Source organism: Ipomoea nil, unplaced genomic scaffold (assembly GCF_001879475.1).
Source record: "Ipomoea nil cultivar Tokyo-kokei standard unplaced genomic scaffold, Asagao_1.1 scaffold0164, whole genome shotgun sequence".
In the NCBI taxonomy this organism is placed as follows: Eukaryota; Viridiplantae; Streptophyta; class Magnoliopsida; order Solanales; family Convolvulaceae; genus Ipomoea; species Ipomoea nil.
This window is the reverse complement of record NW_017616592.1, coordinates 1544001-1616089: the sequence shown is the minus strand read 5'-3', so window position 1 is coordinate 1616089 and position 72089 is coordinate 1544001. Positions and strand designations below refer to the sequence as shown.

The 72089-nt window shown below is 36.6% G+C and overlaps 4 protein-coding genes and 1 long non-coding RNA gene across 8 annotated transcripts; 2 read left to right on the top strand and 3 right to left on the bottom strand.

Moving 5' to 3' along the window:
* The first annotated feature begins 29324 nt into the window (after positions 1-29324).
* On the top strand, positions 29325-30290 carry LOC109175580. Its single transcript, XM_019324859.1, has one exon. It carries the CDS (start codon positions 29325-29327, stop codon positions 30288-30290), a length of 966 nt encoding a protein of 321 aa, XP_019180404.1.
* A 2033-nt stretch (positions 30291-32323) lies between these two features.
* LOC109175138 (protein tesmin/TSO1-like CXC 5) lies at positions 32324-37846 on the top strand. 4 transcript variants are annotated; one of them, XM_019324401.1, is made up of 8 exons: positions 32324-33168; positions 33603-33713; positions 34538-34712; positions 34823-35179; positions 35338-35441; positions 35514-35608; positions 36458-36921; positions 37356-37436. In XM_019324401.1, exons 1-7 carry the CDS (start codon positions 32945-32947, stop codon positions 36919-36921), a joined length of 1530 nt encoding a protein of 509 aa, XP_019179946.1. In that variant the 5' UTR covers positions 32324-32944; the 3' UTR covers positions 37356-37436. The 4 variants fall into 4 exon arrangements, with proteins under 4 accessions (XP_019179946.1, XP_019179941.1, XP_019179938.1 ...); XM_019324396.1 differs by having other exon boundaries at positions 32329-33168; positions 36458-36875; positions 37356-37846; XM_019324393.1 differs by having other exon boundaries at positions 32339-33168; positions 36458-36871; positions 37356-37846.
* A 737-nt stretch (positions 37847-38583) lies between these two features.
* Positions 38584-56952, bottom strand: LOC109175158. Its single transcript, XR_002053252.1, has 3 exons — positions 56937-56952; positions 54042-54047; positions 38584-38710 (listed from the first exon to the last, which is right to left on the bottom strand). It is a non-coding gene; the product is annotated as an uncharacterized LOC109175158 (long non-coding RNA).
* Positions 39160-45567, bottom strand: LOC109175130 (peroxisomal fatty acid beta-oxidation multifunctional protein AIM1-like). Its single transcript, XM_019324385.1, has 18 exons — positions 45398-45567; positions 45228-45299; positions 44884-44946; positions 44732-44788; positions 44507-44574; positions 44301-44382; positions 44129-44184; positions 43642-43944; positions 43414-43503; positions 42324-42498; positions 42069-42190; positions 41702-41865; positions 41353-41607; positions 40909-41030; positions 40716-40837; positions 40420-40568; positions 39674-39818; positions 39160-39406 (listed from the first exon to the last, which is right to left on the bottom strand). The coding sequence occupies exons 1-18, from the start codon at positions 45489-45491 to the stop codon at positions 39362-39364; spliced, it is 2184 nt and encodes a 727-aa protein (XP_019179930.1). The 5' UTR covers positions 45492-45567; the 3' UTR covers positions 39160-39361.
* A 10983-nt stretch (positions 56953-67935) lies between the features above and the next one.
* Positions 67936-69042, bottom strand: LOC109175570. Its single transcript, XM_019324848.1, has 2 exons — positions 68383-69042; positions 67936-68298 (listed from the first exon to the last, which is right to left on the bottom strand). Exons 1-2 carry the CDS (start codon positions 69040-69042, stop codon positions 67936-67938), a joined length of 1023 nt encoding a protein of 340 aa, XP_019180393.1.
* Between the last annotated feature and the right edge of the window lie 3047 nt (positions 69043-72089).

Here is a 72089-nt window from a genome sequence, read left to right as displayed (position 1 = left end):
AGTGTGTGTTTTGGCTGTACCTGGATTGCACGATAAATGGTATGGGATATTAATCACCAAGGTACAGATGTGGTCCTTGTTGGTCCCTATAGGGTGGTGAAAGTCTAGAGGGGGGGGGGGGGGGTCAATAGACTTTCAAGCTTTTTCAAAATAAATAACTCTTTGGTAATTTCAACTCTAAATAACAAGTAAATAGAATAAATTTAAACTGCATAGCGGAATAGGTAGTATGTAAAGAGTTATGCTCAATCAATAATTTAAATGTGCATGTAAGATGAGTACATATGATATGTAAAGTGACAGAGATATCTTGAATATATAAAGGAGATGGTGCACTCAATATATAATAACAATATTCAAGATTGTAAATAAATATCGTATCACGTCGACCGTGTAACGAATGTTACATGCAACACGTCAAACTTGCTTAGAATAATTCAATATTTAAGCTCGAGAAGTTTGAGTCTCATGCATACGTGAAAACACACTAAACCCGAAAGATTAAGATTAACTGTGAATAGTAAACGGGTTAGTCGGATAAGATAGATAGATAGAGCAAATTATGTAAGTGCAGTATGTAAATGAGAGAGGCAATTTATAGTGGTTCGGAAGTGGCGTAATCCTCCTAGTCCACTTTTCTCCTTTCACGTCTAGGAGAAATTCAATATTTTCCACACACAGTTACAATAGTGAATAAGCGCTACACAAGCACTTCTTCCGGATGTTTTGCACACAGCTACACCCAACTCCGAGTGTCTCGCACACAGCTACACTCAACTCCGAGTATTTCGCACACAGCTATACTCAACGCCAACTAAGTGTCTTGCACACAGCTACACTTAGCAACTACGAGTGTTTTGCACATAGCTACACTTAGTAACTACGAGTGTTTTGCACACAGCTACACTCACTAGAGTATTTTGCACACAGCTATACTCTTCTTACAATTACAAATACAAAGGTAATTGTATCTCTCTCCAACTAGATTTGAGACTATTCAGACTAAGTCTCTAAGAATATTTGAGCACTTGCACTTTTCGAATTTTGCACTTCTCTTTTGTTCACGTCTATCTTGTTCTCCACTCTCCTTTGTCTTCAAGTCTTCATGGCTTTTTATAGGCAATCAAATATATCCGTTGGAGTGGGATAATTTGATATTTGAAATTTGAATCTTCATAGCCTGATATAGTTGATAATAGTAGGTCTTCAATTTTGATTTGATTGTCAACTTGCCTGACAAAATAATATCTTATCTCCAATTGATTTTCTAGTTGTTTAAGATATTATTTTGTTGTCATATTGAATATCCAACGTATCTTTGAAATAAATTCATCCTGATAGAATTTATTTCTAGGATAAGTTTTTATATTCATTTCTTCATAAGTATTTTTCCGTTCTGATCAAATGTCTTTCAGGCAATTTTGGATTCTTGTGGCATGTGGGTAGACTTAGAATAAATTACTTCGAATTTATCTAATTTCTGATCATCTTGCTTCTTTGCCACATTGTGCTCCTTTGACTTGAACATCGTGCTCCTTGATTTGAACATTGAGCTCCTTTGCAGACATTGTGCTCCTTAGCACACATTGTGCTTGTCAGCATACATTGTGCTCTTTTTAAGAACATTGTGCTTGTCCGAAAACTTGACTTGTAAAAATAAGTCCTTGGGGGGGAATCGATCTCGGGTGTAATCATTTTGAGTAAGGACTTCTACCATTTCACCGTTAGGCTCATCCAGTCATTCTTTGCAACGCCATTCCTTTATGCTTGTTTCTCGGATGAATACTTGTAGGACCAAAATTAATTTCTCAAATTAATTTTGTTCTTCTTATGGTAGATTCCTTTTGACTCGATATTCTGATTTATGATGCTTGTACTAAAAGACCTAAAAACTAAGGGGATCTAAAGTACATTTGGCTCATCAAAACTTACAAAAATATTCCTATCAATTTTCCCCCTTTTTGATGACGCCAAACCTATACTCAGTCATTTGGCTTGTCTTTTAAAAACAATTATTTTTCAAAAGATTTTATTAACTTTGACATAGCCAAGACGAGTTTAACATTTGATTTTGACTCTAGGAAAGGTATTTTTAGCAACTAAAATTCCTATTCGCATTTTTGGATTTTAATAATAAAGAATTCTTGCATTTTTCCAATTTATGCGATTTGATACAATCTAAGCTAAAAATGTTACCTTTCAAGACAAATAAAATAACAATAAATAACAAGGAAAACTTAGTAGCATCATAAACAGATAATTCGAACAAAAAATTGTTCCAAGTTGTTCATGGGTTCATGTTCTCGTGGACCATACAAAAACAAATGTGACAATCATACAAATCATCTAATGACTTTGTTTCTCCTCTCTTCAAGCACATGATTTATATGATTTTGAACATCAATGAAATTGTCACTAATGGCATAATTGTTGCATACCTGCCCAACCGAATAATAGTTGAATGCTTCAATGATGTTGCTTCCGGGCAGTATACCTTCTTCATACCATATGATGCACTCTTCTAGACTTCTTCCATTTTGTAGCTCGGCATCATTGACCTTGATATAGTCCTTTAGAACCATGACCATCAAAGCTCTAGCATAGCTTTTAATCCTTTTGAAGTTCTCATTCGAAACCCACAAATTTTGATCACTTGGACCACTCTTCTTCATTCCCTTTGGTAGATCATTCAAAGTCACCAACTTTGGCATTTCAACTCTACCATCTCTAGGTGTGGATTCCAAATAAAGAGTTGCTTTGTTATACCAATTGATTTGCTCAATATTTCCACCTACACAAACAATGTCACGAAATGAACGGTTAGTGGTATTTGCGCTGCTTGATCCTCCTGGACTGCCAGCCTCACCACCACCGAACCAATATTCTAATCCTCCTCTTCTAGCAACGTTTCTGCCAGCCGATCTGCCTCTTCCTCCTCTACTACTGCTTGTACCAACATTTCGAGTGGCCATGGCAGTCATCATCATCTCAAGCATGCCTTCCAAATGACTGAATCTCTTTTCCCCCTTTTTGGCGTAATCAATGAGTGTATAAACTGATTCTCGAAGAGATGAAATAGATTCGGAAATATTTTCATATGAACCTCGAAGGCAGCCCACTTTGGTGTTGATGGAGATGAGATCCGTGTGGACATCACTAATCTGCTTCTCATGTTGATGAACCACATTGAGAATTCCTTGGCTTTGGTTCACGACAATTGCTTCATTTGCTTTTCCAGAATTCTTGAGGATTTGAGAGAGTTGGATGTAGAACTCATTGAGTTGCCCCTTGACATTTGCATTCAATCCTCCAACTTGTCTCTCAAGTGCTTGGTGTGTGTCGATCAAATGTTGTTGACTCCTCCGATTTTCATCAAAAGATGTTTCGAATTTTCCTCCTTGAGTATTGACAACATGATCCACATGAGTGTAGATGCCTTGAAACATGCTTTCCATTCGGTCAACAAGGCTTAGTACAACATTCTCCAGATTTTTCAATTTTTCATTTGAGTTTGTGCCATCAATATCTTGCTCTTCTCGGGTTGTGGGAACACATCTTGCTCCTTCTTGAGCAGAATTGACTTCAAGCATGTGAGATTGTGCTTGATTTTCCACTTGATATCCTTCTCTTTCCGGTGTGTGTAACACGTGCGTGTCACCTTGTGCACTTTCTGCATGAATGGATTGAATTTCCTCCGTGTGTTGGCTAACTTGCATGACATTTTGATCTTGACTTATTTCAGTGAGATTCAACACACTCACATCATATAAGCCACTGTCCATTAAATGTGCACCACATGTGACATTTTCTTCTTCTACATTCCTTGTGACAAATTCATCAATATCAACTAGGAAATCATCTTCGGTAGGCATATCTCCTTGGACTGTGCCATCAAGAGTAGTCTCGGCCAACTTAGCTTTCAATTTATTCACAAACATTCCATTCACAGTAGACATCAAAGTTGCATGGCCAACATCAAAATTACCAATCCAATTTAAGGAAAATAATTCTTCTTCTTGCATACTCGGTCCCTTTGTCATCAACTCTTGATAAGAACCAAGTCTCCATTTTCTCCAATTTAGAACTCTTCGGTATTCATTCACCAAGACCAAATCAAGTCCATCAACTTGATAAATTTCCTCATTCAACACTGTTTCCAATTCGGCAATTCGGGAAAAAGGATTTATGAAACTTTGGCTTGTGTTGGGATTGTGACTTATGGTGGGATTTTGGCTTGTGGTAGGATTTTGACTTGTGTTTGGATTTTGGATTGAGGTAGGGTTTTCATGGGATTGAATTGAGGGTTGAGAAGATAAACCAAGAATTTCTGCAACTGACCTTTTCCTAGCAGGAATGCCTCTCGGTTTCCTTTTTCTCTTGGAGGTCAAATCAGTTGATACTTCGTGATCCTTAAACAAAATCCGGTTACTTCCAAAAGGCTTTCTTGATCTCATTGGTAACCCCTTCCTTTTTATAATTTCACCAACAAGTATATCGAACCCTAGGATACGATTGAACTTCCCATTCCTAATTTTTGCACCTTTCACAAAATGTGCAATCCGGCTCAAAATAAGTTTACTCCAGTCACCCCTAACATCATTCATCAAAGCATGCAAATATCCAATTCTCATAGGTGATATATCCTCCATACTATTCAATTTGTACAATACACATTTATAGAGGATTTTAACTAGCATCTCATACTCTAACTTCAAATCAGATTTTGACCGGAAAGATTTGGTTCGAGAGAAGCATTCTCATTCCGAATTTCTGTCCAAATTTCTGTGTGATCATATGTGTGAACATCTAAGTCCAATAGTGGTTGTTCTGGACTAGATATAGGCAAACCAAAAGTTGTGTGCAACTCTTGTTCATCAATGGTGATGAGAGTTCCATTTGCGGTGGACTCAATAGTCCATCCAACAACCTTGGCATTCACATAAAAATCTGCTACATCTTCATCATAAAATCCTGAGTATGGATAAGAACATAACCTCGTGAGATTACATTGTTGAAGTGCATAGATGATCCTTTGTGCGAGTTGTGAGTTCTCGGCTTCTTTGAGAAATCCTTGAGGGTCAAAACTTCCTCCGGCCTTAATCCCAACTACTAGCTTGGTGAGATTGAGTTGTTGAGGGTGTTCTTCATTCGGTTGAGAGCTTGAATCTCCAATGGCAGCCATAATGTGCTTGGTATTTTTAGAGATTGAAGATTTTGAAAGAGATGAAGATTGAGAGGTTTCGGCTATGGAAGGTGAAAAGATTTTGGAGGGTGTTGAGTGGAAAGGTGGCTTTTCCAACCGGTTGGGTGGAAAGAAGGTGGCTTTACAAAAATATCCTCACAATTGAATGTTGACTTTTAATAAGTGAGGGGTATTTTTGATATTCCAAGAGCTTCCAACCTTTGACCTAACTGATAGTTAGTTTAGGTTATTTATTCTCCATCCAATTTGTCTGCTGATGTGGCGCCAAAAATTTAGATGCTCGGACTGATTTTACCTGAAATAAAATTCATAGAGCATTAAATCTGTTCCGAAAATAAGATGTGCATATCTACACGTTTTATGTAGTTGGGAGAAAGAAAGAAAATTGATTCTTTCTAGAAAATTTATTATATGCAACTACCATAAAAAGGTGTTCTCATTTAAGATAAAAACCATCAGCATACTATCTTGTCACTCTTAAATGGTAAGATTGTGTAGATCTAAATGATTTTTATTTGTGCATATAGTAAATGTGGATACACGGTTGAATAGAAATGCATGTAATTGAGATAGGTAGACTTAAATGTTAAGATGTGACAACTTTTGCATATGAGACACATAGGCACGAAATTAAATCAGAAAAAGTAACGAAATTTCAGATAAAAAATTGACCTTATAATTTAAATAGAGTTTAGAAACTTAGCTCAATTCAATCATGCCCATCTCGTGTCTTAATTTCGAAAATCTTGATTCACACAGAGGCTTTGTGAGAATATCAGCTAATTGATTCTCGGTCGGGATGCATTCGATTGATAATTCCTTCTTTTCGACATGATCCCGGATAAAATGATGTCTCACGTCAATGTGTTTTGTTCTTGAATGTAACACGGGATTGTGTGTTATAGCTATGGCACTTGTATTGTCACACAGTATGTTGACATTTTCACAATTCACGCCATAATCTTTCAATTGTTGTTTCATCCAAAGAATTTGCGCACAACAACTCCCAGCGACTATATATTCAGCTTCGGTTGTGCTTGTAGCTATGGAGTTTTGCTTTTTGCTAAACCAAGATACCAATCTTCCCCCTAAGAACTGGCATGTCCCTGAGGTACTTTTTCGATCGATTTTACATCCTGCAAAATTTGCATCTGAGAAACCAGTTAGTGTAAAATTACCTTCTTTGGGATACCATAGTCCCACATTGACCGTTCCTTTTAGGTATCGGATGATTTTCTTGGTAGCAAGAAGATGACTTTCTTTTGGCTTTGACTGGAACCTGGCACATACTCCCACTGAATAAGATATATCTGGTCGACTTGCAGTGAGGTATAGTAGTGATCCAATCATTCCTCGATATTTTGTTTCGTCAACGTCCTTGCCTTTATCATCTTTATCCAATCTTAAAGATGTGCTCATCGGGATCTTGATTGAGGATTTTTCATCTTGACCGAATTTCTTTATAAGATCTTTCGTGTATTTGGCCTGATTGATGAATATTCCTTCGTTGAGTTGCTTTACTTGTAATCCAAGAAAGTAGTTCAACTCTTCCATCATGCTCATCTCGAACTTATTCTGCATTAGCTTGGAAAATTTCTCACATAAAGTTTTATTAGTACTACCAAAGATAATATCATCGACATAAATTTGTACCAATAAAATGTGATCATTTTCTTGAATTCTAAACAAGGTTTTATCAACAAGGCCTTTTGTGAAACCACAGTTAATTAGGAACGTTGATAAGGTGTCATACCAAGCTCTCGGTGCTTGTTTTAACCCATATAACGCCTTCTTTAATCTGTAGACCTTATTAATATCACCTTTTACCTCGAAACCGGGAGGTTGCTCAACGTAGACTTCTTCTTCAAGTAAGCCATTTAGAAATGCACTTTTCACGTCCATTTGATAGACAGTGAAATTCTTGTACGCGGCATAAGCTAGAAATATTCTGATGGCTTCCAGTCTTGCAACGGGTGCAAACGTTTCATCGAAATCTATGCCTTCTTCTTGTGAATATCCTTTTGCCACTAAACGTGCTTTATTTCGTATGACAATTCCATCCTCATTTGCTTTATTCCGAAAGACCCATTTTGTTCCAATTACATTGTAATTTTCAGGTCTTGGAACTAATTCCCATACGTCACTTCTTTTAAATTGATCAAGCTCTTCTTGCATTGCATTAATCCAATCTGGATCACTTAGAGCTTCTTCAATGCTTGTGGGCTCCACCTAAGAAAGAAAACAAGAAAATAAAGTATGTATATTTGAGGACCTTGTTTTTACTCCTTCTCGTGGATCTCCAATTACTAGCTCTGGAGGGTGATTTTTTAGCCATCTCAAGTCAGGTTGTAGGTTGCATGGGCTTTCCACGTTTCCTTGCTCAGTAAGTAAGTTGGAGGTAGATATATTTTGCTCATCAGATTGATCTCCAACTTGTGTTTCAACTTGAGAATTTTGACTTTCCACGTGGGGATCTTCATTGACTTCCACATGTCCTTCACTATTGCAATCAATGTCCAATTGCTCCATACCCTGTACAATTTGATCTTTAAAAGATATGTCAGTATCATTAAATGACTTTTCAACTTGACAACTTTCCTGATCATTTTTGTTGGTCTGGGTTTTCTTCTTATGAGCTTCATCAAATGTAACATGAATTGATTCTTCTACCACCATGGATTTTTTGTTCAATACTCTGAATGCTTTGCTGGTAGATGAATATCCCAAAAATATTCCTTCATCTGCACGCTCATCAAAAGTCTTTAGATATGTTTTACCATTATTAAGAATAAAACATTTGATGCCAAAAGTATGAAAATAATTGAGTTTAGGTTTTCTCCCTTTCCATAATTCGTACGGGGTCTTATAGTAAGACTTGTGTATCAAGCTTCGATTTTGCGTGTAGCAAGTGGTGTTGATTGCTTCAGCCCAGTATCTTTTAGGTAGCTCGGCTGACGTAATCATCACTCGTGCGGCTTCTTTTAGCGTTCTATTTCTTCTTTCGGCTACACCGTTTTGTTGAGGCGTACGTGCGGCAGATAATTGATGTAGAATTCCTTGAGAATTGCAGTAGGCTTCAATTACTTGATTCACGAACTCTGTTCCACAATCAGTTCGGATTTTTGCAATTTTCAAGTCTTTCTCGTTTTGTAGTAGCTTTAGAAGTTCTGGCAACTTTTGCTCTACTTCATTTTTCTTTTTGAGAAATATCGTCCATGTGTACCTGGAAAAATCATCAACAACAACTAGTATATATTTCTTACCACTTAGACTTGCAGGGTCTACTGGATCGAATAGATCCATGTGTAGTAGACTCAGCGGTCTTGTTGTAGATTCTTGGGCTTTGGATTTGAAAGATGACTTGATTTGCTTTCCTCTTTGGCAAGCATCACATATTTGATCTTTCTTGTAGACTATGTCGGGTAAACCTTCAACGAGTTTGTTTCTTGCTAGCTTGTTGATTGTCTTGAAGTTTAGATGATTCAACTTCTTGTGCCATTCCCAACTTGTTGCGTGTGAGTTGTTTGCTAGTAAACACACTGATTCTTTTGTTGTGTTCCAATCCACAACATACATATTTTTCTTCCTTATTCCTTCGAGCACAACTTCTCCCGAGGAATTATTCTTCACTTGGCATTTATCTTTGAAGAACTCTACTTGATATCCTTTGTCACAAAATTGACTTGTACTCAACAAGTTGAATTTTAGACCTTCAACAAAGGATACATCTTCGATTTTCAGACCATTTTGAAAGAGTAAATACCCAAAATGGTCCCTCAACTATAGCTAAATTCACAAATTGGTCCTCGACTTTCAATTTTAACCAATTAAGTCCTTAACTTTGCAATTTTAACACGATTTGGTTCTCCATCTATTTGAACGTTTGTTGACCGTGATCTCTGAGGATATATCTGTAATTTCACGCCGCTGTCGTGACACAGTCTATCGGCCAGCCACAAGCCACTGCCCAGCCGCCCTCATCTACTGCCATGACACACGCGTACTCTACTGCCTAGCCTTCACCTCTACTGCCATGACACGATCCACCGCCCAAACACCTTCGCATAATTCATCATTGTCGGCGCTACAACCCAATTTGCAATCTTCATCAGGTCCAACGCCACAAACAATCGTGTCTCATCGGAGCACGTGGAGGCCTCCAGGATGACGTTGCAGCTTTTCGGAAACACGTCGTCTTCTTCGCTCCGGTACGAACTCAACTACATTGAATCCAAAGCGAGGATGAAGAAAGGCGACAGGATTTGGCAGATGGCTTTCGGCAGTGGATTCAAATGTAACAGTGCGGTCTAGAAATGCCACCGGAACCTTAAAAAACCGACGATGGACCATGAAATTATATATATATCCTCAAAAATCATAGTCAACAAGCGGTCAAAAAGACGGAGGACCAAATCGTGTTAAAATTGCAAAGTTAAGGACTTAATTGGTTAAAATTGAAAGTCGAGGACCAATTTGTGAATTTAGCTATAGTCGAGGGACCATTTTGGGTATTTACTCATTTTGAAATATTGTACCAATTCCTTTTGTTATGTCGTATCGTTCATTTCCACCGAATACGACTTTTGGTCCTTCGATATTTTTAAGATTCACAAGACTAGATTTATTTCCAGTCATGTTTCTAGAACATCCACTATCGAAGTACCAAACTTCCTGCAAATAAATTACACATTTTTAGGTACCCAACTTGATTTGGGTCCTTGGGTGTTAGTCATTTTTGGTACCCAAATCCACCTTGTACTCACTGATCTAAGTTTAGGTGATTGGTAACCATTAAACACATTATAATCATATTTAATTTTTGAAAAAAAATTTTGTGCCGGTTTTTGAAAATTTACTCGATTTTTTGGCACGTGGGAGGTAGATTGGTTGAGCCTATGATAGGCATTAAATCTGGACTTAGTCCGTGGTTTAATATTATCAAACCAATCTTGTCTGGAGGGATAAAATCTCCCTGCCTCAATTCTTGGATTCCTTCCCATTTTCCTATGAGGGCTTTGAGCACTAGACTCATTGGTGTATTTCCATTTAGGAACAAACTTTTGCCTTTTTGTATACTGTTTAGGCGAAATATTATTACCTTGAGGCTTCGGCCTAACAGTATTAATTTTGACATTAGTTTGATAACCAATTCCTTGTCTCACTGTGCTTTCTTGACCTTTTACAAATTTTACTACTTGGACTTTATTATTTAAAGTAGTAGTAGAATTGGCCAAGTTTTTGGAGGCTTGAGAACACGATGGATCGTAACCGAGTCCGGTTTTATCATTTGAGGGTTTTTGCATATTTACCATTTTGTCCATTATTTTGGATGAATGTGTAAATGTTGCTATAACCTCTCTAAGGTTGTGTTCTCTCACTTCCCTTGATTTACACTCTTCTTGAAGTCGAATATTTTCGGCTTTCAAGTCTCTCACTTCAAGTAGAGCATTTTGCAATTTTTCATTTATTTGATCTTTTTCAAGAATCAAAAGACAATTGCGCTCTTTGAGTTGAGAGTGAGTGTCCATTACGGGTTGACATTCTTCCATTAAGTGAAAGAAGGACTCTCTAGAAAATGAAGAATTGACAGAATCATAAGAGTTAGATGTTACCTCATTTTCTTCACTTCCATTTTCCATAAGACACATGTCCTCGTAGGGTGAATTGTTGGAGATGCTCATGCAAAACATTGCATTGTCATCCTTTGAGGTGTCACTTTCATCACTTGAAGATTCTTTTGACTCACTTATCTCAAGTGGGTCACTAATAAGTGCTTTTCTTCTCTCCTTTGAGAATCTTTTATCTTTGGGTTTGAATTCTTCCTATTGAGAGTTAGAGACATTTGTATATTGACTTTTACTTACCTTGGGGTGTGGACAACTTGCTGCAAAGTGTCCAGGCTTTCTACAGTTGTAGCATAAATTCGAATCTTCCTCAACAATTTCTTTCTTCGAATTCTTTGTTGCATTCCACGATTTCCCTTGTGGATTTTTCTTGTAGTTGCTTCTCTTCATGAATTTCCTAAATTTCTTGACAAAGAGAGAAAATTGATCATTAGGCAATAATTCAACATTTTGTACTGACCTTGAGGTTGATGGTTTCTCGGATATAAGTGCGTTGTTCTTTTCTTCATGATCTTCCTCTAATCTTGATTTCATCTCAAATTCATAAGCTTTTAGATCACTAAAGAACTTATCGGTCGATAGGGTTTTTAGATCCCTATGATCTCTCATGGCCGTGACCTTCATGTCCCATGTAGATGGTAGACCACGTAGAATTTTGAGTGAAATTTCTTTTTGATTAATATCTTTTCCAATATCATTAATCTCTCCTAAGATTTTGGCAAATCTTGTTTCCATGTCGGTAATATTCTCGCCGTTTAGCATTTTGAAATCCTCGAATTTCTTTAATGCTATGGTGAGCTTATTATCTTTTTCTTGCTCGTCTCCTTCACCAATTTGAATGAGCGTTTCCCAAACTTCCCTCGCGGATTGACACTTTCGAACTTTTGGAAATATCGTGTCATCGATTGATTTGAACAGAATATCCTTGGCAATATTGTCCAAGTTATTTCTTGTTCTATCTTCACGAGACCATTCCTCTTTTGGTTTTGGAATGTATTGTGGAGTGTCACTTGTTTGTATGGATGAGGTGTTGACTTGCAAAATCTCAATAGGACCACTCGTAACCACTTCCCACATTTCATCATGTAATGCGGATAAATGTACCTGCATGCGAATTTTCCAATCATCAAATTTTTCTAAGGAAAATACTAAATTTTGGGCAAGAGCCATATCTCTTTTCATCATCTTGATTTTTCGAGATCTGTCTAGCAGTCAGAATTGACTCAAATAGACAACCGCTCTGATACCAATTGTTGGTCCCGATAGGGTGGTGAAAGTCTAGAAGGGGGGGGGGGTGAATAGACTTTCAAGCTTTTTCAAAATAAATAACTCTTTGGTAATTTCAACTCTAAATAACAAGTAAATAGAGTAAATTTAAACTGCACAGCGGAATAGGTAGTATGTAAAGAGTTATGCTCAATCAATAATTTAAATGTGCATGTAAGATGAGTACAGATGATATGTAAAGTGACAGAGATATCTTGAATATATAAAGGAGATGGTGCACTCAATATATAATAACAATATTCAAGATTGTAAATAAATATCATATCACGTCGACCGTGTAACGAATGTTACATGCAACACGTCAAACTTGCTTAGAATAATTCAATATTTAAGCTCGAGAAGTTTGAGTCTCATGCATACGTGAAAACACACTAAACCCGAAAGATTAAGATTAACTGTAAATAGTAAACGGTTTAGTCGGATAAGATAGATAGATAGAGCAAATTATGTAAGTGCAGTATGTAAATGAGAGAGGCAATTTATAGTGGTTCGGAAGTGGCGTAATCCTCCTAGTCCACTTTTCTCCTTTCGCGTCTAGGAGAAATTCAATATTTTCCACACACAGTTACAATAGTGAATAAGCGCTACACAAGCACTTCTTCCGGATGTTTTGCACACAGCTACACCCAACTCCGAGTGTCTCGCACACAGCTACACTCAACTCCGAGTATTTCGCACACAGCTATACTCAACGCCAACTAAGTGTCTTGCACACAGCTACACTTAGCAACTACGAGTGTTTTGCACACAGCTACACTCAGTAACTACGAGTGTTTTGCACACAGCTACACTCACTAGAGTATTTTGCACACAGCTATACTCTTCTTACAATTACAAATACAAAGGTAATTGTATCTCTCTCCAACTAGATTTGAGACTATTCAGACTAAGTCTCTAAGAATATTTGAGCACTTGCTCTTTTTGAATTTTGCACTTCTCTTTTGTTCACGTCTATCTTGTTATCTGCTCTCCTATGTCTTCAAGTCTTCATGGCTTTTTATAGGCAATCAAATATATCGGTTGGAGTGGGATAATTTGATATTTGAAATTTGAATCTTCATAGCCTGATATTGTTGACAATAGTAGGTCTTCAATTTTGATTTGATTGTCAACTTGCCTGACAAAATAATATCTTATCTCCAATTGATTTTCTAGTTGTTTAAGATATTATTTTGTTGTCATATTGAATATCCAACGTATCTTTGAAATAAATTCATCTGATAGAATTTATTTCTAGGATAAGTTTTTATATTCATTTCTTCATAAGTATTTTTCAGTTCTGATCAAATGTCTTTCAGGCAATTTTGGATTCTTGTGGCATGTGGGTAGACTTAGAATAAATTCCTTCGAATTTATCTAATTTCTGATCATCTTGCTTCTTTGCCACATTGTGCTCCTTTGACTTGAACATCGTGCTCCTTTTCAGACATTGTGCTCCTTAGCACACATCGTGCTCCTTGGCACACATCGTGCTTGTCCGCATTGTGCTCCTAAACTTGACTTGTAAAAATAAGTCTTTGGGGGGGAATCGATCTCAAGTGTGATCATTTTGAGTAAGGATTTCTACCATTTCGCCGTTAGGCTCATCCGATCATTCTTTGCAACGCCATTCCTTTATGCTTCTTTCTCGGATGAATACTTGTAGGACCAAAATTAATTTCTCAAATTAATTTTGTTCTTCCTATGGTAGATTCCTTTTGACTCGATATTATGATTTATGATGCTTGTACTAAAAGACCTAAAAACTAAGGGGATCTAAAGTACATTTGGCTCATCAAAACTTACAAAAATATTCCTATCAGTCCTCGTGGTGGCCATGATGTGATTATGGAGTTGTAATTGGGCTTCAGGCTCATGTGATCTGGGTTTCAGGCTCATGTGTTGGGTGGCTTCAGGCCCTGAAATGAACAGTACCCTCGTGTACTATGAATAGGTGGATATGTTGGAGATTGTCGAAGTGGGGACAACGGTCCTCGGAGGCATAAGGTTGGACTTGGGAGTACAGGGGTCCTAGAGGTAAAGGTTGGAACTAGTTATAACGTTGGGGGTAGCCATAAGGTTGTGATGAACAATTTTTAATGTCCTCGCAAGTGCACGAGTCACGGTAGTAATAACGTGCAAAGGCAAGAGTCGATCCCACAGGGAATTGTACGATGCAATTTAATGACTTGAAATTAAATTAACTAATTAAAGATTTGAAGGTTCAAAGCTAATTAATAATCAAATGCAAAGTAATTAAAATCATGAAGCTAAAAACAAATGAATAATTGAATCAAAACGTAAGAAGGTGAACAAGTAAATTATCAGGAAGCAAAAAATCAATTAATTAATTAACAAGGGTGCATAATGATAATTAACATTATGAGACTTTCATGAAAATTATCCTATTCCTAAAAAGATTATTTAGCAAATCATAAAGAAAACACCAGCAAATAGCTTACACAACATTGCTTTTCCCAAAGAATAATTATAATATAATTTTGACAATATTAAATAATGAAGAAAAGGGGACAAAGAGAATTGCCGTAATTAATTGTATTGCTGCAGAGAATTTGAATTGCTTAATTTGCCAAAGGATAACTCGCTATTGAATTGTCGAACACCAGAGACGGACTGCATAGCCGGAAATTGCCGCCCAAATTGTTTCCCCAACGCCGGACACTACGGCTACAAAATTCGTTACCGTCGACCACCGGGAAAATCACCTCCGACCGGAATTGGTCCGGAGTGAAAATTGATGTCCTTGATTCTCAAGTTTTCTTCTATTTATAATGCCTAAATCCAACAGCTTCCGCTTGAGCTCCCGCTGATCAACCGGATCGCCAGAAGAATCCATCTGCGGAATACTGGTTCTGGTTTGCTGCGCCTTCCTCGTTCCTCAGCAATTGACTGAAAGAATTAAAAAGATTGTTCATTTGATGGCCCTAAAATAACCGGCTAACAACAAAGTCAGCCACAGACCGCCAGTACTGATCTAATCCTCCACGAAACGCCCCCCTTCAATTCCCCCCCGGGCGGCTCCTTGAAGACTCCAAACTATTTATATAATAATAATAATAATAATAATAATAATAATAATAATAATAATAATAATAATAATAACCTTATTAACTTGAGATTAAGAAATTGTTGTTGCGATAGAACTCAAATAATAAACAAATTTAATAAAAACAGTCCTAAAAATGAATAATACTAACAAAGATATTTATAACAATAATAATAGAAATATATATAAAATTAGTTAACTATTGCAAATTAACTATAAAAAGATTATTTAAAATAACAATAAAAATAATTTTTATCAGGTTGGAACCGGGCATAAGGATGGAATATGGATCATGGTATTTGTAACATGTGACATGTAGTGTCACGGTGGCACGGGTTGCCAATGTGTGATTATCTATCCTTTTTTGTTGAGCATGTCGAGTGGTATTCTACTTTGTGATCAGTAGAATACACCTCGAGTTGTACTTGATATTGTTGTGTCGTTGTCTTTGCCGTGATGTTTTCTACTTTGAGATCAGTAGATTATATCTTGAGCGGTGTTGAGTTGTCCTATTGTCGTTCTTATCTTGATGATGTTTGGGATGTCGATTCTCGTTGTCTTTGTTGAGAGTGAAATAGAGTCTTTGCAGTTGACTTCTCTCTTTACAATTTTGAACTGATATATACTGTATTCCATTTCGAAAATGATTTTGTATTAAACTATCTACTTATGCTACTGAACGCGTATTGATGGGTTACCAGCAATATTCAATGAACGGGCGTCGTCCCCTTTCTTTATGTGTTTTACAGGTCCTAAGTAGATGGCGAGAGCGTTAGTCATGGATAGTTTAGACTCCCTAAATAGTTTAGATTGTGTTTTGGGCCTGTGTGCCTCTGATGTTGAACATATTAGATTGATGTTGGTTTTTGCATGTGCGTTCACATTGGTGTGAACATGGCATAACACTCCTTGATTTTCTCGGTTTATGTTTAGACTTCCGCTGTGATTATGTGTATGTTATGTTGGTTAGTTTGCCTTGCATATTTAAGCTTTAAATTGGCATGAAAATCGGGGGTGTTACACTCTCTCAGGGAGAGATGGTGCACATACCCTTCTACGGTTCTGTCTAACGGTGGCTCAAGGGTAAAGACATCTAAGTTTGGCTCAAGGGTAAAGGCATCTAAGTTTGGCTCAAGGGTAAAGGCATCTAAGTTTGTCTTTTCCTCCCTTTGGGTGTGCTTCTCCCAAGCTTTTTCTAAAATTTCTATCCTTATTCCTTCCTCACTCTCTATGTATGCATTTTTGGTTCCATCAATCTTATTAAGAGTTCTACTTCCCACAACGTGGATGTCTTTGTCAAAAGTGACAAAATAAGACAATCCTAGATCACTTCAATCATCACCATCCACCATTTCCTGGTTACTAACAGGAGTAAGCTCCTCACATGATTCAAGAGTGGGATTATCTGGAGATTGAACATAAGAATTTTGGAAGGTAGATGCATAGGGGGGATTAAGAGAGTTACCATCCGAAGAAGCATTTATATCATAGGTCGGCTCTTCGTCCTCCCAGGCTATTTCAATCTCTTCATCACTCGAGCTCTCCCCTTCATTATCTATCTGACTTCCTGATTCGTAGATCTGGACTTATTCAATTCAAGCACCGGGGTTGAATTTAACATGGGATCATCCTCGACCCTCATTAGTTCTGGGGGCGTATCAACGCCCCTTACGGTATTAGCTTGGGCCTCTGTCTCCCTTTGCTTGGTGAGCTCATCTATCAAGAGGCTAAGAGTTTCCCCCATCTTCTTAAATGAGTTCAAAGTTTCCTCCATCGCCCCTCTTGTCACTTCCCCGATCGTATTTTCTTCGGTGGAATGTATGTCGAGGGTGTAAGATGGCGAAGGGAATGCTTGGGTTAGATAGGGAGTATAAGATTGGAAGGTATTTTGGCCTCTGTGTGAGAAGTAATTATCATTTTGATCATAATTGTTGGAAGGATAGGTTTGAAAATGGTAAGTTTCATAAGAATCGTTACTTATATCTCCCCGATATGTATTGGAATAGCCTTCTTGATCTTGATATCTCTTCTCATAATCATCTCGGTCATCCCTTGGTGGCAGGTAATGACTAGAATAATCATGAGTGGTTCCTCTTTGTAGTGGTTGGGCCCAATTGCGTGAATGCTCTGAATCAAAATCATAGGATGGCTCTTGGTAGCTTTTCGGGGGTTCATTGTTTGTGTATTTTTGCTGAGGTGGTGGTATATAATGTTGGTTGTAGGAGTAAGCATTTTTAGAATTTAGTTCTTTGGGTTGTGGTGGAATGAAATTTTGAGTGAGAGGATATGGTCGGACAAGGATAGGTTCCTCATACCAATCGAAAGATGGAGAAAACATCTTTCAGAAATCACTTATCAAGCACAAGAGGAAAAACAAAGTCTTTGCAACTAGAGTTGCTTGTGAGTAAATAAGATATGCAACAGTTTATGCTCACTTATAAATCAAGTAACCACACAAAGATAAGAATAAAAACAAGAAAAACAACAAAAACAAGATGGGTTCACAAGGTAAAACGAATGAATACAAATGGATAACAAGTAACTAAAACGGGCAACCTAGAAGATCGTATCAACACACTCCTAGATTGTCATAGTAAACACACTCTACTTAGCACCTATTGCCAACCCCGGCAACGACGATATTTTGACTGACACGCTTTTCGTTTACAGTTTTCTTTTAGGAAGCGTGGTCAAAATATTAGATGTGATGGTCATGTAAGGATTTAAGGTATACTAGTGATAAAACGGGGTGAGTGAGAACCACCCCGAGTGTCGTACTCAAGGATGGCAATGCGGAGTAAATAGAGTGCAAGACAATCAAGTGTCACAGTGCATTAACGAGAGATAAACTAGGTGCAAGGGGCGCAAGTTAGAGCATGTGTTCAAGAGAGTGTAAGGGAAAAACATGACAAGGGAAACAAAGGAAAGGAATAAAAGAAACTAGAAAATAGAAGGCGTAGTGGATTGGGATTCCCATTCCTTTGTGCGGGTGAGGTGAATCCGGACACGCCGTGAGGAGGGGTGTGAATGGGAAGTAATTCCCATTCCGTCCCTCTTCTTGTGCGTAGTCCCGGCGTGTCCGATCCTTGTTCGCGTGCTTGCCTCGGCTTTGCTTATTTCCGCCTTTTCAACACATTTTCTGTCCATAAACACCTAAAAATAGATAAAATGTAATCGGGAAGGCATTTCTGTGCTAAGTTGTACTTTTAGGGTATTTTGCTCTAAAAACACGACTTCTAAATCAAAATTAGTGCACAACTCCTTAGAAAAACTACTAGAAACTTCGTATATTTTGAGAGTTATAACTAGTGCACAACTCCTTAGAAAAACTACTAGAAACTTCGTATATTTTGAGAGTTATCACTTATCATAACCTTGACGGCCATTGGACATGTCCGGGAAGTTGTGTACCCCGATTAGGTAGCAAACGTTGTTCTCATCCCTAAGCCACCGACTTGGCAGATGTATATTGATTACACCGACTTGAACAAAGCTTGCCCCCTGGACCCGTACCCCTTACCGAGCATCCATCAGATGGTGGACGAGACAGTTGGTGCAGAACTGATGAGTTTCATGGATGCCTTCAAAGGTTATCACCAGATCATGATGGCCAAGAGGACGAGAGTAAGACTTCCTTCATCATCCCGGATGGATTGTATTGCTACACGGTTATGCCTTTTGGTCTCCTAAACGTAGGAGCTATGTACCAGAGGATGATCAACATGCTCTTTGAGGGTTTGCTATGGAAAACAATGGAAGCATACATTGATGACATGTTGGTAAAGAGCAGGCACCGAGCAAATCACGTTCTGGATCTCCGAGCGTGTTTAGAGATCATGCGCTGGTACCGGATGAGGCTAAACCCAGCCAAATGCACCTTTTCCATCCAAATTGGGAAATTTCTAGGGTTCATGATGACCAAGAGGGGGATAGAGCCAAACCCGGTTAAAATAAAAGCCATCCTGGATATGCGGCCGCCCACCACAATCCGAGAAGTATAACAATTGACCGGACGATTAGCTGCACTAAGCCGATTCTTGTCCAAGCTGGCCGAGTAAGCCCTTTCGTTCTTTCGAACGCTTAAGAAGGCGACCGCTTTCACTTGGGACGAAGAGTGCCGAGCAGTTTTTGATAATTTGAAGGAATACCTCCAATCGTCCATCGTGCTATCCAAGCTGGAGTAGGGAGAAGACTTAGAAGTATATTTAGCAGCGTCGGATTGGGTCGTGCATGCTATGTTTTGCCAAGCAGATCATCAAGGCATTGAAAGGCCAGTCTACTATGTTAGCCATGCTCTGCCGGATACCCGGATTCCCCGCTAGAAAATGTGGTTTTTTCCCTCTACATAGCAGCAAAAAAACTCACACCATACTTTCAAGGCCGAACAATCTGAGTGTTGACCGTTCAACCTATTGAATCCGTCCTTCGTACCTCCAGCTCCTCAGGCCAGTTGATAAAGTAGGCAATGATACTCACCGTGTTCGCATTCGATTATAAACCACGCCCGACGATCAAATACCAAGCCTTAGTTGACTTTGTGACGGAATACACGGCCAGAGATGCCGAGCCAATCAATCGACGCATTCCTAAAGAACCATGGTGGGAAGTTGCTATGGATGGCTCTGGAAGTAAGAGGGGATTCGGTGGGGGAATAGTCATCATAAGCCCGAAAGGGTTCAAATTGTACTATGCATTAGTCTTCCAGTTCTCACTGACTAACAATGAGGCAGAATATGAGGCGTTTATTGCCGGTATGCAGCATGTCAAGGACCTCGGAGCTTGTTGTGTCAAAATCCGAACAGACTCGGCTCTGGTGGTCGGCCAAGTGTTAGGAAACTTCGAGGCAAAAGGATTTCGGTTGATTCAATACCGAGACCAAACACATGCAAAATTGGCAACCTTTCAGGCCCATATAGTGGAGCATGTTCCAAGATCGGAAAACGCTGATGTGGATATTTTATCAAAATTAGTACAAGAAGCCCCCGAGCACATATCAAAAATAGCTCAGATTATGGAGGTCCCGAACGCCAGCATTGATATGCTGCCAATCGCGCTAGTGGAGGATGAAAATTGGATAACATATCAGATGAAGTAATTACAGACTGAGATGCTACCCGAAGATGAAAAAAGGGCACGTAAAGCTAAACCCCGAGCCCCCCGAGATTCCAGATCGTAGACGGTCGCATATACCGCCGATCGTATGGATGCCTGTTGATGAGATGCTTAACCGACTTTGAAGCTGATCTGGTCATGACCGAGCTACATTCCGGCCTTTGCTCGACTCATCAAGGAGGGAGATCCCTTGCCCGGAGGATAATGCTGATCGGCTATTATTGGCCTTCTATACAATTGGATCGTGAAAAGCTTGCAAAGTCATGTGAATCATGCCAAGTATTTGCTAAGACTCCTAGAAGATTGGCCACATTTTATCAACACGTTAGTACGGTCATCCCCTTTGCTCGATGGGGTTTAGATATAATAAGGCCTTTCCTCGAGGTATCCGCGCGAAGAAAGTTCATCATTGTGGCGATTGATTACTTTTCAAAATGGATTGAGCCGGGCCATTAGCTACCATCACATCCCAGCAATGTGCATGGTTCTTATGGGGAAACATCATATCCCGTTTTGGAGTGCCCGCTCAGCTGGCCACCGATAATGGAGGGCAATTTGAGGGTTAGTATTTTCAAAATGTGTACCAAGTCAGTCGAGGCATATGTGGCCTATCCCCAGGGAAACGACCAAGTTGAAAATGTCAACCAGATAATCCTGGAGGGATTAAAGAAGAAAATGTTTTATACCGGGTGCAGCTAGGCTGATGAGTTACCATACATCTTGTGGGCTTATAGAACGACCCCCTAGGAAGCAACTAAAGAAACCCCGTTCGCCCTCGTGTATGAAGCAGGAGCCCGGTTGTTTATTGAAGCATGGGTCCAAGACCTTGAGGGAAAAGAATTTTGACGGCGACGAGAATGAGAACTTAGTGGTACTGGACCTTAATTGCTTGGAGGAAAGAAGGGAATTGGCTGCTCGAAGGATCGTTAAATACAAGAAAAAGGTCAAGGCTTACCACGAATTTATATTCGGATATACCAAAATTTAAAATATCCGAACCGATAAATATTTGGGTTCACCCAAAATTTAAAATTCGGTTCGGATTTCGGATGTTGGTTCGAATAATCCGAATTACGCCCACCCCTAGACCCTGCATATTCGGCCCGGTTTCTTGTCGTCGTTTCGTCAAAGTGGCCTCCCTAGGTAGTGGTGGTGGTGGTGTGAAATTAGAAAATGACTTCTCAAAAAAAAAGGGAAGTATGTATGAACAGATACTACTGTTAGTGTTTTTATGTTCAAAAACCCCATATTATAATTGGCAATATTATTATGGCATACTAAGATAGGTTTAGAGTCTGTCCGGTTGGGTCTACAGTTTACTGATCAAGCAGAAGCAACGACAGAAGAACTGACACTGGAGATCTGATTTAGGGAAGCTGTTTCCTTAAGAGTCTTACGCGGTATTATCAGCTCAGTATGGAAAGACGATCAGCGTATCTTCAAAGAAGGTAATGGACCTAATCTGCTGAGATTACATTCCTCTTTTATAGTCCTACCTTCTAAAATCAAAGATCTTTTATGGAGAGTGTTTATAGAATGATCTATAAGTACCAGTTCTTAAAGGGAACTAGGGTTACGCCAAATAAGAAGAAGAAACACTCCATATCAGCTTGATGAGTCTAGATCTTTGATGGTTATGCACCTTCTCAATACAACTTGTTCATGGTGATTAAGATGATGAACTTGAGAAGAGTTACTGCTGCTTAAACGAAAGGACACTAAGATCACACTGTTGTGGAACAACCTTATAGAGCGTCACTGAAGTGGACTGCATCAGAGCTGGCTCTCCAAGTGAAGGGATTTCATTGGACTTCTGTATGCATGGCTCTCCATCTTCAACAATCCACTAAACCTGTGTAGACTGGGTATGTACCTTGTGTGGGGCACTTGGGTAAGATTATTGTATATCTACCTTTGTACATTGGATTATGACTTAGTGGATTGGACGCCTATGTGATCGTCCCCCAGACGTAAATACACACCGTATCGAACTGGGTAAACATTGTGAGTGTTCGTTCTGTGTGTTTGTTTATATTTCTCTGATGTTCTCTTCATGATCTATCATTACTAAGTAGGTGCTTAACTGAATCTATCAGTATTCTAAGTCAGCAAACTATTTCTGATAATTTTCGTAAAATGAGAAAATGCAAAATTACATGTGATATAAGAGCTTTTAAGTCTACATAGTGACTTGATCCGAAGGGCTATCTTATTTTTGCATTCTCTCTGTTTTTGTGGAAGTCTGTCTGTGTGTTCGTTGGCTGGTTGTTGGTTTCAGGATGGACGTAAGTATGAAACCACCAGAACTAGATGGTCACAACTACTCTTTCTGGAAGGCTCGTATGGAGATATATCTTCAAGCACAAGGAACCAGGGTTTATCGCACCATCCTAACTGGGTGGAGTCGACCTACTACTCCGAATGCACAAGGAGTTGCTGAAGAAAAACCCATAGAGACTTGGACAGAAGATGAAATGAATGCCTCTGATCTGAACAACAAAGCACTAAACTCAATTGTTGGATCGCTACATGAATCTGTTTTTACGCTTGTTACAGGGGTAAAAGAGGCTAAACAGGTATGGGAGATTCTTGAAACCAGATATGAAGGAACCAGTGATGTCAAACCGTCAAAGTTGCAAATGGTTCTATCAGAATTCGAAGCTCTCAGAATGACTAAAGACGAAACCATTTCTACCTTCCACAGTAGGGTTCAGAATTTGATGAACCGAGCCTCAATTCTTGGGGAACCATTCACTGATGAGAGAGTGGTCAAAAAGATTCTCAGATCCCTACCTAAACGTTTTCGAATGAAAGTAACGGCTATTCAGGAACACACAGGTTGGGAAAAGAAGACTGTCGGAGAACTCATGGGAAGCTTGCACACGTATGAACTGGAAGTTCTTGCTGATGATGATGTTGGAAGCAACAAGAAAGGAAAGTCTGTAGCCTTTGTGGCTGAAGCTGATCGAGAATCTGACACAGACGACATAGATGATGAAACCCTAGCTCTCCTAACCAAAAACTTCAAGAAAATCTTAAAAGGGTTCAACAGAAAGGGTCAAGGTCAGTCTACAAGAACACAATACAAAGGCAACAACCCTTCATATCAAAAGGTTGAAACAGCACCATTCTCATAGAATAATCAATCTCAGACTGGGCGATCGAGACAAAACAGAAATAGTACTACAGACACAGGAAAACCCCTCAATCGGTCAGTGCAGTGTAGGGAATGTGAAGGATACGGTCACATACAGGCTGAATGTGCAACATATCTTAAAAGGAAAAAGGCTATGTCTGTAGCTACTCTTAGTGATGAGGAGGAGGAAAATTCAAATGATCAATCAGATGATAATGTAGGAAACTTTGTAGCGTTCTTCACTGCCACAAACATTCAATCAGACGGAGATCAATCAGATGGAGAATCATACATATCAACAGATGATTTTGAAGAAAGACATATTCAACTTGAGGCAGAATTTGCAAAACTTGTCGCTAGCTGGGAACAACTTGTGAAAGTAAATAAGAATCTGAATGACGATCTAAAGCAAAAAGATGATCTTATAAAGAAACTGAATGCTGAATTGGTCATAAAAGAAGATCTCATCACTCAGATACGGTCCAGAGAAGGAAAATTAATCAAGGAGTTGGAGAGCTTGAAGAAAAATATACAGATGATGGACACCACATCTACCTTAGATAAAATTCTAGACTCTGGCAGAAACCCTAATAATAAAAAGGGTCTGGGATTTGAGCAAGGAGAATCTTCGAACAACGCACCAAAGTTCATCAAAGAGGGAATGTCTAAGACCACAGCATATCACATGTATGAACAAGGACAGTCATCTCAGTCAGTACAAATCAAGGAAGGGAGATACGGTACGAACACTGACCAGGACAAATCAACTTATAAATCTCATTATTCGAGATTCAAAAATAAGATTGTCAAAGTTAAATATTATACTCCCATTTGTCACTACTGTCACACAAAAGGTCATACTCGTCCCGAATGCTATTTTTTCTACAGAGATCAAAGGAAGGAAAAATATCAGAATAAGACTATTACACCATTCACTAGACAGGTTTGGGTCAGAAAGTCAGAAGTTATCTGTTATCCCACCATTGTTCTAACTGCATCTACAACTGATACTAGATGGTATTTCGACAGTGGTTGTTCCAGACATATGACAGGAAACATTAAATGTCTGATGGCTGTTCAACCTAGCAGTGGAGCTGTAACTTTTGGAGATGGACAAAAGGGTAAAATCGTTGGGAAAGGAGTCCTAAATGTTCCAGGTTTACCTCAGTTAGAAGAAGTCTTGCTAGTCAGTGGATTAAAAGCGAATCTTATTAGCATCAGTCAGTTATGTGATCAAAATTGGAATGTATGCTTCGATCGTAACTGTTGCAGAGTGAGTGACAAAGCAAATCAACTTGTCATGGAAGGAACTCGGTCTTCAGACAACTGTTATGTTTTGACAAATGAAACTGCTTGTCACCTATCCAAATCTGATGAATCAAAACTCTGGCATAGACGACTGGGTCACATAAATTTCAGAGATATGGATAAGTTGATAAAACTTGAAGCAGTAAAAGGTGTACCGAAGATCAGAGTTGATCCAGAGAAAATTTGTGGCGCATGTGCTATTGGGAAACAAATCAGAACTCCACACAAAGCAGTAAGAGGTATCATCACTGAGAAATGTCTAGATCTTGTCCATATAGATCTCATGGGGCCAACACAGACTGAAAGCATTGGAGGAAAGAAATATATATTTGTGTGTGTAGACGATTTCTCTCGATACAGCTGGGTTTACTTTCTGAGAGAAAAGACAGAAGCCTTCAAGGCCTTCAAGACTCTGTGCATAAGAGTTCAGAAGGAAAAAGATGAGTCTATTATAAAAGTTCAGAGATTGAGGAGTGATCATGGAAAGGAATTTGAGAACTCACTATATTCAGACTTCTGCTCTGAGCATGGTATCTCACATGAGTTCTCAGCTCCTAGAACTGCTCAACAGAATGGAGTGGTGGAAAGAAAGAACCGAACGCTACAGGAAATGGCTAGAGTTATGCTACATGCCTCACATATGCCACAACGTTTCTGGGCTGAAGCAGTACACACAGCATGTCATACTATAAATAGGGTCTACCTTAGACCAGGGACGACGAAAACTCCATATGAGATCTGGAAGGGAAAGAAGCCAAATCTGAAATACTTTCATGTGTTTGGGACAAAGTGCTATGTGCTGGCTGACAGAGAACAAAGAGGGAAGTTTGAACCCAAAAGTGATGAAAGCATCTTTCTTGGATACTCTCCGAACAGTCGTGCCTACAGAGTCTACAACAAGAGGACTCAGTCTGTGATGGAGTCAGTAAACGTGGTTGTCGATGACAATCCAGAAGAACCAGTGGACTCAACAGTGATAGAGTCACCTCTACGTGATTCAGATGCAAGTAATAACAACAGTCAGCTCAAACCACAAGATTCATCAGATGAAGATCAAGAGAGTTCGGAACAAGAGATAGATCTCATGAATGATGTTGGTAAAGACAAACCCACCAGAACTCAGAAAAACCATCCATCAGATAACATTATTGGAGATCTGTCAGATGGAATGAAAACCAGAAGCAGAATAAGAAATAATCTGACAGAAATATCTGGGTCTTACTGCTATACCTCAAAGATAGAACCAAAAAATGTCAAAGAAGCTCTACAGGGTGATCTGTGGATCAATGCAATGCAGGAGGAGCTACATCAGTTTGAGCGGAATCATGTCTGGAATCTTGTACCAAGACCTGATGGTGTCAACGTAATAGGAACGAAGTGGATCTTTAAAAATAAAACTGATGAAGCAGGGAATATATCCAGAAACAAAGCTCGGTTGGTGGCTCAAGGTTATACACAAATTGAAGGGGTTGACTATGACGAGACATTTGCTCCTTTAGCTAGACTTGAGTCAATTAGAATCTTGCTGGCTGTCGCTTGCATTTTGGGATTTACATTATATCAGATGGATGTCAAGACAACGTTTCTGAATGGGTATCTCCATGAAGATATCTATGTGGCTCAACCTAAAGGTTTTGAAGATCCAGAACGTCCTTCGTATGTCTATAAGCTTCAAAAAGCTCTCTATGGCCTTAAACAAGCTCCACGGGCCTGGTATGAACGTCTGACACAGTATTTGCTCCAGCACGGATATAAACGCGGAAGTGTTGACAAAACACTGTTTGTCAAATCGACTGGAAGTCATGTAACCATAGCTCAAATCTATGTTGATGACATTGTGTTTGGATCGACCTTGCAGAAATACACTGATGAATTAGTACAAGTCATGGAGGAAGAGTTTGAAATGTCCATGGTTGGTCAACTGACATATTTCCTAGGTCTACAAGTCAAGCAAAGTTCTGAAGGATACTTTATTTCACAAGAAAAGTATGCTAAGAATCTTGTCAAAAAATTTGATCTGGAATCATGTAAACCATCCAGAACACCGATCTCCACTTCTACAAAAGTATCGAAAGATGAAACTGGTATATCAGTGGATAACACAGTCTATCGTAGCTTGATAGGCAGTCTGTTTTATCTAACAGCCAGTCGACCAGACATAATGTTCAGTGTTGGAATCTGTGCAAGGTATCAATCTGACCCAAAGGAGTCACATCTGATAGCGGCAAAACGCATTCTGAAATACGTGAAAGGAACGATACAGTATGGACTCTGGTATTCCAAGGATAGTGAACTGAATCTGGTTGCAAATTGTGATGCTGATTGGGCAGGGAATATTGATGATCGGAAAAGTACTTCTGGAGGATGCTTCTTTGTTGGGAAGAACTTAGTATCATGGTTAAGTAAGAAACAGAACTCTATCTCACTAAGCACTGCAGAGGCAGAATACATAGCCGCAGGTGGTTGCTGTACTCAGTTGGTTTGGATGAAACAGATGTTTCTGGATTATGGTCTTACACAAGGAACAATGACACTCTTTTGTGACAATGCCGGTGCTATTAACATCTCCAAGAATCCTGTTCAACATTCCAAAACGAAGCATATTGACATCAGGCATCACTACATCAGAGACCTGGTTGAATCCAAGGAAATTGAGTTGGAATACATTCAGACTGACAAACAACTGGCGGACATTCTGACTAAGCCACTGGATGCTAATCGTTTTGAAATTCTCAGATCTGCTCTGGGAATTTGCAGAATTAACTGACTAAAGCAGTAGGTCCGTCAGAGAGGAGTTGGTTTCCTTAAAGACTCCTCTCTTTTTATGTTAAGAAGATCATCTCAGTTTATTCTTCTCAAAAGATATCTGAAAAGATCTCTATGCTTTTTGAATTTCAAATTCCCTTGGGTTCCGTTTCCTTCCTAAAAAGGAGCTGTACCGTTGTGTCCATCAATCACTTCTGCATGATATTTTGACTTGCCGCATTAATTAGGGTTCATCACCCTTAAGACTATATGATACCGGGTCAAGAAGAAAGAAATCACCTCAGCTTTCATCTCTCCACTTCCCGTGCTTAACTGCTCTCGGTGTTCTATTCTTCTCCTCGCACTTAATCTTAAATGGCGAACCCCGTAAGAAACATCATCATTAAGCTTGGAAGCAAGGTACATCCTCCGGTGGCAGCCCTCAAACACATTCAGACGCTTCTACAGTTGGCTATGAAGAAGAAGCTCAAGCTTGATCCTCTGCTTCGCGACGAGATTCTGGTGACTGTTATGACCAACTATCCGGAGTTTTATGCTGAATGGTCGGCAAATGATGTAACTGAACTTCTTGTATTGGTCGCCGAAGCCAGTGATGGCGTCTCTCCAGTGTTTATTCCAGAACCCTTCGATGGAAATCGGGCCGGGGCATTCCTTCAATTTTTTGCTCAACGTGCCCTACAATCTGTTGAAGAAGCTCGACGTCGAGAGGAGTCCCAAGCTCTGTATCTTGAAGCTGCTCAGAGAGAAGCAACACACAAACAGGAGATTCTTCGACAACGGGTAAATGACTCTGAAACTCCTATTGAAATTTCTCCAGATAGACCTGTTGATTCTTCTATTCCATCGACTGTGTCTGTTTTGCCTGAAAATCAATCTGCTTTGGGTTCCGAGAAGTCCCCTGTGAATGTTGATCTTCTATCTTTGCCTGTGACTAATTTTGCTGGTGAAAAATCTGATGCGTTGCGTGTGTCTGATGAGAAAACAAAGTCTTCTGATGAGCCAAATCCACTGAGTCTGGTTGTTTATGCTTCTGAGAATATTGCTCTGCCTCCGTCTGAAACTGTTAATGTCTCTAAAGAGTCTTGTCCTGCTGTTGATCCTCCTGCCTTACGTACAACTGTTAAACCTGTTGATTTATCAAGTCCCCACAAGTCTGAGAAAACAAGTGGAGTTCCTGTTTACACTGCAACATCTTTAGGAGAAAGCCTGGAAGATGTGCGACATTTTGCTGGGTTAACATCTGCTTCGATGCCTCAACCTTATCGAGTGATACACCCTTCCGAATCCTCCAGTGAAGATGATAAGATACTGGCTGAGGTGTATGGATCCCAAGCACCTTCTTCTGCTGCCCCTACTGTTGAGGGAACTGCTCATCCTGATTCCACGAATTTTAGAATTCGAGAGATATCAAATATTGTTGGGAGCTCATCTGCAAATGTTTCTGAGTCTAGCCACTCGGTCACTCCTATTCAGTCCCCATCCAGAGAAACAAGACGGACAAAAAGGAAGAATGTTCCAACAAAGGTTGTTGTTGAAACCAGTGCTGATAATGTTGATGTGGATCAGCCTGTGAAGAAGAGAAAGTCGAGTGAGATTGCTAAGCCTGAAGGAGACCCTCCTATCCACCAAGTTTTCAAGACTCTACGTTCCTCTGTTAAGCAACAAGGAACTACTGCTGCTCAAGCTACTTCTGCACCAGCCCCCTCTGCCAGATAAGGGAAACCTACCACAAGGTCAAGAGGTCGAAGTGTAACTCCGGAGGTTCCACCTATTGAAGGAATTGATACTACTGTTTACAAACCTCAGTTTGTATCACCTGCTGCACAAACAAAATGGGCCACTATGGTCAGAAGGGAGCTGATTGTTCAAAGAATTGTGGATGAGAATCAACTGAACTCCGTTTGCGATATTCTGCCCTTGCTGAATGAAGTTGGTCTTTTGAAAACTGTTACAGATGTTTGCCCTTACTCCAAGCTGCTCACATATGAGTTCTATTGCAATCTCAGTGATGAGATTGACAGTCTCACAGGGCCACGACCGATGCAAATCTTCATCAGAGGGAAGTGGTATGATTTTGGGCCAGATGTAATAAATAAATACTATGGCTTGCCTACAGTGCAAGAAGAAGCTGTTACTGAATGGGACGTGGTGGCCAAAACTCTTACCGGTGGACATACTACATCTTGGCCTACAGGAGATAAGGACTATTTGCTGAGCTCGCATCTCACGTCTAGATATGTCATCCTACATCGCCTGGCTCTGCACAACTGGCTTCCATCAGCTCATTTCAACACAGTTGGCAAGCTTCTGGCAGGATTCCTATTTAGAATTGGAACTAAGATCCAGTGTGATCTGGGCAAATGGATTTTTTATCATGTTCTAACTCTGATTCATCCCCGGGAACAGAAGGTAAGACTACCGTTTCCAAATCTGATTTTTGGCATCCTTACCTCTCAGGGTCTTAAGCCTATGCCCAGCGAAGTGATCAGTCCGACGCTGCTATATACTGTTGATAAACGTCTTCTCTCTGGAGATCATATTAAGGATGTCGTTCCTGTGACTGCCCCATCCAATTCGGAACCTGATGCTGTGAATGATGAGTCTCCTCATGCTAAAGATGAGAAGCTTTCCGAACAATTGAAGGCGCGAGTTGCTGATCTTGAGATGGTGCACGGCATCATTGCCAAGCAACTGACTAGTGCGCGCATTGAGCTAGCTACTGTTCTTCTCCGCATGAGCTTGTCTGATACTGCTGCTGCTGCTGAGGATCCCGTGAAGTCTGACTGTGGCTCTCCCTCAAATGCTTAATCTTTGGCTACCATTGGCAAAAAGGGAGAGTAGTAAACTCAGGGGGAGTTTTTTTGTGATCGAGTACCTTCTGGCCCTGGCTGGGCGTTATGTTTTGATATCATTTGTTTTTGTTTTTAGACTACTTTGGATCTTATGTTCGTTTTATCCTATGTAATCTTTTTGGACACTTGGGTTGCTTCTTTTAATAACCTATCTTAGTTCTTTTTAAATAGTTGAGTTGTTTTGCCAAATAATAGCCAAAGGGGGAGTTTGTTAGTGTTTTTATGTTCAAAAACCCCATATTATAATTGGCAATATTATTATGGCATACTAAGATAGGTTTAGAGTCCGTCCGGTTGGGTCTACAGTTTACTGATCAAGCAGAAGCAACGACAGAAGAACTGACACTGAAGATCTGATTTAGGGAAGCTGTTTCCTTAAGAGTCTTACGCGGTATTATCAGCTCAGTATAGAAAGACGATCAGCGTATTTTCAAAGAAGGTAATGGACCTAATCTGCTGAGATTACATTCCTCTTTTATAGTCCTACCTTCTAAAATCAAAGATCTTTTATGGAGAGTGTTTATAGAAGGATCTATAAGTACCAGTTCTTAAAGGGAACTAGGGTTACGCCAAATAAGAAGAAGAAACACTCCATATCAGATTGATGAGTCTAGATCTTTGATGGTTATGCACCTTCTCAATACAACTTGTTCATGGTGATTAAGATGATGAACTTGAGAAGAGTTACTGCTGCTTAAACGAAAGGACACTAAGATCACACTGTTGTGGGAACAACCTTATAGAGCGTCACTGAAGTGGACTGCATCAGAGCTGGCTCTCCAAGTGAAGGGATTTCATTGGACTTCTGTATGCATGGCTCTCCATCTTCAACAATCCACTAAACCTATGTAGACTGGGTATGTACCTTGTGTGGGGCACTTGGGTAAGATTATTGTATATCTACCTTTGTACATTGGATTATGACTTAGTATATTGGACGCCTATGTGATCGTCCCCCAGACGTAAATACACACTGTATCGAACTGGGTAGACATTGTGAGTGTTCGTTCTGTGTGTTTGTTTATATTTCTCTGATGTTCTCTTCATGATCTATCATTACTAAGTAGGTGCTTAACTGAATCTATCAGTATTCTAAGTCAGCAAACTATTTCTGATAATTTTCGTAAAATGAGGAAATGCAAAATTACAACTACATTGTAATTGAGTCAATAGCATTCAAAAAAAGAGGGGAAGTAATTTTTCAAGAAAATGAGGGTATTTTTATTTAACCAAATAATTTTTTTTATAAAAAAAAACTTTTTCACTCTTTATCAAACACTGATACCCCTCAGCTTTCCAAACACACTTAATATAATCTCAAAAAAAGTAGGACTTCAAGGGTGACAAAACACACGTTTAGTTAAGTTGGAATATATCAACGCCATTTTATTCACACTATTATGATCTTTTTAGTATGAAAATCATATTTTACCTCTTTAACCAATTTTTGGGGCTTTTTTTGTTATTATTTTTTTTTTCTCTTCTTACAATAGAGCTAGTATCTCTACCAAAAAATAATAATAAAGCTAGTATTTTTACTTGGATGATACATTGGTCCATATTGTATGGTGAGCTATTGGCATACATGTTTATATTTTGAATGTTCATTTTTAGTGTATTGGAGATTTGTTTTTAGGATGCTATCTAATAATGAACATATAATAAATTAAAAATGAACTTTTAGTATATCAAAAATAAACATTTATTAATAGTTAACAATATAATTTATCGATTAGAATAGCAACAAAAATTCTTTTATAGGGAACAATTCAAGGTGATTGTTGGAGGGGAAAGTTTCGTTCTTGTAGGATAAATTCTTTTATAGTAACCACAAGAACATACTTCACCCAAAATACACTTTTGAATCTGTGAACTTTCTCATAAATCAAAGAATTTCTCCTTGAAAATATATTTATAAAATGTAAAATGTTTTTTCTAACTTAAATATTTAGCCCACGTAAGAATCCCTAGTTAATCTCATCCGTCAATTTTGATTTTGTGGTACAATCTCCCCCCTTCATTGGATCCTTCGCCCTTTCGATTGCGTGAAGTCAACGACGACCGTGGACATTTTAGCGCCAAAAATGATACGCAGTGTTTGCTTTTAACGAAGCAGTAAGAATCTGATGTTACGCGGTTTACGTCACCATGTCGCAACAACCGATCGCTCGTATCTACAAATATCAGACGTAGGATCACTTTGCCATTCCAATCCCACCGTCCAATGCTGAGAGTAGGATGAAATTGAATTTCAAAAACAGAGAGAGCGAGAAGATGCCTACTCGCTCTCAATCTCTTTTTCTCCTTCATTCTTCTTCCAAAAATCTCTTTCTTTTTATCTTTCCGCCCACAGATTTGCATAAGCCTTAGTGTTTGCGTCTTTGTGCCGGTAAAGATCGAGTTTTGGAATTTGTTTTTTTGAATCTGAGCTGCGCTTGATGACGAGTTTTTTTTTTTTTTTTTTTTTTTTAAAATGGAGTTTCTAGAACGATTTAGAATCTGAATGGTTCGAGTTCTGGAGGCTGTGATTGTTGGAGGGGAAAGTTTGGTTCTTGTAGGATAAAAAAAGAAGAAGAATTAGGCTTAATTTTTTCTGGTTTTGATTTTTGAATGGGAACAACAAGTGAGGGAGGAGATTTCCCTCCAAAAAAGGCTGAAATGGAGGTGTCTTCTTCGGCTGTGGATTTCCCGGCAAAGAAGCTGGCGAGGCAGCTGGATTTTACAGGGTTCGGCGGCGGAGGTGCATCGGCGGCGGCCGTTTTGCCGGACCAGCCGCCGCTCACGGCGAAGCAAAGCCAGCAGATGCCGCCGCAGCAACCTTCTATGCGATTTCTGTGAGTCTCTTTGAAGGCTCTATCAATTGATGCTTTTAGGCTTGTCAAGATAGATGTTCCCTTTAATCAGTTATAAATAATTGAAGTACAGTGAACAGTATAATAAAGAAATAGAATATGCAAGTTTAGAGGTTTTTATGATGAGAGTTTTGTTGCTTGTATGACCATTAGCTCTCAAGTGTCTGAAGAAAAATGTGGGAAAGTTTCATGGGAGGGAGTGAAATGAATGTTATGTGCACTCTTCCTGCAGGCACTGAAAATTTTATCCATTGTTTCTTTGATTTATTGGTGAAAAAATGTGCATGGTGGCATGGTACAAGTGAAAATACCAGATCAATTTGATTTAACTATTAGTATTTAGTATACAGCTTTTGTAGATTGACTCTTACTGGTGCCTTTTTTTTTTTTTTTTTTTTTTTTTATCTGTTTTCTAGGAAACCAGAATCCCCCAGAGCAAGGTCAAGACAAAATGCTAGTGAAGTAATAGATGGTACTCCGAAAAAGAAAAAGCAGTGCAACTGTAAACACTCTAGATGTTTGAAGTTGTAAGCTTTTGGCTCTCATCATGCGCTTTCTTTCATTAATGAACTGCTGATAAATTTGGTGATCACATTGAATGAAATAAGGAAAGCCTTTACTTTGTAGATTATAATGGTTCAAGTTGGTAAGGCCTAAAATGCTTGGTTGAATGTTAAAGTTTTTCTTGGTGTGATTAATTTATGTTTCTGAAACAAGGAAGGAATGAATTAAAGCTGATGGTTTTTTTTTTTTTTTTTTTTTTTTTTTAAATCTTTGAGCAGCTATCTAGTATTGGCTTCATTCATTTAGTGCTTAATATGGAGCTGCTGATTTTCTATATTTATTTCAATATATTTATTTCAACCCTAGTACTTTGGTATTTTACTAGTACTAGTAAAATCTGAAACACATAGGGCGCCCTCCTCATATGCAATCAATTAAGATATGTTTCTCATTGAATATTAGTTAAATGAGCGGTTGAACTGTTTCAAACACACTACTCTCATTGGACCCTTGCCTCTTCGGTTGAGATTTCTGTGGTTGGAGTGATGGATTGCTCCAACTGCTCTTCCAAACATATCTTAACGTATGGAGACACTGTTCATTAGTTGATCACTTTTGGCTCCTGTTTTTCATATTTTGATGAAGAAAACTATTATATACACTGCTAACAGAGTTTGATGAATGACAACTATGGACTGGCCTCTTTGATTCTCACCTGAAATAGTCGCTAAAATCTTTATAACTATATTATCTGTATTAGTTGTTATGAACTTATGATAGTAATGTCAGTCATATGATTTTATTTTCCTTTTTTTTTTTTGGGTTTGTTTTCTTGGCTATGGATCAGGTATTGTGAATGCTTTGCGTCTGGCATAGATTGTGATGGGTGCAACTGTGTAAATTGTCACAATAATGTAGAAAATGAAGCTGCCAAGCGAGAAGCTGTTGAAGCAACTTTGGAGCGTAATCCAAATGCATTCAGGCCTAAGATTGCTAGCAGTCCCCATGGAGTTCGTGATAAGGTAATCTCAAAAACCATTGTGACTTTGCAGTGTATAAATTGTACGAATTCTTATTACTGCTATGTTGAATTGTTGATGGTCTTTGATTATGTAATAATGTTAATATTTAGGACAAAGCTCGTGATGGGCTAATCCTAGGAAAACATAACAAAGGATGCCACTGCAAGAAGTCGGGATGCCTTAAAAAGTACTGTGAGTGTTTCCAAGCCAACATCCTTTGTTCTGAAAATTGTAAATGCATGGATTGCAAAAATTTTGATGGAAGTGAAGAGAGGCGGGCTCTCTTTCATGGAGATCATGCCAATAACGTGGCATATCTGCAGCAGGCAGCAAATGCTGCCATAACTGGTGCCATTGGGGCCTCTGGCTATGGATCTCCTCCGGTGAACAAGAAACGAAAGGGTCAGGAGCTCTATTTTGGGTCAATGACAAAAAACCCTGTACACGAACTCGGGCAGTTTCTGCAGGTGATTAAAACTTAAAAGCGGTCTTCTGAACTTTGAAATATGTTCAATTGGATTACCTGGTTGAAATGAATGGCCGATGCATTTTACAGCAAGCTTGGTGAAATTGTGAAATTCTGATTGTTTTTATGGTTTTCTATTGTCCCTTGATGTTTTTATAGCCCAACCATATCAAATCTTTTGTACCGCCCTCTAAGGTATCTTCAATTCCTTCTGCTCATGTTGGAAATGCAGCGGCACTGGGCCATTCCAAATTTACTTACAGGTACAAGAATATTTCCTCAGTGTACGTTTACTTCTTTACACGGTAAACTCACTATCTGCATTGCTGCCGAAGGTCCCTGTTAGCAGACGTAATCCAACCACTCGATTTGAAGGACCTTTGCTCGGTATTGGTCTATTGTTCAAGGGAAGCTGCGAAGGTACTTGCAGGTAGATTCATAATACTTAGATCTCTCTCCCCTTATCTCATTTATGGGTTATAAGTACTTTAGAGTTTAGAGTGCCTGATTACATTGATCACACTTTTCTTTTATCTCTATTGTTTTCTCATAATCTCCTAGGTTCCTGTTCCGAAAAATCTTCTTGCACTTTGAGATTCTTTAGATTGAGAAGGCTACATAATACTCACGCCTAATTTGCTTCTAAATTGTGATGTCTAAGCGGTAAGAAATCAGCTAATATGATCAATGTGTTAAGCATTATCTCTTCCAAATTAAGGGACTCTTGCAAGTTCCTATGTCGGTGCCAGAACAATATTGCCCTGTTTGGTAAAAAATTGGCCTATAGGCCAATTTTGGCTTATTTGACCACTATTAATTGTTTGATTTAGTTAAAATATCAATATAAATGTTTGGTTAATTACCTTTTTGCAACTTCAAAAGGTTAAAATTCAAAAAGCTACTCCAAACAACTTTTTCAATTAGCTTTTTGAGAAAAGAAATTACACCAAACAGCTATCAGCTAACAGTTACTTTACCAAACACTTTTCTACAATCAGCTAATGTTATCAACTATTTATGTCCTCTAATTAACACAATCAACTAACAGCTAACAGTTATCAGCTAACAGCCATTTTACCAAACAGGGCCTATATATATTCCGTATGAAATGCCTTCTAAACCAAATGGTTATACCTTACAGGACAATACAAAATTATTAACAAGCATTATTTACTAAGGTTGTCTTGGTAAAATTGTTGGCCTTGGTGCTTATTCTTTTCACGTATCAGCAAAGATTTTCGTATAATGACCACAGATTTGCAATTTCTAATACTTCCAGATGAAAAGGAAGCAAGAGAAAAACAGGCACAGGAGTGGAAAGAAACATCGCTTGCCTCATCATCTCAAGAGCAGTTCGAGAATAAGAAAGATTCTGTTGAGAAGCCTTTGCATGATGATTGTTCTAGTTTGGACCATGTTGAAAAACCAAGCCCGGATGACCCTAATTTGGATGGTTCTGATGTGTCAAAACGGAGGCCAATGTCTCCTGGAACATTAGCACTGATGTGTGATGAACAGGAGACAATGTTTGTTGCTGCTTCCCCTACCGAATTATCAAACCTTGGCTGTAAAACGGCTTCCCAGTCGCTCCACGGGCAAGGTGTGACTGAAGTTTATGCGGAGCAAGAAAGGGTTGTTTTGACAAAGTTCCGTGATTGTCTTAACAAACTCATTACTATGGGAGAAATAAAAGGCAAGTTACTACATGAACAACTGCATTTTCTTGGAGCTGACAAACCATAAGTAAGCCCTGGATCCTGGAGGCGTTTTCCCTGACATCTTTTTTTGGTTAGACCACGAGGTGTCCTGAGCAGACCCTAATTGCAGGAGGCACCTTTAAGCTTGTATCATACTCAGACTAATCCCCGTTCGCACCGGGCCGGTCCAATTAAGGGGCAAGTCAGATTGGTTTTTCCATACGAGAGGGGGTTTAAACTCCCGGCCTCTCTTAAGGGACGGGAGTGCACATCCACTCACGCCAACCAAGCTGGTTATCAAGTCCTGTTGTTACATAACATTAAAACCGGAATGGCCATGATAGTTCATTCGCTCATACTTTTAACCAGCAATTAGTCCCCCGCCAATCCACCCCCACTTTTCATTCCATTTTAGTCACTACTTTCGTGTAATGTAACTCACCTGATTATTTGACTAACTCCATGTATTGTTCTCCACAGAAACAAAATGTTCTTCAATGGCACGGGCATCAGTGTCAGCATACCAAAAGGACGTGATCTGCAATGGCACCGCTGTAGCTGAAACGCTGAATCAACAGGTACCCCATACCAATGGTGTTGTTACCAAGTCTGCTATTCAACCATTTCAACATCAATAAAGAACACCACAAACGAAATGGGTATTATCACAACTCCAGGCACTGGTAATAACCACGTCCCGAACATTCCTTCCTTGGGAGAGATTGGTGATCAAAAGCCCAAAAATTGAATGGCACCTTACAGAGATAAAGTTCTAGATTTGCTCAACACTAATGCATCTTGGTAATCTTATTCCACTTTTTATTAGTCCCCATTTGATAGCACTAACCAGTTTCACGCGATTTGCACACTGTTCAATGTGAAAATTTTTGTCGTTCTGTTGAAGTGAGCCTTAGCCTCATGTGCATAATAAGATGGTAATTTTCCAATAATTGCCAGAACTGTCTCAGTTTTAGGTGAAGATATTAACCCCCCCAAGGTGTTCTTTTTGAATTCATCTCTGCTTCTCTGCCATGTCACTGTTACAGCAGCCATTATACCCTGGGCTATGATCGACGTTGTAATATGGATCACCGATATAAAATTTAATTTTTGTATATTAAAAGGTAATTTTTTGAATGTTCATTATATTACTTAAAAATGAACATATTTAGTATACTAAAAATGAATTTTATTTATGGTCTACAATATAATTTGCTCTATTAAAAATGACAAATTATTGTGTGGATTATAACAAAAATATATTTTTAATATATTAAAAGTATATTATCTGTGTACTAAATGTACATTTTTAATATACTAAAAATATATTATTTGTGTATTGAATGTACATTATTTGATAATATGATCCACACAATTGTGTAGACCATAATGATTGGTTAAAGATTGCCTTGATGGACCAAATAAAATGAAGACCTTAAAAGGTTCATTAAGGAAGAGTTGGTTTTACTATATGAGGAAGGTCTAGTATGTTTCTGAGTGGTAAGTTCTTTGTACACACTGATATTTAATCATGTTTGTTAAACTATTAAGTTATCGTGATTTACATACTTCGAAATACTCTGTCGTGCCAGGATGTGAGGATCTTGGATTTGAAATTCAATCGTTTGGGAGAAGATATCAAATTGCACAAAGTTGACAATTTTTATGAATCAATGTTACAAACTTGAATTACAAAAGAATAAATCAATTAGTCATACATAATACTTTTCGATTTAAAAAGATAAAATGTTTTATTTGAAGACTATGATCCCTCCTAATTTAGGATAACACTTCGTTCATTTTCTAAACATAAATATAAGGGCAAAAAGAAAAAACTGGCACAAGTGTCAAATAGGCCCATCAACTACTACAAAGTGTTCAATTCCCACCATGAACTAAATTAAGTGTCAAATAAATCTATCTACTAGCTAAATTCATTCAATTGGCCTTTTTTTTACAAGTTACCAACAGGTTGCCTATTTAATTATTAAAATAAATAATTAAAATTTTTCAAAAAAAATAAATAATTAAAAAAAAAATGAAAAAGAGAACAGCCACCGGCTGTCCGGCGGCTGTCCTCTTTTTTTTTTTTTTTAAAAATTTTTTTTGTTTATTTTTTTTAATTACTTATTTTAATAATTAATAGGCAACCTGTTGGTAACCTGTAAAAAAAGCCAATTGAACAAATTTAGCTGGTAAATAGACCTACTTGACACTTAATTTAGTTCATGGTGGGAATTGAACACTTTGCAGTAGTAGATAGGCTTATTTGACACTTGTGCCGAAAAAACAACATTATTGAATTAGAATGTCATTCCATGACTCTTATTAGGCAAGGGAAAAGATACCTCTAAATCACAATTTTGAAACTTGTAAAATATAAAAACAAATGAACAATTCTATTATGCATACATTTATTGGGCAGCATATGGGATTTATTTCCATCTGGGCATATTCGAAGGTTGGATCGTCAGCCAAACAGTGTCTTAGATACGCGATCTTGTAGCTGAAGACGTCGAAGCAGGTGCACTCTGCATTAAAAGGGTTTACATTATTTTTCTTTTACATATAATAGAAATGAGGATTGATCTTAAGGGCTCTGGTGAGAAAATGCCTTAAGCTAAATGGTAAAAATACTCGAGGTTCACAACACCAGGTATATATGGGCAGTTCTTTTACTTCTAGTTTTTCCATATTTGTATGCTTGAGTCTCGATTTACTTTGGCCTACTACTACATTGAGTTGGCATGGGAGAAGAGAATAATTCATCGACCAATGAAAAGGTGAAGAGAAGTTACCAATCGGATGCCTTTCAGTGCTCTCTCTTCTAAGAATCTCGACGGCTTGAAGAAGTTCCCAATACCGTACAATTCTGACCACTTCTTGAGGCTCGTGTATATGTGCATGGCACCAACAGTGTCTGCCCAGTAAACAATTCCGCCACTGCCAACGTTAAAATGATTTGTCAGTAGAACTCTAAGATCTTTTTTTGTAAGAAATAATCAAGTAGAATTGAAGCATGTGCTCCATCTCAACTAAAAGCCTAAGCTGATAGTTCAACACGCTCCCTCACGTGTGCTGTGGGTTCCATCGAACCCATGACCTTTGGTCTGGCTCTGATACCAAATTGAAGCATGTGCCCCATCTCAACTAAAAGCCTAAGCTGATAGTTGGATTACACATTAATGGCTCAAAAAGTAGGAGTTAACCTAAAGTAAACACTACACTCCCCTCTAGATTTTTTTTTTTTTTTTTGTGGGGGGTTGGGGGGTGGGGGATGTGGACTTAATTGTGAATCTAAGGAGTGGAGCGTAGCATTTTTAATTAATTAACCTAAGCTTTGATCGTAATATCTAGTGGTGGAAGTGTGCAAGTATAATATGGTCTCCTCCTAGTTGTTACATTCTAATCCGAAAGGCTAACTTAGGAGTTAGCCGACTTGGGAGACATCGCAAATCTCTCAAAAAGAGAAACCTTGTTGTCTGTAAATCTGTAATATAAAAGATGGCTATTACTGATTTTTAATGAAATTGGAAATAATTACCGGTAAGATGGGAAACTCATTCCAAGAAGAGAAGCAACATCAAGATCTGATGCTCGAACAACTATCCCTTCATCCAAGACTCGACATGCCTCATTAACAACAGGAAACAGTATCATCTCGACAATTTCTTGGTCGGTGACAGATATCGGCTGCAAATCATTTTACGATGTAAATTACTCACTATACAAGTAAAAAAATTGGTTCTAAATAACTCATGAAACATGAACTGCCTCTTTTGAAACAATCAAAGAATTGCATAGCAAACTCTAAAGTTTGTCATTTAAGAGTAATAATACCTTCCCTCCAGGCATAATGTTAGTGAGCCTTCTAGACTGCTCTACAAGTGGAAGTACTGAAGGATCAGGTTTTGGTTTACTTCCCTTCTCGTAAATGTAGTATCCTTTTCCATTATTTTTACCTGCAAACCAGGGTCAATGTGGATATGGGGCAAAAAAGCAATTATGAAGAAGGTAATTAGTAAAATATTACCATTCCGTCCACTTTTAATAAGGAGGTCAAGCAAAGGAGACTGATATGTACGGTCTGCAAAAGCAGAAGCAAATTCTTTTCCTACTGCAACAGCAACACCATATCCTGATAAATCTTGAAGCCTGAAAAACATGATTTTAATACACTTATCTTCAATAAGCTTAAATATTCACAAATATCTCCTCAACATTGTTTCAGTTAATGAAAATGCAAAACAGAATAACTAAGCACTGAAATATCATAATACTACTCCATATTATTTACTTATTGTCATGGTAAAGTATAACATGTAAAAGCCAAATATGTTTGCTAACCCAGGTCAATGACAAAATGAGGGGAAAAATCACCACCTTGGCCATTGAGAAATAGTCCAATGGTCAGACATACTCACAAAGAAATGCAGATAAATCGTATCATATAAAGGAAAGATAATTAGTTAATTACTGGAATGGGCCCATAGGGAGACCAAAATCTGCAATTAGCTTGTCAATCCTGAAAACATCCACTCCCAGGTTGACCAGGAAATGTGCTCCCTGTGAGTATGGAAAGAAGGTCCTATTGACAGCAAAGCCAGTACAATTACCAACAACAACTGGTACTTTTTTTATTGCTTTCCCAACTGTAATAAGGTCAAGAATTGTTTGAGCTGAAGTCTTCTCTGTCCGTACGATCTCCAAAAGAGGCATCACATGAGCAGGACTGGTTGTAACAGAATTAAATTAGGGTTGATTGGAAGATCTTAAAAAAAAAAAACACACACACACACACACTCAAGAAGAATGACAAAACTTACCTAAAAAAGTGGGCCCCTATAATCCGATCTTGAGATCTGGTCTGCTGGCCAATTATGTTGAGGTCTATAGTTGATGTGTTGGTTGCCAAAATACAATGTGAAGGACATGCCTTCTCAATGTCACTGAATATCTTTTGTTTCAGTGGAACATTTTCAATCACAGCCTGCAATCAAGATCTGACTACATTAATAGGTTATAATAATATAATGATATAGGTATAAACTATAGCATGCTTTTGGATCATGATCAGGATTATCTCAGAAAAGCAAGTAATTAACTGAAAATCCTAAAAGGGTAACAAAATGTACAAACTCAATTATCAGATAATTCAAAATAGCAATGCAAGTTAAAAGTTAAAACATGTACCTCTATAACCATATCCACATCCCTAAATTCTGAGTAATCCAGTGCACCTTTAAGAATTGACAGAGACTTTTCAGCTTTGTCTTGAGCCAACTTCTTCCTTGACACCAAACCACGAACATTTCCTGCAGTATATAAGCATTACAACATAAGACCACAACACAATAATCAGAAATGCTCAAGAACTCAATTATGTTTTCAGCAAGGCATCAATTACCAAAAATACATATCATCTCCATAATAATAAATGTCAATTACCTTCAATGGTTTTTAATCCCTTGCTAAGGTATTCAGGGTTAATTTCCTTAAGAACAACAGTTATATTGCTCAGAAGAAGAGCTGTAGCTATACCAGAACCCATTAAACCCCCACCAATAACAGCAACTTTCTTTATTGATGTTGGTTTGAGGCCTATATCAGTGATGCTAGGCACCTGGCACAACAGTCAGAAAGATGTTTGAGCCATAGATCCCAGTGAGAATTTACTTATGAATCCAATAGGATAACACATAAATAGTTCTATGACATTGTACTAGCATAAGCAAGGCAATTTGATGAGGAATTGATGTTCAAACATTATACCAATCACAAAATCAAAGAGAGGGAATAGATCCTAAAGCAGAAAAAAAAAAAAAAAAAAAAAAAAAAAAAAAAAGAACCACCCACAAACAAGGTTAATAGGTATAACCAAAGTTAATGACCAATTCCAAGCCATGTAAGTTACAAACTCAGCATACACTAGGGAAGATAGAGAAAACAAGGCTAAACCAAATGGTGAATGCTATAGCTCCTAAAGAAATCCTGACTACCACTGTACCACAACAGAATCAGTGCAAAAAATCACAAATACAAAGCTATTATTAATTTAATTTCCTGTGTATTTTTTCTGCAGGTCAATATTTTTCCTGGGGTAAGTGGGGCAATATAGGTTGATCAGCTTTGAAAATACTCATGGTCCTGGACGTCTTATGCAACTCCGTATAATTTGGATCAGTTAATTAGACACCTACCTAGCAAATAAAGATAACATTGGTCTAAACAAGCTAGGATATCTGCAAAGTGACTTAACATACAAAATAGCTGGATGAACAGATGAAACTGCAAACATGACTTAACTTTGAAGACTACATATACATTAAAATAACAGACCAAGTCTTAAACAAAAATAAGCAGAAGAAGCACCAACAGTTGAGCACATTTTTACTTTTTGATAAGTAATGATTAAGCATGTTTTGCAACTAATAAAATATATTTTGGCCACGAATGGCAATTAAGCATAATATTATTTATATTAGCATCAAATTGTCAATAAAAAATGTACCATAATTGTCAATTACATAAAGATTACCTTAGATGTCGCCCTTTGTGCAAAAAATGCATGAACAAGACCTTTAGAAGTATCTGATAATACAAGCTTATCCTTAAATACTCTGGCCTCCTGCTCAAAAAAAAAAAAAAAAATTGTATTATTTGCTGCTTCACTTTTACCCAGAGTTCAAGAGATGGAAAGTTGGATTGGGAGAAGTGAGGCAGAAAGAAAATGGAAGTTTGTCATATCAAACTGTACAAAAAATACCTCTAACACTCCACTATGTCCTCCATGGAGAATACCTTCTTCAATTACATCAATGCATACCAGGTGATGAGGCAAGTTGGGAGCAGTTTGCTTTGCCTGTTGTCTAGCCACTTTCAAAATATTGAGTGCTTCTGAAAGGGCACAAAGTTTGTCAGTCCTGTGAAGGGAACGCAACAAAGGTTTGCGACATGCAGCAATATCTAGTGCCCATTGGCGTGACACATCAATCAATTTTGCTGGGGGCACAACTGCATCAACAAGACCTAATTTATTCCCTTCTTCTGATGTTATAGGTTTAGATGTCTGCAAATCATCATTATTGAGCTTTCATCAGTGCAAGCAAAAAGCTTTATTTGAACCACCACAACCTATCTTTTTGTTCCTCATTCAATGCATTTTATTGCCATCTAGTAGGATTTAATAAAAATAAAGTGGTTGCCATTATTTTCAGCCTCTGCAGAATGGGTACACCATACTAGTTACTTACTCGCATCATTTCAATAGCCTTTGGCAATCCAACAAGTCTTGGAAGACGCTGTGTGCCTTTCAAGGAAAATAAAAATTTCAAAACTTAGTTCGTCTCTTAAAAGAGAACTATTTAATTCTAATATCTTAGTAAAAAGTGAACAAACATCAAACATTCAAATTGACAGTTGTACCTCCAGAGCCAGGGATAACACCAAGGGTGAGCTCTGGCAAGCCAAGCTGAGCTCTAGTTGCGGCAATGCGTGCATGGCATGCCTAAGTAATGAATTAAGAAGAAGATTAGAAACCAGGAAAAGGGTTTTATAATTGTACACATTTAAATATATACAAGCATAGTAATAAATCATGAAGCGCTGCATTTAGTATATAAGCAACAAACCAATGCCAATTCTAAGCCACCTCCAAGTGCAAGTCCTTGCATGGCAGCAACAACCGGTTTTTTGGCATCTAAAGAAACATAGCCAAGAGGAACACTGTGAATAATAATGGCAAATCAAAATTAAAAAAATAAATAAAAATCTAGAATAAGAGTTTAAAAGACAGAAAAGAGCCCACCAGACAAAAATAAATCAAATTCAAACAAAATTTAAATCAAGGGACAAACCTTCTATTGTGTTGGACAAGAGGTCAACAGACACATTAGGCAATAAAGAATTATCTCCTGAAGATTCATATAAGTTTTCATTAGTTCTAAGAAAGAAGACCCCCATCACAGAAATAATACTATATAGCAAATTCAAAGAGTCAAAATTTTACCAGTCTCATGAACTTTTTTAAATACGTTGATGTCAAAACCGCCAGAGAACGTCCCGCCCTTTCCTGTAATTAAATGAAACAGTACAGCTTATCACCTTCACAAACCAGCACAAAAAGGGAGTGAATTTAATTCCCAGACCTACCCCCATATATAACCAAAAGACACCAAAAAAAAAAAAAAAAAAAAAAAGAAAAGAAGGTAAAATCCTATTAACTACAACTTGGAAAACTTGGTTCAACACGTTCAATAACCAATACCAAATCAGCTAATGAAACTAGCAAAATTGTCAATATCTGAAAGCGACAATTGAACTGAAAAACCTAACGGTTAAACGACTACTTACCAGTCAAAACTATAGCTTTAACATCGTCTCTCCTCAATGCCTCCGTAAACTTCTCCTTCAATCCCGCAAATACTACAACACAAATTCGCAATTAACAAAGTTAATCAAAAGCCGAACGAACCTATGCAAGTATAGGCGGAGAAAAAAAAAAAAAAAGTAGAGTAGCATACTTTGAAGAGCTAAGGCGTTAACGGGAGGATTGGAGATGGTGATGAGAGCAACGGCGTCGTTTCCGACCTCCATCGTAACAGTAGGCACCGCCATGTCCTTTCCACTTTGATTTGCAGACAAAAAACTGATTCAGAATGGGAAAGCGAGTAGATAGTGATGATCTGATGACGCGGTTTATATTTAAATGAAGAAGGTGTACTCCATACTTCCTGAGTTGTACACCGTTGTTTTCAACCGTCTTTGTATTGACTTGACCCACTTTTTAAACCAGTGAACCAGATATCCACGGGACTCCATGTGTTTAATTCAGATTAGATTTTAAACAACTAGTATTTTTATGCGCAATATGTAAAAATAAATGTCAAATATCTATATCTATATTTCTATATTTATACTATATATAAAAAAAATTCTCCATTTTAACTTCCCGCATAAAATAGTTCTATACTATTAAGAAGATTTGCGTAATCTATATCTATTTATACTTACTATATATAAAAACAAAATCCTAAACTTTAACTTCTCGTCCAAAATCCTCAAATTTTAATATATTATTTTCTACTTTACTATTCGTACATTAATTCTACGTTAAAATTCTTATTCTAATATTGTAAAATAGTGTAATACAATTCCATAATATATTGTTTCATACTTTCCTATTCGTACTACAATTCTACATTAAAAATCCTATTCTAATATTATAAAGCCTAATTCCATACAATACTGATAAAATAAATGTCAAATATCTATATCTATATTTATATTTATACTTTTATACTATATATAAAAACAAAATCCTCAATTTTAACTTTCCGCATGAAACAGTTTTATACAATATTAAAATTCATATTTCTATTCGTTTCAAAAAAAAAAAAAAAAAAAAAATTCATATTTCTATTCAACAATATTATAGTATTCATTTTCTCGTTAAAAATTATATTCTCCATTATTAATTTTATAATTCTTGATTAAATTTACTAAATTTCAAACTCCCATTAAAACTTAAACTGTCTGACTGATTATTAAGATTTAAATAAAAAATTCTTAAAATCATGTCTGTTTAATTACTCGGCCCGTATCTTCCGATAATCACATAGAAGAAACCTAGCTAATTCCATACAACATGATAAACCAAGTTAAAATCAAACTCAATCTCTCAACTCCATGTTGTACTCATCAAACACTCTTAAATCACCTATAAATTAAATATAGCCCAAAATCCAGCACTTCATCACCAAGACTAAAACAGAAGTTTAAGGAAGAGCGAGCCATTTGGAGTTTGACTTTTAAATAAGGTAAAATTTATATTCAACAGAAGATTGATTAAGAGCCATTTGGAGCTTGGCTTTCAATCAAGTAAAATTTATATTATCACGTTTTTCTTTATCAAACAAGTCTTTATCTGTAGGGGTAAGAAAAAATACTTGCAAAGAACAATACAACTACAACGAATAAGGAAAAGTGTCCGGTTCATTAGAGTGGTATTTTCATCGTCCACTAGAAATCAATCATTCCTAAAGATTAATCCTACATTCAGGAACCATAATGGCGGTAGCTTTATATCGTCAATTGTTCTCGGAGATTGTCCATCGCTTCACTATTCTCACTGTATGAAAGGCAAAAATGAATGTTCACAACAAATGATTCAATAGATTAAATCCTTGCTACAAGGAGTGTATGGTTGCATGTCCACCACGTGGTTTATTGTGTACTACTCACAACAAGCATATACATACATATATATATATATATATATATATATATATATATATAAGGGAGGATTTTGTTTTTATATATAGTATAGATAGATAACAATTAATATATTCATATATAGAGGATGAGGAAAAAAAAAAAAAAAGTAAAGGCCATATGGTGAAAAAAATATATACTTAAGGTATAAAAGTATAATTGCACAGATATTAGTATAAATTAAATAATAATAATTATGGTAATTAAGCTAAATATGAATCGTTGAATTTATTTTTATAATAATTATAATTAAATTATTTATCCATTTTTCTCTTGTTTATTTTAGTAATAATATAATTACATAAATCATATTACATATCGATTTTTTTAAGATAATTGCAGACAAACGAGTCATATGTTATTCAATTAATTGAGTGATACTTTTACACTAATCTTATAATCAAATAAATGTACATTTTCAAATATTAGAATTGTTTAAATTTTATCTTAATTTTGTTATCTAAATATATAATAAAAATTTTATCTATGCATCGTGAGTAATTGAGCAATTATTTGCTTGAATTCAAGCAAGGATAACATCAAAAAAATAATCGATCCAACCTATTTCATCAATTGCACAATATAATATTTGTTATTATAATTTATATAATTGTATATCGATTCAAATATTCTTAAATATTATAACAAATCAATTTCGTGCAATGCAAGGGTGAACATACTAGAATTTTAAGAATATTTGAATCGATATACAATTATATAAATTATAACAACAAATATTATATTGTGCAATCTATTTAATATTAAAAATACAACCATATTAAAATTTCTATTCCTATTTTTTCATTACTACTCAATATTGAATTAATGATATTTAGTTTACTCCAATCTATTTATTCGACTTTTGTTATTTACTTTTCATTATTATAAATAAACTATTTTTTTTTCCCTTTTAAGAGTTGATGTTATCGGATTCCGATAAAAAACAGTTTGCTTTGGAGGAGTTCGAGAAGTTGCTATCTCTGTGGGGGAAGAGCATGAAGGACTTTTCATAAATGCCAACTCTAGACGAAACTAGCATAGGTCTGAGTGAAAACATGTTGATAGCTAAAGAGTTGGCATATGACAATGAATCGTTGAAGACAAAGCATGAAACATTGGTAACACAATTGACCGACAAGCAAAAGAATTTTACGACTCTGTGATGAATGATATTGATTCCAATGGAGGTGGATTGTTCTTTGTGTATGGTTACGGAAGAACAGGCAAGACGTTCGTGTGGAGAACGTTATCGTCAAAGATAAGGAGACACGGTGATATTATTCTGAATGTTGCTTCCAGTGGAATAGCATCTTTGCTCTTGCTGGGAGGCATGACGACGCATTCCAGATTTGCTATACCACTCTCCGTGAACGAAGATTCCATCTCACGTGCAATATATCGCAAGGCAGTGACCTTGCTGAGCTTATAATAATGAGCAAATTAATAATATGGGATGAAGCACTAACGACGCACAAACACTATTTTGAGGCTTTTGACAAAACCATGAGGGATCTATTGAGGTTTGCCATACCGGGTAGTGCTGAAAGACTTTTGGTGGAAAGACAATAGTTTTGGGCGGTGATTTTAAACAGATCCTACCTGTTATTTCGAAAGCAACAAGACCATTAGTTGTCGGAGAAAATATTAATTCTTCATACCTGTGGACAAATTGCAAGGTATTAAGGCTCATCAAGAACTTGAGACTACGGACCTTAGCTTCAGAGGAAGATAGACAAACGGTTGATTGGTTTTCAAAATGGATTGCCGACATCGGAGATGAGATTGCAATGGTTGTAAACTATAGTTCATTTGAGATCAATATTTCGGCACAATTTTTGTTGAAGTGTGGACACAATCCAATAGCAACTATAGTGCAAACTGGAAAGCACATTCCCAAGCTCGAGATATGGCATGCTTAATGAGTCGCAGCTAGAAGGCCAAGCGATCCTCTCGCCGACTTTAGATGTCGTTGATCAAATTAATCAGTACATGTGCGACATGAATACTGCAGAAGGATGGATATATTTAAGTTGTGACTCTTTGTGTAAGGCAGAATCAGACAGTGAAAATCTATCAGAAGTAAACACTCCTGAATTCTTAAATAGTTTGAGATTGTCGGGTCTTCATAATCATTCATTGAAATTAAAGGTCGGTGCACCTGTTATGTTATTGCGGAACATAAACCACTCTTTTGGTCTTTGTAACGGGAAACGGCTCATCATCACAAGATTAGTAGATCACATTGTCGAAGCAAGAATAGTTAATGGGACACATGAAGGAACCAAAGTTCTTATCCCCGAATGTCTCTCACTCCTTTTGATACGAGATTTCCCTTCAAGTTCCAGCGTAAACAATTCCTGTTTAAGCTTTCATATGCCACGACTATCAACAAAAGCCAAGGTCAAACACTAACTCATGTTGGGTTATTGCTAAAAAACCTATCTTTAATCACAGAAAATTGTATGTGGCTTTTTCCTGAGTCACCCATCCTGATGGCCTGAAGGTGTTAGACCTAGACAATGATGGACAAGATTGTGTTGCGACTACCAATGTCGATGACAAAGAGGTTTTCAATATGTGTAAATACAATTGATGATATTATGTTTTCCTTTTAATTTTTTTTTCAAAATGACAAAATTGCTATATATCTAGACAAAAATATATCATTTATACAAATAAATTAAGATAACAATTGATTACTATAACTAAGTTGCTAGAGAACGAGCACATTTCCCCAATTTATAAAAATTCTAAACAATGATATATACAAATCTCTAAAGTTACAGCACCGCATGCATGCGTACATCTACACATTAACTATTAATTTAAGCAATTATTTGCTCGAGTTCAAGCAATGATAACATCAACAAATATAAACGATCCAAACCATATCTTCAATTGCACTATATAATACTCCGTATTTGATGTTATAATAATTCAAATAATTGTATATTGATCCAAATATTCTTAATATATTATAACAAATCCATTCCGTGCATCGCACAAGTGAAAATACTAGTTAGTAATTTATACTAAAATCTTTGATTTATTTAGATTTTAGATATTTATATTCAGAGTATTGTATAATAATAATAATAATGTAAATTATTTTTACAAATTTATATTTATATTTTAAAAGATAACTTATATAGTACTCCAATATATAATGTCTATATATTATTACCGTTGAAGAAAATAAAAAAAAAAAATATATGGTGGATGTATGTGTATACTAACATTAGTTTGGAAAAGATAACGAAAGTTATAATGGTGTGAATATTTTTTACCAAAATATTGTATAGTACAATTCTTATAGCATAATGTATTAAAAAAGTAATAGAAAAAAAAAACATAAATAAAAGAGTATAATCTTCATTCACACTTATTGGTTTTTACTAGTCTTTTCTATATGCGCGATGCGCAAAAACATATGCCCAATATTTATATTTTTTAAAATAACTAACAAATCCCTACTAATTAAAATCTATATGAAATCAAATTTATTTATTATAATAATCCAATATATAATGTCTATAAATATTATTATCATTAAAGAATATAAGAAAATATATGGTGGATGCATGTGCATAGTAACAATAATGGAAAAGATAACGGAAGTTATAACTGTAGGAGTATTTTTGTCCAAAAAAGTATATAGTACAACTCTAAAAGCACAATGTACAAAATGATTAGTATTAAAAACATGGACATAAATGAGGGATATAACTTTGATTGAGACTTATTATGTTTTTAGATTAGATTGAGAGAATAATAAAATTAATCTTTAATGAAAAGTAAATTTCATCTTGTAACGTTTTCCTCCTCCTCCTCCTGTTGTTGTTGTTGTTGTTGTTGTTGTTGTTGTTGTTGTTGTTGTTGTTGTTGTTGTTGTTGTTGTTGTTGTTGTTGTTGTTGTTGTTGTTGTTGTTGTTGTTGTAATAATAATAATAATAATATTAAGTGATTTATGTGGTGCGAACTATTAGGCTGAATAAGTATTAGAACTTAATTCTTTTCAAAAGGTTGATCCCCAACCCTAAGAGATCCCCACACCCCGGTCCGACAGAGCATTTGGGAGGATATAAATCATGGTAACTCAACTGAACATGAACTTAATTAAGCATTAGGTAATTGGTTACCTACATTGATGAGATGTAGGTATTTAGACTCTTAAGTCATCTCACTGCTCAGTTGACAACTCATACACCATCTAGAGTAACTGAGAGAAGTGAGAGAAACACTATCTGGTTTACGGTGATTTCACAGCAGCCCGAGGAACTCATGTTCAATAGACAACGGATTTAGGCAACCAAGAACACAAGCTATGGCTGGAGGTTAGTGGGATTATGCTTTATTGCCACGTATTAAATGTATAACGTGGATTATGTGCTTACACTTCTAACCAATTTGATTGGCATGAGTGATCATATACTCTCATTTATTAAGAGTGGTTAGGAGTGTGCGAATGGAGATTAGTTTAAATATGGTATGAGTTTAAAGGCCTTGTGATCTAACCAAAAAAATTGTGCATTCAAATTACAAAAAAATGCCATATTAGATCTAAAACTTTTTAAAAGTGCAATTAGAATATATATTTATGTGAAAATTACCAGGTAATGTTAATGTGATTTTCATGCATAATTTTCTTTGTATACATGAATATTACATAGATTATTTTATTTTAAAACAATTATTTAAATAAAATTAAAGAAATTTATAAGTTATGTTGACATAGCTTTCATATGCATCCATGTTTACACACACACACACACACACACACACACACACACACATATATATATATATATATATATATATATCACATTAACATAATTTTGTAATGGTATATATGTAACTTATAGGTAAATGTGTTCTAATTGCACTTATGTAGGCCCGGCCCTGGGCAAGGACAGGCTAAGCCCTTTGTAACACTCCCGATTTTCACAACTTTTAAAAATAAATTAAAGCTTTAGGAAGAGATGAAGTCTACTCATTAAGATTAAATTAAAGCGGAAGCTAAAAGACAAGTATGGGAGATGTTATGCCACACCTACACATCTATAGGTGCACAGGCTAAATCTAAACAAAACGTCAAAGTCATACTTATAAAAATCCACGGCTCACAGGCCACAAGTCTAACTAAAACAAGTCCCAAGGAGTTACACTAACTAACGATCTGCTAGCGCGCTCTCCAAGATGCTACTCAAAACCTGTAAAGCAACATAAAGATAGGGGATGACACCCGGTCAGCGAACATTGCTGGTAACCCATCAACACGCGTTAAGTACCATATATAGATAAGTATAAGTCAAAACCATTTTCGAAACGGAATACAGTATATATCATTTCAAAAGCCATAGAGAGAAGTCAACTTCAAAGACTCATTCACACTCTCAAGGATAAAGGAAATCAACATCCTTACGACAACAACAAGACAAGAATACCAACTGTAACCAATACAACTCGAGATGTATTCTACTGATCACAAAGTAGAATGCATCAAGACATGCTCATTAGCAAAGAAGGCTAGATTCACACCATAACGAGTTCCAAGTCCACATAGGACACTATCACACCAAGTCATATACCGTGGAGTCAGCACCACGGCCCGATTCATAGTGGATCAGTGTGGAGGGCTCCAAATCATCAACAAACATGTATCATGTAGTCATTGCAACGACCCGGATCACATGCATAATGTCATCGCAATGACAAGGACCGTAGCCCAATGGAAACAGAGCTAGCAACTTTAAGTGTATACACCCCCTATTGAGATTCCAAGCTCAACGGGTTAGCTACCATCTCTGGCAACGGAGATAAGTTTCCCATGTTGCCCACAAGTCACAAGTAACCAAACGGCAATCCGGAGCTTCACTACCGGTCTGTTTACACAGAAGTCCCCACACTATCCACTTTACCAGCTCAATCATCTCATCACATCAATCCAACATCCCAACAAGAGTCAATACACACGGAATCTAGAGATATAACAACACCTAGATTCCACACAAAGTGTGTACAACAACGGATAAGCTCAACAATAGCTTAATCAAGGAATAATCGTACACATGGGATCACATCAAGGGATTCAATCAAGGGGTTTCAATGAAGGACATGAAACGATACTCAACAACAGCAATGGACCTCAATCTAATATCAACATGATTGACAACACGAGTTGCCCATCCTCAATAGAAAGAGACAAACAACACATACTAGCATCAATGACACCAAGACTAGCATGCATATCAAACGGGTAAACCAAAATAGTTCCAATGAACCACAAAGACTCAACATCAATCCAACGAATCACAAGGTTGGATCATAAGCATGATTCAAGACACCAAATCCTAACATGGATTCCTAACTCATCGTTCTAGACATACGAAACATCAAGAAGACTCACAAAAGCTCAATAATTCAACAACGGGAGGTCAAAACATCAAATACCAAGAAGAAGGGATCACGGGGAACAAATCCCCGCAATCCCCAAACATGTTCCCCGCGGGTGGGGCCACGGGTGGACCTCCACCCGCAGTTCCACCCGCGGGTACACCCTGCACCCAAAAATCAGCATTCGCAATTTTGCACTTTTAAGGCCAAGTTCAAGTCCAAATGACCACAAATCTTCCACACAACAATGATATGACTTGAACATATGAATAAATCATAAAATGCATTCACGAACCCTAAACACAAGCTCTAAAAATACATTATCACAAGATCATGCATCAATCACTCTAACACATCAAGAATTTCACATAGAAGCCAATAATCATTATTATCAAGTGAAAATAGGTTTTGTGTAGCATGGGTTACCTCTTGTAGACCAAGAAAACCTTCTTCAACCTCAAAGCAAGACCAAAGATCCTCTAGATCAACCTAGCACTTCACCCACCACTAGATCTTCTACAAACTCCCAAAACCCACAAGGTAGAAGAAAGATTTAGAGAAAAAATGAAGGAATCTTGTAACGAAAAGGTAGGGAAGGATAGATCTTACCATTCCTAGCCTTGTAGTGTTGGAAAGTTGGAATCTTGGTGGAAGACTATGCAAAGCTTGGAAGTTCCCTTTTTGACTTAGAGAGCAACCTAGGATTCTTTTAGAGAGAGGTTGGAAAGTTTTTAGAACTTTGGCTAGCATGGAATGAAGACAAGAGGTCTTGCTAGGTAAACATGAGCACCTCTCACTAGTGAAAAGACCAAGTTACCCTTACTAAGGTTTGGATGAATAAGGAATTGAGGTACAACACACAAGGCACAAGGTACACCAAGAAGACTAGTCAATTTCTAGTCCTTCGACTATGAAATTTCAGGATTTTAGGAAGAAATTACCAAGGAAGGCTAGGATTAATTCCTTAATTAATCCCAATTAGCATTTAGATTTACGGGGTGTCACACCTTGCCCAGGGCCCATGCTTGGAAGGGGCCCACAATCTTATATAATTACCTTTTATATATACTATAGTTGTTTGATATAATAATAGATCTAGAGTATAAATTCATGTTATTAAACTGAAGATTAGCTGAACTGGAAGACTGTGAGAGTTTGAGGTTTGTTTGCGCCAGATTAAGGGATTGAATCCTTGCTTATGAACCTTTACATCAAAAAAAAAAAGTTTTCCTTCCTACTCTTTAGTAGATGAATTTAGGGATATTATTATATAGTTATTAAAATTTAAACTTATGAAATTTATTTATATTTTTAATTTGTATTTTTTAATTTAATTTGTAACTTTGTGATTTTTGTACCTTTCTATTTTTATTTATTTTTTACCTTTCTATAATTATAGTGAGATTTATAATATAGATTGATTTGTGATTCATATCAAATTTTGAATCTATTTCTATTCGAGTAATTTACTACTTATATTTAAAATATATGTTATTTTGTGAACATTATAATGAGTTATGTATATGTAATATATTTTGTGATTTAGTTATGAAAAATATTTTAAAAGATAATTTAATTTTTCTATGAATTATCTAGTCAATGTAGTTTAGAAGTCTTATTGTGCGTCATTGTATTCAAATTAATTTATAGAATTTTGAAATTAATCTAACTAAAAAAAAGTATTTATAAATATGATATCAATATAGAAGATGTGTGATTTATTATGTGTTTTTTTATTCGAATTATTTTATCCAATTAATTATATTTCATATTTTATTAGGAATATCTATCTTTTATCACGTTTAAAGTATTTTGCTTTATTGCTCCCAATAATTATGATTTTATGCTATGCTCTCATTTGTAAGTTTTGTATTACAAATTTTTATTAAAAATAACTTCATTATTTATTATAATTATAATGTGATTTTCTATAAATGTTTAGAGTATTTTGATTTATTGCTCCCAATAATTAAGTTTTATTCATTTTTATAAACTATAATTCTTTATTTATGAAAGCACTAATGCAGTTATTGATTATTTTGGATTTAAGAATGCATCTAGAAATATTTTCATGTGTATGTATGATTGTTAAAAACTTGAGAATCTTATTTCAAGCTATTTAGATATTTTTATATTATTTAATTTAAATTTTAATTATAAAGACATATATTAATTTACTATAGGGCCCATTTTGTTGCTACGCTCCGGGCCTATAAAATGATAGGACCGGGCCTGCACTTATGTAAAGGGTTCAAGGGCTAATATGAAACTTTTTGTATCTCGATGGTGCAATTGTCTATTTCTAAATAATTTGGAGACTTATTTGACCCTTCTTCTTATATATATATATATATATATATATATATATATATATATATATATATATATATATATACACACACACACACACACTAATAAGAGTCAATAAAGTTAGACTTATAACGGGAACTAAAAAATGTCTGTCAAATTATTTGATGAAATGAATAGTTCAGATTATTTTGATTTTAGTAATTTTTTTTTATTTTTCTACTTTACCCTCTATTATATAATTTACCTTTTCTAAAAATACCACTGCACTCAGTTAATGTAAATTTTAGTAACGGAATATTTCGTTAACTATTTATTATTCTTACTCATTTATTTTCATAAGGAAGGTCTTAGGTTCAATTGCACTATCTCAATCAAAGTTGGCATGATTAAATTCATCACTATTACTCTTATTAAATTATTACTAGTTTTACACGCACATTGCCCGAATAGACTAATGCCTAATGTTTATAATAACATTATTGTTGATTGGGTCTGAGTTCTATGTGAATTTTGTATGTAAAATCCACATTTAATTATCTACTACAGATTTGATTTTTTAAGATTCACCACCCGCTATCTACGAAAATTTCAATTCAATCTATACAAGATAAATTTGGTTGGATATCCATATATAGGAGGAATTGATATTGCTATTCCAATGTCTCACCAATATAATAGTCAAAATCCGTCCCTTGGTCCTCCTGGCCAGCTTAAAATATAAGTGTGTATGTTTGTGGTGAGAGATCAGATGTGGTTGTTACCTTTATTATATATATATATATATATATATACACATGCAACTACCTAAAGTCGCATGTAGTGTATGCAATGTGTGTATACAATTTATACTTAAAGTTTAATGAATGTAAGTGTAGAAAGGTAGGTTTTGGTCTATATATTTTGGTGGGACTACACCTCATTTCTTTAATATTGCACATGTAATTGTTGTTTGCATATTTTTTCCCCTTTCACACTTCACCAAACATTCAGGTTTTGGTCTATATATTTTGGTGGGACTACACCTCATTTCTTTAATATTGCACATGTAATTGTTGTTTGCATATTTTTTCCCCTTTCACACTTCACCAAACATTCAATTAGAGTTTATCTAATATACTGCTTTTAACAAATTCATCAAGAAATAAATTTAAATTTACACTTACGCCCTTTTTGGTAAAATAGTTAGCCTATCAGTCAATTTTGTCTTATTTGATCACTATTAGCTATTTGAACTAGTTAAACAATCAATATGAGTGATTGATTAATTAGTTTTTTTGTAATAATTTATTGTTTCAAAATGCTAAAATTCAAAAAGTTGTTCAAAGTAGCTTTTTGATCAGTTTTTTGAGAAATTCATTTTGCATGTAATCAGCTATCATATAACAACTAATTTACCAAACACTTTTCTATAATCAGCTAATGCTATTAACTAGATAGTCAAACTCACTAACATAATCAACTAATAACTATCTGCTAACACTTATTTACCAAACACCTCATTAAGCTGAGGTTACATGTTGGTAGACCATCCACGTTTTTGGGGTATAGCTGACGTTTGTGAGAATATGAAATTATGAATCCTAATGAATTTGACATGATTGCTGTTGAAAAGCTACAGAATTAGGGTATTCTAACTTTTATTTATTTATTTATTTATTTAAAGCAAGGGTATTCTAACTTAGAGACAAATAATGGTGTGTCTTGTTCATGAGTTTACACTATAGGAATGAAAATCAAAAGTATAGTTAGTTTTTGATTGACAACTTTTTAAAATATAACTATTGGATTTGCTTACCCCTTCAATTAAAAATCTCATTCCCTAATTAAAAAGTGTATCATTCTATCTTATTGGTAATATAATTTTTAAGTTTGGATTAGTACTATTAGATTTTTGTTTTGATTTTTTTTGTTTTGTTCATATTGATGCTTTGGATGTCATTATATTAGGATCAATTACCTTGAATCCTTGATTGTTTGTTTTTGTATTTTTAAAACATTTATTTCCATTATAGGTCATACACAATCAAACATCAATATTAGTAAACATTCCAATTCCACCCTACTACCAACATGCAAAATACTTTTACCAAAACCATTACTAAGTATTTGATTTCCATTTCGATTCTGATTCTCATGTACGAATCAAACACAGTGTACCCTAAGTGTTATATTCATATATATCGTAGCATTAAATGAAAACATTAGAATCAAGCATTGAAGTATGAAAAGCAATTGGAAGGTTTAATGAATTGAAAGTGATTTTGATGAGATGCATAAGCATAATAGTAAGCATAATTAAGTTGGGTAGTTGATACTGCAGTATGAAGTGTAGTTGAATATATATAGTGGCATGACGGGTAGTTAAATATCATGCCCAACGTACACATTAGGGATAGTTATTTAAAAAAAGAAAAAGAAAAAAAGAAAAAAAAAAAAAAGGGATAGTTGAATATCATGTCCAACGTACACATTAGGGTTGACCGTGATTTTGACAAACATGTAAACCCATCGATTGAATTAGGGGTGTAAACGAGCCGAGCCGAGCCCGAGCCTGGGTATGCTCATGCTCGAGCTCGTTAATGATAGCACTGCTCGAGCTCGAGCTCGAGCTCGGCAATTGTCGAGCTGCTCGAGCTCGAGCTCGAGCAGCTCGATTCTTCGAGCTCGAGTTTAGGTTAGAATTTGAGCTCAATTTTGATCTCGAATTTGACCTGTTTGATTTAAAATTTAAACTACTTTGTTTTATGACTTTTATCCATACATAATTATTAAACTATTTTAATTTTCCTCCCCTAATTATTATTTTTATATACTAAATATAATATAATTATATTATATATTATATATTATACAATATATTATAAGGCTCGTGAACGGCTCGTCGAGCTGCGAGCCTACAATACCTAAGCTCGGCTCGTGCTCGTTTAATCCACGAGCTGCTCGAGCTCGAGCCGAGCTCAATTTTGACCGAGTTCGAGCCGAGCGTTAATCGAACTGCTCACGAGCGACTCGTGAGCGGCTCGGCTCATTTACACCCCTAGATTGAATATGATGGCATGGAGGGTAGTCCGAAGCATGCACGTACATGCATGTTATAATAATTACTGTTTTTTTTTTTTTTTTTTTTGAGAATAATTATAATAATTACTTTAATTTGGAAAAGGGTATTGATGGGCCTAATTAACCTACCTGTGTAAGATTTTCCCTAACCTACATGTATTATATATTAGCGCCTTAATTAAGTGGTGCAAGTTTAAGTAGTTTGATTTGACTAAATAACTAAAAGTTGTTATTCAACCAGACTCTATGCTTAATGTAAACCTGTATTGATAGGATACATGATATTCATCATATAGCACATTCAGTTACGGTACTCATACTACTCAGTAGACACATATGCACCATCTGTGATTCTGAGTCCAGTATGAGGCAAATAATGACTAACGCTGGAGATCAACACTGCTTCCGCTGCTACGAGGTCAGGTTTAATCTAACAACCTGATCAACACATACACTTTTAGATGATTTAGAATTTAGATAGTGATGGAGAGAACAAGGAGTAAATATAATATGACAAATTATTCTATGGACTCGGGTCCACCTTGAGATACACATTTACATACTAAATGTTTATAATTTACTTTTTAAAAACTCAAAATTTGTGATGACCTTGGGCAATTTATATCGTGCACCAGGGCGTACATTGCATTGTGCGCCCTTGTGCAAAACGACGTCGTTTTGTACCCTTTTTTTTTTTTGGGAAATTCCGCTTTTCGCGTCTGCGATTAACTTCTTTAAAAAAAAATCTCATGTTTTGAAATGTACATAATTGCATAACAGAATGTATATAATTGTATAACAGAATACACATACTCTTTTTTGAAAAGATAATACACATAATCTAACATAATACATAACACACATAAACTTTTAACATAATACACAGAAAGATCATATTCGGCCTCTTGCACTGGATAATATCCAACAAGACTCGAATTGTCGCAGGGTTGCCAAGCCCCCGACAATTCCACGGCAAGAGACTCATTGTGTCTGCATCGCAGCACCCGCCGGAAAGATGTTGTTTGTCCATCACTCGATCAATATCTAAAAAATAAAATTAAAACCTAATAGATTTTTTTTTGAAGGGTAAAAATGGAATAAAACTGAGCATCCCCATTAGTTGATTTTCACCATTTTTTAGAATGACTTTACTTAGGTGGAGGAGAGAAGGGGAGGAAAGAGAAAGAATAAGGTCTTCCTGCAAAACTTGGATTTTTATCAGAAATGTGAGACCCATTGAAATTAAATATGGCTCAGCTTGCTTCGCGTGCACTGCAAAACCAGCGCCCAGCAGGCGCGTGCAATCCACGTGCCCACTGTGCGCGTAAACCTGCATTGTTTATCTTTTTTTTTTTTTTTTTTTTTTTTTTTTTTTTTTTTTTTTTTAAAAAAAATTTCTTTCATATTTTGTTTTCTCCATTTTCTATTTCCTCCTATTTTCTCTTTCGTAATCACACTTACAAAAACTCCTCAAAAATCACACCAAAAACTTCATTATTATTCCCAAAAACTCCACTATATAAACTCCATAAAAATCTCTTCTACAGAAATATCAAAGATAAAAGCTCCATTCCCTCAAGGGTGGAAGGAAAAATATTTGGTTACGGACTGAGGGTTTTGATGATGGGTTAAAACAAAGAAAAATAATAACAATGAGAGGATAAGTGCTTAGCACTTATTTAAATAAATAAAAGGTTCAAAGGGGACACAAGGGGTAATAACATATATAATGGTAGGCTTAAAGGCTAATGGCTAAACAAAAATGGACTAAATCACTTCAAAACATGCAAAACTTAGGAGTAAGAGTTTATGAGCTGATCATATTTCAGCTGTTGATATTGATGATATGAGCTGTTGATCATTTTGCATCAATATCAAAACATGCAAAATATAAAGTTCCGATTTTTCATTAATAAATTGTCCTGTATATTAATGAATTGCCTTGTACCCCACTCCGCTGCTTCGTCTTTCTTCGTCATCAACAACAACAAGACTCTTCACAAAAAAACTCATTTAATAGACCATCTTGCATACATCCGCAGTAGTACAATGGAAGATTTTTTGCATGAAATGGCTTCCATTAACAAGGGTACATCATCTTCAAAATTTTATACAGAAAATTACAAACTCAGGAACCTGAAAACAGTAGAGCAAATTGCTTTATGTGCCAATTTTAAGAGAATGACGGGAAATTGCAGTCACATGTAGAGACACTAAGATTTTGAGATTCAAAAATCAAAGAATTTACAAGTGGAGAAGGTCCAGACAAACGACACAGCCTTGCTGTCACAGTGGTAGCTGTACACATGACAAGGGTCAAGATTCAATAAATTTTAGTTATGTTCCCTCTGTTGATATTGATGCAAAAGAAAAAAAAAGTGCAATATTTTACTTCGAATTTTATATTAAACTATAGAGCAATCATATTTCAGTTTATGAGCTGCAAAGAGAAATCATATTGCAATTGAAAGTGTTGGTTTTTTTCTTATGAAATGACTTGCTGCATAGCTGCAATATAAGTATATTTTATTTGATATGTATTAAAAATTCTTATTTAATTAGCCAGCCAATTGCAAGCAATCAAGAATGCAAAATTTCATTCTATGAACAACTCTTAATCTAAAAAAAAAAAGGTATAGAATTACAGATAAATATATGCAGAGCAAAAACTCTCTTGTTAAAACATCTATTAATTAACCTCCAAAATACCATGTTTCAACCAATACAATATTCATTGAGCAAAAAAACATTACAAATTGGCATTGTTACTGCTAACATCAAAACACATGGTTAGTGAATATACACAAGGTAGGCTTCTTTAACTTCTTTAGAGCTGGTGGTAGTCCATAACACATCCTAACTCCATGTTCATTTTGTTGGATGATAGAAGTTGAGCCAAGATGTTCTTCAACTATGACAGGTTTTTCTTGAAAAGGAGTAGGGTTTTCTTCAAATGGTGTCGAGAAATCAAACATATTCATGAAGTAAATATCATCTTGAGTGATTTGTTCTTCATTTACTGGAATGCTGGCATGTTCTTCAGTTATTGGAATGCCTTGTTGTTCTGGAGTGCTTTGTTGCTCTTCGATAAATATTTGAATTAGCTCACTTGCTTTCAATGTCCTTTTCCTTGGTTTCATCTGAAATAAAATATGAATAACATTTGTAATCATTGATCAAAATATATAAAATGATTGAATATGATAATATACTATACTTTTACCTGTTTAGATTTCCTATTAACCTTTTCTGGACAACTTCTGCAGTTATGACCTGCCTTCCTACATATGGTGCAATGCAATTGGATGTGTTTCCTAGCCACTTTTACTCTATCTTTGCTGATTTTTGAACAGGTTAACTCATCAGCTGATTTTTTCCTTGGTCTACCTGGCCTGGAAGTGTATAGAGGTGGAAGAGGTGGTTTTCTATCAGATATTGGCCATTGCTCAGGCCCAGCCATAGGATGTATGGATTGTCCATATATTTGCAAATAAGAATTCTTAGAATAACACTTGTGAACAAATTCATGAACTGATCCTTTGATTAGCCAAATAGCACACACTGCATGCTTACATGGGATTCCTACAATACAATTTAAGTTGTTAGTGTTTTAACTATAATAAAAAAGTAAAAACAAAAAAGAATATACTATGCAATTACCTGTTAAGTCCCACTTCAAGAACAACTTTTCCTCTCCAAGTTAACCTCTTGTTGATCCCCATACATTCCTCTAACTTCAAAGAGATGGTAATCACATTGGGTAGCAATGCAACTTGCAGCTTGTTTCTCAATCACAACTAACTTATCTAAAATCCTAGGACAAATACTAGTAATCCATGCCTTGCCAGTCTCCCTACAGTTATACATTTTTTTTTTTCATTAACATTTGTCCCATTGATTCTAGGCATCCAATAATTGGTTGTTGTCTTGCTTCAGATATGGCACTATTAAAACATTCACAAATATTATTTACCAACATATCACTATATGAGTGACATGAGAAGTGTGATTGCGACCATTCTCTAGGATGTTTATCAACTAACCACTCAAATGAATTAACATCTAATTCCTTCAAAGCTCTAAAAGCTGCAGTAAACTCAGAAACAGTCCATGCTCTAGCACATCTCCACAGTGCATCTTTAATAGACTTACCTTGGAAGCCTGCTACTTTCATATTCCCATAGAGATGTCCAACACAAAATCTGTGTTCCATTCTTGGTATAACATCTTGATGTGCTGCAATTATCCCCTTCTGTTTGTCAGAAATTAGAGTAAATTCATGCTCAAAATCATCTGAAATCTCCAAATCCCTCTTCAACAATTTTAAAACCCAATTCCATGATTGTTTTGTTTCCTTCTCAACTATGGCATAACATAAAGGGAAAAATGATATCATTGGAATCTATTCCAATTGCAGTTAACAACACACCTCCTGTTAAATTCTTCAAGTGAGTGTCATCAACTCCAATAATTGGCCTACAATACTTAAAGCCCTTCTTGCATGCATCCTAACACATGTAGAACCCTAGAAATCTTTCATCCCCATCAAATTCTTGTAATTCACTCAACTTAACTGAATATTTGGACATTGGATTGGTTCTATTTCCAACAGATAATTCCAAATCTTATTTAAGTTCTCTTCATTTCCTTGAATCATTTGTTTTGCTTTGGCTAGCACTCTATAAGTTTGCCTTTCACTCATATTAAACTTGTCATCATTGCGCACTTTCTCTTTAAACTTGAGCATCTTCCAGTCTTGATGAAATTTAATCTCATTACACCCTCGATCTCTTAGCTACCTTAGATGAGTTCAACATCCCATTATCAAAGGCCCATAAACAACCTTCATAATTTTCCTGCATCTTTAAAATCCTCCATTAGAAAGAGTTAATCACTTTTCTAAGACTTATTCTAAAATGACATCTATCAGTTTTGCATTCTACAATGAATCTCTCTCTATCATTCTTCACAACCTTAAGATCTTTACCATTTTTAATTGCATAGTTTTGCAATGCATCCTTGAATTCTTGCTTAGAGGCAAATGTCATACCTAGAGTGAAATGTGAGTTATTCATATCTCTACTTGGCCTAAAACTAATCCACAAACTACCCGATATCTCACCATCACTGTCTGACTCCACAATAGAGGCATCATCAGAAAGATTTGGTTCAAATGAATTATATAAAGTATCATTAACCCCACCAATTTCAATTAATGGGTCTACATGAGTCTCAAAATCCATGTCATCCCTAGTTTCACTGTTATCAAACTCCCTATCTATAACACCCCACTTTTCTTAATACTAATCCACATTTACTTAACAGTCAAAGATAACTAAACAAGATTAAAGCAAGATTAAAACTTAAACAAAACCATCCATCAAGGGTGTTACCGCCACAGTCACTACCCATGGTGACTGCACAGGCTACAAAAGGAAATCTAACTAGAGTCAAAGCTCAAACAACTACAAGATAAGCTTGGGGAACAAAGCCCTGGTGTTCCACACCAACAAAGGATTAAGTAATATCTAAACATCATAGTTTAACAGATTCTACACTAGAATCTAACAACTCAAAGTCTACGCACTAAACTAGCTCGTGCACGCTCAAACACTGGGCCCACCTGAAAGGGGTTAACAAACAACAAGTAGAAAGCAACCCGTTAGCACGAAGCTAAGTATAATGCCACTCAACCCTGTAAAATACTACAATATATACTTTTGGAAAACATTTGTTTCACATACTTAGATCAAGTATTCTCAATCACTTAAGCAACATTTATACATGCTCCTCAGGGTTTCTATATGCTTGTAACCTAATTATCAAATAGGTATACTATCTCAATCATTTAACTCATCAACAAACTCATGCTTTCACATGCTTAACTTATCATGGCGATATACACTAATCATACTCAAACTAGCTAGTGGTTAAAAAATATACTTATATTTTAACAAGCAATCTCATGCTAACATATAACCCAATTAACAATCTCATGCTATCATATAACTCGATCCCGGTAGTGAATATTAAATAGGTATACTATCTCAATCCCGAGTGTCCGAGCCTCAAGGGCCCGCGAGTCCCGGTCCGAAATGACACGTACCTGAGCCACAGGGGCCTGACCACAGCACATCTATTGCCTAGCGGGGCTTGTGGCAGGGCTTGAGGAGCCCCGCCGCCTGGATTTGCCAAGCGGTGGCCTAGGGCCACGGCTCTTACCATGAGCCGTGCCCTAAGGTCGTGCCTCCACGGGGCTGGCCAACGGTCCCTGCCTAGGGCCGTTGGCTAGCTCCGTGACTCATATGGTGCACACTGTCTTGTGCACCAATGAGATTCTTCTTCACCTGTAATGCAATTTCAGGCAATCAAACACTCTCAAATCCTCAACAACTCATCATAGATCAACAATAGACCACTTACTAGCTCAACCACAACATATATCTAGCATTTCTAAGAATTTTAACTAATAAAAAAACTTCACATAGTCTATAAAAGCTTATGGGAGCCCATGGGGTTATACATTTGTAGTTTCTTCCTTTTTGCTAGTATTCCACCTTCTTCCCAAGCTAGCTACACCCTCCTTCACCTCTGTGTTTTCTTTGGTGTTCTTGTAGAGCTTTTGAGGAGGAAGACAAGGTTGGAAATCAAGAGGAAAAGTCTAATAGCTTTCTAATTTATAGGGGCACTAAACCCTAGGAGAATCCATAATGATTTGTGGAGGGCATAATGGTAAAAGTTTGGCTAAGGAATGTATCAGACAAAGGGTTGGATGCTTGTGGTCTACCAAGCTTCATGGACCAAGTCTAAATTCATAGTTTAAAAGAGTTCTTGGGGTAAAAATGCATTTTTCCAAAAATATTTCCTAGACAACCACTTAGTTTAGGTTCCTCAGTTTTTTCCCGGTTTCACTCAGATTGACTTTTGGATCAAAATCATGGTACGCGATGTACCCGAAAATTTAGGATTTTAGACTTAAAATAAGTCCCGGTGTTGAATTTATTTAAAAGTGGCTCAAAATAATTTATTCAAACACCGATTTTATCGCAAAATTTTTTATAGAGTGAAAAATGGCTATTTTAGAATTTCTTAAAAACGAATTTATAAAATTAAATTTTTGGTTGTCACACTATGAGAACAATTCTCTTCATAGTTCCAATCACTCTCACTGCCATTAGGTCCTGCATTTTCACCTTCAAATACAAATATACGTTCAACACTTGGAATGAAAATTGCCTTTACTTAGAATAGCATCACAATTGTCTTCTTAACAAGGAAAAAATCATAGTTTAAAATCTAATTGAGCCATTGAGGAAATCCAACAACATGGAGTTAGAATATGATTAACATTAATGTGTTTTGCATGCAAGCAAGTCATCAAAGCAGAAAATATTTGAGAGATAACAATTGTTAAGTAAAAATTAAAAGAGGAAAGTAACACCTCTGCTGCTTTGATGAAAGTAACAATTGCTAAGCAAAAAATATGTTCTCATCTGCTAGGAATTTTTCATTATTCAATGTTAATACTTTTTACTGTCTAAGGAAAGCATTGTTTGGAACAATCCCTTTCTATTGTCACTAATAATGGTCCCCACAGAAATGCAAAAGAACTGACAAACACTTCAAATAAAGTAGTGTCTCACCAAATGCCAAATACATAAAAAAGAGATCAAGTATTTCATATTTTGGTCCCCACAGAAATGCACAACGATAAATTGAATAAAATAGACAAGTACAACTCATACAAACCATGGACAGAGAATATACAAACTGCTACCCTTATCTCTTTCCTAAACTACTACCCTATTCATACAAACCTCCACTATAAAAACTCAAAATTTTTATCATTGATTCAGTGTTCTTACCGTATGCCATCATGTTCGAAGAATATGCGACTATTTGTGAAGCCATGCCAGTGAAGCCAATATTATACTTGATGTTTCTTCCTTGATTTCGTCCAGGCGTTGCTGATTAAGAAGGAATTTTGGGTTGATTTGAGTTAGGTTTTGTAGAGGTTTTGTTGCTTACAGTGAGAGGATATGTAGATACGTGAGAAGAATATGAGTTTTTTTTTTTTTTTTTTTTTTTTTTGTTTTTAGTTTCGCAGAGGAAGAAGGAAAAATGCGAAGGAGAGAGTGACAGAGAAAGGGAGGGGGGGGGGGCTGCGCTTCTGTGAAGAGTCTTGTTGTTGTTGATGACGAAGAAAGACGAAGCAGCGGAGTGGGGTACAAGGCATTCATTAATTTTATTTTATTTTCTTTTGTTTATTTTTTATTGATGGTGAAAGACTTATTTACCCTTCTAAAATCTAAATATACAGAACAATTTATTAATTCCGATCGGAACTTACCGCTCAGATGACCGGAAGGACTAAAAATGAAAAAAAAAAAAAAAATCAAAGTCAAGAACTACTTATGTCAGGAATGAAAGTTGTGAACCTAAATTGACGGATGCACTAAAGTCATGGGACCAAAAGTGGAAAAAACTCTAAGGAGTAATGAGGCAAGTTCTAGCAAAACACCCATGACTGAAATCTCATATAAGTCTTCACTAGCAATGCATAACACACAAGATCAAGAATTAATCCAATTAATGAGTGGTTAACAAGACTATTGGCAAGAGAATAGATCAATCACGTGTTACACCTCAAATCATCAATCACAAATTGAATTGCAACAAGTACCACCAAAACAAACAACAAACCAACAAGAGAGAGCAATTGTAACTGCATGCTATAACAAGCAACTTATTAACCAAAAGAACCTGAGTCATCCAAGCAAAAATTTTAAATTTACCACAAACGGTAGACTCCTCCCCCACACTTAAAACTTTGCATCGTCCCTGATGCAAAACAAGAGAAAAGGAGAACAAGAGAAAAGAGAAAGGTAAAAAGCCATAAAACAAAGACTAACTAGACGAAATAGAGAAAAGCAATAAACAAGCAATATGAAAGATAACATGGGGTGCCTTCCATTAAGCGTTAAGTTTAACGTCGCTAGCTTGACGTAACCTCATTATGGCGTGCTCATCCCGGTTGATCCGTGAGGTTATCCTCATCCCAAGACATGGTGTAGAGCATGTTGCATTCTCCAACTCCAAGAGATTGTGGCTCATCAAGAACATTAAATGCATCTCTTTCTTCCCCAAAATCGAAGATCATTGTCCCCTTCCTTGCATCAATTACAGCTCCAGTTGTGGCCAAGAAAGGTCTCGCTAAAATGATTGGAACATCGGGATTTTCTTGCACATCTATCACAATAAAGTCACAAGTCACAAAATACCCTTCCACACGGACTGGAACATCCTCAAGAATTTCAATAGGGCTCCTAGAAGACTGATCAGCGCATTGCAATGTAAGTTGGATTGGTTGTGGAACCCCCAAATTCAACTTTTGTCAAAGGGATAGAGGCATGACATTAACACTAGCTACTAAATCACAAAGGGATCTTTTTATAGGACAGCCCCCAATCACACAAGGAATCGTGAATTTCCCCGGATCTCTATGCTTACGAAGAGGCTTCCCTATACCTGGTGTCAAAGCCCGGTACTCTTGTGCCATAACAATCATCTCTTGCTCCCCATACTTCCTCTTCTTAGCAAGAATATCCCTCAAAAATTTTCCATAAGATGGAACTTGTAAAAGTAAATTAAGTAAGGGAATTGAAACTTTCAAACTCTTAACTATCTCCAAAAACTTTTTCCACCTACTCTCTTTTGCTTGCTTTTGAAATTTTTGAGGAAAGGACAATGGTGGTTCATACCTTCTCACGGGCTTCTCTACCTCATCATGAACTTGTGGATTATTCTTCACATCAGCTGACTCAACTTCTTCTTTCTCAAGTTTCTCCTCAATCTCCACATCAACAGTTTTATTTGGAGTTGATGTTTTGATTGGAAGAGATGGATCTCCAAGTACCTTGTCACTCCTTGTAACAATTGCATTGACATGTTTTCTAGGATTTTCGGGGCAAGCGGGCAACTTTCTAGTTACTTTGGTGCAAGATGTAGAGGCTTGATTGGCAAGTTGATTCTCTAGCATCTTATTGTGGGCACTCAATTGATCCAACCTCTCTGTCACTTGCTTGAGTCTCTCTTCACTTTGTAATTGGGATTTTAGTAGCATATTCATCATGGCTCCCAAATCTGGTTGTGGTGGAGCTTCCAAAGTAGGTAAATGAGGTCTAGTTGGAGACTACATGCACACCTTGAAATTGTTGCCCTTGGAATCCTGGTGGTCCTCTATTGACAAAATGTTGGGGATTTGCAGCCCCCATTGGATTTCTTTGGATTGCTCTATGAAAATCCTGGGTGGTTTCTTGAAGAAGTTGGATTGTAGGCCCCTTGAGGTTGAAAAGATTGTTGTTGTGGCCTATTGTACCCCACCAAATTAATATGCTCCACGGGGGATTGAGAACTAGGATCATTAAGGCATTCTCCCAGATTGTGCCTACCACCACAAAGATCACACATTTGAGAGTGATTTGGGCTAGCTTTTTTACCAAGGAAGCTACATTATCCACCTTGGCTGACAAGACTGAAATTTGCTCCACTTTATGAATGCCTCCTACAGGTTTTTGAGAAGATCTCTCCGAGTACCATGTTGATCAATTCATAGCAATCTTCTCCAATAATTCCTCGGCTGGAGTGGGGTCCAAACTGTGAATGATCCACCCGAAGAAGCATCAACTAGAACTCTTAAACTGTCAAGCAATCTTTCATAAAATTACATCATCAATTCTCAACTTTGAATGCCATGGTGTGGACACGGCCTCCTCAGCTCTTTAAATCTCTCCCAAGCCTCAATCAAAGATTCAGTTGCCAGTTGCTTAAAATTTTGAATTGCTCTCCTCATCCTTTGAGTCTTGAAAACTAGGTATAACTTTTTCAAGAACTCTCCGTGTAGTTGATCCCATGTAACAAAGTGGTTGTCGGGAAGTGAGATAAGTTAGCTGTGAACTTTATCCTCCACTGAGAAAGAAAAAAGACGCAACTTTATGGCTTCTTGAGGGATTCCATTTATTTTGAAGGTACCACAAACCCTTAGGGACTTGGTGACATGAGCATTGGGATCCTCCGTGGGTGACCCTCCAAATTGATCCAAAACAACCATATGTAGAATGGCCGGTTTGATTTCAAAGTTGTTGGCCTCCACACCCGGCACATTGATACTGTCCTGCTCCTCAACATCTAGAGCGATGTAGTCAGACATATATGGATCTCTCCACATGTGGTGGTTGATTGACTCCATTGGCATCTCCACCTCCATTAGGATTTAGATTTACTTGATTTCCTGGTACCTATGCCATTCTTCTTTGCTTTCTAAGAAACTTGACTGTTTTCTCAATCTCAAGGTTTAAAGGCAATAATCCTTCTTTCCCCAAAGATCGTGTACGCATACAAAACCAAGTTCTTAGATCCAAAGCAAAATCACACTCAACAAAAAACAACTTGTTTAAAGGTTAGCAAAAATTAAATAAAACAAAAATAAAAATGGATTAGACTCCTAGAATAAAACATTCACTAATGTTAATACTAAACGTCACTTCCCTGGCAACGGCGCCAATTTGATTGCAATATAATTCACAAACAAATAATACCCGGAGTATCGGGTTATCGATCTACAGGGAAGTGGGGTATTAAGCACTAGCTACTATTTATTAACGAGAAGCTAATCATAACGAAAAACATGATTGAGCAATGACAAAAACTAAATAAAAGAACAAGTATGCAAGTTTGTGGAAACAATTGAGAAAGAGTGAGATTCCTAGGATTCAAGTATTTAATCACCTAGTGCCAATCCTAAGAACAATATTAAAATCTGGGTTTAACAAGTGTGAGAATGCAAAGGTGGTATAGAGTTACTCCAGTAATCTCTAACCTAAGTGAATATTCACTCCCGTGATATAAACACAGAACAACGAAAGAACAAGCATTCATAATAAATCTCTAATTACTACCATCTCCCGATGTGCAACAATTAAGAATTAAGCTCCATAAAATATTTGCCCTCTCCCAAGGTGTAACAGTTAAGTGCAATTGTGTGTGCCCTAAATTATGCCCAACTCCCGTTGTGACACAAACAAAGCTATGAAGCAAGTAATTTGGGCCCAAACTACTAGCAACACCAATACGAATCACAATTGCAACACAAGTATAAACCCAAATAATAATATATTAAAGCATTAAAGAACTAGGCACATAAGTTCATAAATACTTTTCACCCAAGAATCTCTAAGAAAGCTTAGCCACACATGGCTAAGATGGAATACAAAACAATAATAAGAGTTTACAAATAATCTAAGGAGTACAATAATTAAACCAAGTGAATTCTCTCAAATCTCCTTAGTTTGCTCCTTGCTTCCCAAGACAATTTGTGGCTCTCAATTCTCTTCTTTATTCTCTCCAAAACTGAGCATAATCTGACATAGGGTTGAGGAAGGCGTCCTTTTATGGAGGGAGTCAAACCGGGGCAAAATAGGAATTTTCTGAGCAAATTTAGAAGCTGCCAAAAATGCTGAAACACACCCGCTCGACGCGTCGAGCCGAGGAGTCATTTTCTCGAACTGAAAGCTGTAACATATCGACGCGTCGAATCTCCTGTGTACGCGCTTTTCGGTCCACTTTGATTCCAAACTTGTCCTCGAACTTCCCTTGCTTTTGCACTTAATCTACAATGGTTCCAAAACACTAACAAACACTGTAAAACATTCAAAACAAGTGTAAACCACAACTAAATAATAAAACAAAGGAATATGCAATTAATGTGACATTTCCATGAACTAAAACTCAACAAATATGCTCCAATCAATATTAGAAATATGCACAATTAGGCTCACATCACACAACTTTTATTTATTAGTGTAATATTTTTAATCATGAAATTAATAGTAAATAATTACTCTTTACAGGGCGTTTGGTTGGAGGAGGGGAATTATGTGGGAAAGGAATTGTAATTCCATGAGAGTTGAATTACTGGGAATAAAGTGGGAATTTAAATTCCAGTCTTTGGTTGACAGGAATAGAATTACTGGGAATTTCAATTACAATGTTTGGTATATATGGGAATTGAAAGGGAATAAGTAGTATAAAGTCAAAAATGTCCATTATTGTTGTTAGACATTAATTTTAGGTTAAAAAAGGAAGGGGTAATTTTGACTCATCACAATCTTTTTTTCCCAG

Bases quoted from the DNA above. Each gene is read 5' to 3' on its own strand.
- LOC109175580 (XM_019324859.1), top strand. From the start codon at position 29,325: ATGGTCAGAAGGGAGCTGATTGTTCAAAGAATTGTGGATGAGAATCAA.
- LOC109175138 (XM_019324393.1), top strand. From the start codon at position 32,945: ATGGGAACAACAAGTGAGGGAGGAGATTTCCCTCCAAAAAAGGCTGAA. The intron at 34,713-34,822 runs GTAATCTCAAAA...GTTAATATTTAG, and splicing joins CCCATGGAGTTCGTGATAAG to GACAAAGCTCGTGATGGGCT. The intron at 36,872-37,355 runs GCAAGTTACTAC...TGTTCTCCACAG, and splicing joins TACTATGGGAGAAATAAAAG to AAACAAAATGTTCTTCAATG.
- LOC109175130 (XM_019324385.1), bottom strand. From the start codon at position 45,491: ATGGCGGTGCCTACTGTTACGATGGAGGTCGGAAACGACGCCGTTGCT. The intron at 44,185-44,300 runs GTACAACTGTCA...TTTCCTTGAAAG, and splicing joins TGTTATCCCTGGCTCTGGAG to GCACACAGCGTCTTCCAAGA. The intron at 42,499-43,413 runs GTAATCTTTATG...CTGTTGTGCCAG, and splicing joins CACAAAGGGCGACATCTAAG to GTGCCTAGCATCACTGATAT.
- LOC109175570 (XM_019324848.1), bottom strand. From the start codon at position 69,042: ATGATGAATATGCTACTAAAATCCCAATTACAAAGTGAAGAGAGACTC. The intron at 68,299-68,382 runs GTGATTGGGGGC...CTTTGACAAAAG, and splicing joins GGAAATTCACGATTCCTTGT to TTGAATTTGGGGGTTCCACA.